Raw genomic sequence first — 71911 nt, 5'->3', positions numbered from 1 at the left:
CCGGGATTCGAACCCATGACCTGTGAGTCCCAAGCCCGGGCTCTTTCCACTGAGCCACGCTGCTTCTCAAAAGACAGGCGACGAGGATGGGAGTTAAGCGCTTACTACGCGCTAAACGCTGGAGTCGAGACAAGCTAATCAGGCTGGACACATTCCATGTCCCACATGGGGCTCACAGTCTTCATCCCCATTTTACAGATGAAGTAACTGAGTCAGTAAGCCTGTCAATCGCATTTATTGAGCGCTTACTGTGTGCAGGACACTCTACCAAGTGCTTGGGAGAGTACAACAGAACAATAAACAGACACGTTCCCTGCCCACAGCGAGCTTCTAGAGGGGCCAGAGAAGTGAAGTGACTTGCCCAAGATCACACAGCAGGCAAGCAGAATTAGAACCCAGGTCTTTCTGACTCCCAGGACTGTGCTCTACTAGACCAAAATGCGACTGTGAGCCCGCTGTTGGGTAGGGACCGTCTCTATACGTTGCCAACTTGTACTTCCCAAGCGCTTAGTCCAGTGCTCTGCACACAGTAAGCGCTCAATAAATGCGATTGATTGATTGATTGATTGATTGATTGCTTTAGGAGACCTCTACTTCATTATTCCCAGCATAGAATTGGCACGTGACTTAGACCAAACAGATCCTAAAGGCCGTCTCCACCCCAAGGAACACACAAGCTACCATTTGTCGGCTGTGTGACTTTGGGCAAGTCACTTCACTTCTCTGGGCCTCAGTTGCCTCATCTGTAAAATGGGGATGAAGACTGTGAGCCCCACGTGGGACAACCTGATCATCTAGAGAAGCAGCCTGGCTAAGCGGCAAGAGCCCGGTCTTGGGAATCAGAGGTCGTGGGTTCTAATCCCGGCTCCGCCACTTATCAGCTGTGTGGCTTTGGGCAAGTCACTTGACTTCTCTGGGCCTCAGTTGCCTCATCTGTAAAATGGGGATGAAGACTGTGAGCCCCACGTGGGACAACCTGATCATCTAGAGAAGCAGCCAGGCTAAGCGGCAAGAGCCCGGTCTTGGGAATCAGAGGTCGTGGGTTCTAATCCCGGCTCCGCCACTTGTCAGCTGTGTGGCTTTGGGCAAGTCACTTGACTTCTCTGGGCCTCAGTTGCCTCATCTGTAAAATGGGGATGAAGACTGTGAGCCCCACGTGGGACAACCTGATCATCTAGAGAAGCAGCCTGGCTAAGCGGCAAGAGCCCGGTTTGGGGAATCAGAGGTCGTGGGTTCTAATCCCGGCTCCGCCACTTATCAGCTGTGTGGCTTTGGGCAGGTCACTTGACTTCTCTGGGCCTCAGTTGCCTCATCTGTAAAATGGGGATGAAGACTGTGAGCCCCACGTGGGACAACCTGATCATCTAGAGAAGCAGCCTGGCAAAGCGGCAAGAGCCCGGTTTGGGGAATCAGAGGTCGTGGGTTCTAATCCCGGCTCCGCCACTTATCAGCTGTGTGGCTTTGGGCAGGTCACTTGACTTCTCTGGGCCTCAGTTGCCTCATCTGTAAAATGGGGATGAAGACTGTGAGCCCCACGTGGGACAACCTGATCATCTAGAGAAGCAGCCAGGCTAAGCGGCAAGAGCCCGGTCTTGGGAATCAGAGGTCGTGGGTTCTAATCCCGGCTCCGCCACTTATCAGCTGTGTGGCTTTGGGCAGGTCACTTGACTTCTCTGGGCCTCAGTTGCCTCATCTGTAAAATGGGGATGAAGACTGTGAGCCCCACGTGGGACAACCTGATCATCTAGAGAAGCAGCCTGGCTAAGCGGCAAGAGCCCGGTTTGGGGAATCAGAGGTCGTGGGTTCTAATCCCGGCTCCGCCACTTATCAGCTGTGTGGCTTTGGGCAGGTCACTTGACTTCTCTGGGCCTCAGTTGCCTCATCTGTAAAATGGGGATGAAGACTGTGAGCCCCACGTGGGACAACCTGATCATCTAGAGAAGCAGCCTGGCAAAGCGGCAAGAGCCCGGTTTGGGGAATCAGAGGTCGTGGGTTCTAATCCCGGCTCCGCCACTTATCAGCTGTGTGGCTTTGGGCAGGTCACTTGACTTCTCTGGGCCTCAGTTGCCTCATCTGTAAAATGGGGATGAAGACTGTGAGCCCCACGTGGGACAACCTGATCATCTAGAGAAGCAGCCTGGCTAAGCGGCAAGAGCCCGGTCTTGGGAATCAGAGGTCGTGGGTTCTAATCCCGGCTCCGCCACTTATCAGCTGTGTGGCTTTGGGCAGGTCACTTGACTTCTCTGGGCCTCAGTTGCCTCATCTGTAAAATGGGGATGAAGACTGTGAGCCCCACGTGGGACAACCTGATCATCTAGAGAAGCAGCCTGGCTAAGCGGCAAGAGCCCGGTCTTGGGAATCAGAGGTCGTGGGTTCTAATCCCGGCTCCGCCACTTATCAGCTGTGTGGCTTTGGGCAAGTCACTTGACTTCTCTGTGCCTCAGTTGCCTCATCTGTAAAATGGGGATGAAGACTGTGAGCCCCACGTGGGACAACCTGATCATCTAGAGAAGCAGCCTGGCTAAGCGGCAAGAGCCCGGTCTTGGGAATCAGAGGTCGTGGGTTCTAATCCCGGCTCCGCCATTTATCAGCTGTGTGGCTTTGGGCAGGTCACTTGACTTCTCTGGGCCTCAGTTGCCTCATCTGTAAAATGGGGATGAAGACTGTGAGCCCCACGTGGGACAACCTGATCATCTAGAGAAGCAGCCAGGCTAAGCGGCAAGAGCCCGGTCTTGGGAATCAGAGGTCGTGGGTTCTAATCCCGGCTCCGCCACTTATCAGCTGTGTGGCTTTGGGCAGGTCACTTGACTTCTCTGTGCCTCAGTTGCCTCATCTGTAAAATGGGGATGAAGACTGTGAGCCCCACGTGGGACAACCTGATCATCTAGAGAAGCAGCCTGGCTAAGCGGCAAGAGCCCGGTCTTGGGAATCAGAGGTCGTGGGTTCTAATCCTGGCTCCGCCACTTATCAGCTGTGTGGCTTTGGGCAGGTCACTTGACTTCTCTGGGCCTCAGTTGCCTCATCTGTAAAATGGGGATGAAGACTGTGAGCCCCACGTGGGACAACCTGATCATCTAGAGAAGCAGCCTGGCAAAGCGGCAAGAGCCCGGTTTGGGGAATCAGAGGTCATGGGTTCTAATCCCGCTTCCGCCACTTATCAGCTGTGTGGCTTTGGGCAAGTCACATGACTTCTCTGGGCCTCAGTTGCCTCATCTGTAAAATGGGGATGAAGACTGTGAGCCCCACGTGGGACAACCTGATCATCTAGAGAAGCAGCCTGGCTAAGCGGCAAGAGCCCGGTCTTGGGAATCAGAGGTCGTGGGTTCTAATCCCGGCTCCGCCACTTATCAGCTGTGTGGCTTTGGGCAAGTCACTTGACTTCTCTGGGCCTCAGTTGCCTCATCTGTAAAATGGGGATGAAGACTGTGAGCCCCACGTGGGACAACCTGATCATCTAGAGAAGCAGCCAGGCTAAGCGGCAAGAGCCCAGGCTTGGGAATCAGTGGTCGTGGGTTCTAATCCCGGCTCCGCCACTTGTCAGCTGTGTGGCTTTGGGCAAGTCACTTGACTTCTCTGGGCCTCAGTTGCCTCATCTGTAAAATGGGGATGAAGACTGTGAGCCCCACGTGGGACAACCTGATCATCTAGAGAAGCAGCCTGGCTAAGCGGCAAGAGCCCGGTTTGGGGAATCAGAGGTCGTGGGTTCTAATCCCGGCTCCGCCACTTATCAGCTGTGTGGCTTTGGGCAAGTCACTTGACTTCTCTGGGCCTCAGTTGCCTCATCTGTAAAATGGGGATGAAGACTGTGAGCCCCACGTGGGACAACCTGATCATCTAGAGAAGCAGCCAGGCTAAGCGGCAAGAGCCCAGGCTTGGGAATCAGTGGTCGTGGGTTCTAATCCCGGCTCCGCCACTTGTCAGCTGTGTGGCTTTGGGCAAGTCACTTGACTTCTCTGGGCCTCAGTTGCCTCATCTGTAAAATGGGGATGAAGACTGTGAGCCCCACGTGGGACAACCTGATCATCTAGAGAAGCAGCCAGGCTAAGCGGCAAGAGCCCAGGCTTGGGAATCAGTGGTCGTGGGTTCTAATCCCGGCTCCGCCACTTGTCAGCTGTGTGGCTTTGGGCAAGTCACTTGACTTCTCTGGGCCTCAGTTGCCTCATCTGTAAAATGGGGATGAAGACTGTGAGCCCCACGTGGGACAACCTGATCATCTAGAGAAGCAGCCTGGCTAAGCGGCAAGAGCCCGGTCTTGGGAATCAGAGGTCGTGGGTTCTAATCCCGGCTCCGCCACTTATCAGCTGTGTGGCTTTGGGCAAGTCACTTGACTTCTCTGGGCCTCAGTTCCCTCATCTGTAAAATGGGGGTGAAGACTGTGAGCCCCATGTGGGACAACCTGATTATCTAGAGAAGCAGCCAGGCTAAGCGGCAAGAGCCCAGGCTTGAGAATCAGAGGTTGTGGGTTCTAATCCCGGCTCCGCCACTTGTCAGCTGTGTGGCTTTGGGCAGGTCACTTGACTTCTCTGGGCCTCAGTTGCCTCATCTGTAAAATGGGGATGAAGACTGTGAGCCCCACGTGGGACAACCCGATCACCTTGTATCTTCCCTTCAAAGCCCTACTGAGAGCTCACCTCCTCCAGGAGGCCTTCCCACACTGAGCCCCCTCCTTCCTCTCCCCTTCCTCCCCCTCCCCACAGCACCTGTATATATGTATATATGTTTGTACAGATTTATTACTCTATTTATTTTACTTGTACGTATTTATTCTATTTATTTTATTCGGTTTATATGTTTGGTTTTGTTGTCTGTCTCCCCCTTCTAGACTGTGAGCCCGCTGTTGGGTAGGGGCCGTCTCTGTATGTTGCCAACTTGGACTTCCCAAGCGCTTAGTCCAGTGCTCTGCACACAGTAAGCGCTCAATAACTACGATTGAATGAATGAATGAGTGGATGAATACCACAGTAAGCGCTCAATAAATATGACTGAGTTGGGGGAGTGAATTAGAGGTCTCCGATAACGGACTGAAATGACAATTAACTGCTGACAGTTAGCGAAGAGCTGCAGCAAAATCAGCTTCACAAAATTGAGTTCTCTGGGAAACATGCTACATCTGGGAAGTCTTAGTGCAAAAATGTTTCCTCTTCTACACAATCTTGGCAATGAGAACGCCGGGCGGAGGAAAAACCACTTTTTTAGCACCATAAATTGGAAAAACATTCGTGTTCCCAAGAAAAGAAACTGTACCACCAAAAGTAACACCTTGTAACAAGATACAGAAAACAGGAATCAACTTCGTAGTCTGCTTTGGAAGAACACAGATTCATCTTGAACTTGAGAAGATTCAATTCAAATTTAATTAGTTGGTGAATGCTTTTTCGAAAGGAGAACTCTGCATGGCCTTAGACTCCCAGCCAGGCCTAAATTAAACGTGACATCCACTAACCAGGAAATTACATTAAACGCAATAATTTCAAGAGCAGCGACAAAAATATGAATCGATTTTACAATGATAATTACAAACGCGGATGACAAATGGAAATGAACGAGGTCGGCGAGTTTGAAACTTTAGCTGTGTTGCCTGTAAAATGGTTTTATTCTCCTCTAGTTAACAATCTCCGATTACAACCCTATCAGCGCTGCAAGAAAGAGAAAAAAGTCCATTCAGAATTTGGTTTTCAAAACTATTTGTAAAGCATATTTATTTATTTTTTAAATGTAACTTTTAGGAAACTATGAGACCCAGGGGGCCTGGGCCTGGGTTAAACCTGGTTATCTTGTATCTACCCCCAATTTTCTATCTAGTTCTTGGCACATAATTAGCACTTAAGAAATACCAGTTATTATTAGAGCAGGGATTAGGGGTGGCAATTATTTAAACGCCTAACTGTGGTATTTCAAGGGTTACTGAGGGCCATTGTGATCTATAAAAATAGTATAGACATCCGTCTGTCCAAGATTCTTTAAATGTAGTCTATCTGGAAGTACCATGACAGAGGAATAATCTAGATCTTTTCTGATGTTTTCATTACTTTTAATAAATACTTTTAATTCTTTTAATATGTTTTTATTACATATTTATTACTCTATTTATTTATTTATTCTACTTGTACATTTCTATCCTATTTATTTTATTTTGTTGGTATGTTTGGTTCTGTTCTCTGTCTCCCCCTTTTAGACTGTGAGCCCACTGTCGGGTAGGGACTGTCTCTATGTGTTGCCAATTTGTACTTCCCAAGCGCTTAGTACAGTGCTCTGCACATAGTAAGCGCTCAATAAATACGATTGATTGATTGATGTCCCTACCATCCTTTCATTAATGTACAAGTCTATTGTCCTTGTTACTTCCTTTTTGACTGCCGTTTTGAAGATTTATAAATTCAGATACGCTCTTGTCTGATTTTTATGGCCGAATAAAAACTGCGTGAGAATCTAATGAAATTCTTAACGGTCTTTAGTGCTAGTTTCAGAAACTAGCGACTTCTGTGTTTTAACTCCAAATGCTACTTAAGGAAATATCAGTCATGGGAATGTGCAATTATTTTAAATAATGTGAATGAAGTTTAATGGAGGCAACACGGTTTTAGTCATCATGGCTACTCACACTAGAAATACTGTCTTTACTATTCATAGAATTTCATATTCAGTGCCTTAGAACAAATCCCACAGAATTCGACAAACGCCGGAGAACCTAGAGAGATTATTTCCCCGTTTCTAGTGAGGCTGAGCCAAACCAAATAAGAGTTTACCTAATACACGGAAGCAGCAGCATCATCATCATATTTATTTTATTTTGTTGGTATGTTTGGTTTTGTTCTCCGTCTCCCCCTTTTAGACTGGGAGCCCACTGTTGGGTAGGGACTGTCTCTATGTGTTGCCAATTTGTACTTCCCAAGCGCTTAGTACAGTGCTCTGCACATAGTAAGCGCTCAATAAATACGATTGATGATGATGATCATCATCATCAATCGTATTTATTGAGCGCTGGCCTAGTGGATAGAGCACGGGCTTGGGCATCGGAAAGACCTGGGTTCTAATCCCTGCTCTGCTGACTTCATCCATTCATTCATTCAATCGTATTTATTGAGCGCTTACTGTGTGCAGAGCACTGTACTAAGCGCTCGGGAAGTCCGAGTCGGCAACATACAGAGACGGTCCCTACCCGACAACGGGCTCAGTCTAGAAGGGGGAGACAGGCAACAAAACACGTGGACGGGTTTCGAGTCATCAGAATAAATAGAAATAAAGCTAGATGCGCATCATTAACAAAATAAACGGAATAGTAAATATGTACAAGTCAAATAGAGTAATAAATCTGTACAAACATCTATACAGGTGTGGTGGGGAGGGGAAGGAGAAGGGCGGGGGGGATGGGGAGGAGGAGAGGAAAAATGGGGCTCAGTCTGGGAAGGCCTCCTGGGGGAGGTGAGACTTCTCTGTGCCTCAGTCACCTCATCTGTAAAATGGGGATTAACCTGATCACCTTGGATCTAGTCCAGTGCTTAGGACAGTGCTTAGCACATAGAAAGAGCTTAACAAATACCATTATCAATCAATCAATCAATCGTATTTATTGAGCGCTTACTATGTGCAGAGCACTGTACTAAGCGCTTGGGAAGTACAAATTGGCATCACATAGAGACAGTCCCTACCCAGCAGTGGGCTCACAGTCTAAAAGGGGGAGACAGAGAACAGAACCAAACATACCAACAAAATAAATAAGTATCATTATTATTATATCATTATCTTATTATTATTTATTATGATTATTAAATTAGGCTGTGGCAGGAAACATGCGCCCTGGCCCACTCGCCCTCGCTGTGAGGCGTCAGGCAGTGGGTCACGTGGGCCCCGTCAGGGGCTGCGCATGCGCCTTCCCCGGGGCCCCCGTGGGGGCGCGCGCCCCTTCCCGCCCAGCGCTCCCATTGGTCCGCGGAGCCGAGCGCTTACCCAATGCCGTCATTTCTATTATTATTATTATTAAAAAGACTCCAGCGCTGTGTGTGAACATAGCTTCTGGCCACATGGTGGCGCTTCAGCGCTGCCGTTATTATTATTATTAATTATTTCTCTGTTACCCCGTCTGTAAAATTGGGATTGAGACTGTGATCCCCACCTGGGACAGCGACTGCATCTAAGCTATTTATTTATTATTTATTTATTGATTTATTATTCATTATTTATTATTTATTTATTATTATTTATTTATTTATTTATTTATTGTCTATTTATTTATTTATTCATTTATTTTACTTGTACATTTCTATCCTATTTATTTTATTTTGTCGGTATGTCTGGCTCTGTTCTCTGTCTCCCCCTTTTAGACTGTGAGCCCACTGTTGGGCAGGGACTGTCTCTATGTGTTGCCAATTTGTACTTCCCAAGCGCTTAGTACAGTGCTCTGCACATAGTAAGCGCTCAATAAATACGATTGATTGATTGATTAAGCTGATTTGCTTGCATTCACCCCAGCGCTTAGTACAGTACCTGAGACGTATATATATATATATATACATATGTATATACTATACTGTGAGCCCACGGTTGGGTAGGGACTGTCTCTATATGTCGCCAATTTGTACTTCCCAAGCGCTTAGTACAGTGCTCTGCACATAGTAAGCGCTCAATAAATACGATTGATGATGATATAGTACTTAGTATATACTATACTGTACCATAGTATATAGTACCTGTATATATGTATATATGCTTGTACATATTTATTACTCTATTTATTTACTTATTTATTTTACTTGTACATATCTATTCTAATTATTTTATTTGGTTGGTACGTTTGGTTTGGTTTGGTTCTCTGTCTCCCCCTTTTAGGCTGTGAGCCCACTGTTGGGTAGGGACTGTCTCTCTATGTTGCCAATTTGCACTTCCCAAGCGCTTAGTCCAGTGCTCTGCACATAGTAAGCGCTCAATAAATACGATTGATGATGATATGGTACATAGTATATACTATACTATACTATAATATAAAGTACCTGTATATATGTATATATGTTTGTACATATTTATTACTCTATTTATTTATTTATTTATTTTGCTTGTACATATCTATTCTATTTATTTTATTTGCTTAGTATGTTTGGTTTGGTTTTGTTCTCTGTCTCCCCCTTTTAGGCCGTGAGCCCACTGTTGGGTAGGGACTGTCTCTCTATGTTGCCAATTTGGACTTCCCAAGCGCTTAGTACAGTGCTCTGCAATCAATCAATCAATCAATCAATCATATTTATTGAGCGCTTACTATGTGCAGAGCACTGTACTAAGCGCTTGGGAAGTACAAATTGGCATCACATAGAGACAGTCCCTACCCAACACTGGGCTCACAGTCTAAAAGGGGGAGACAGAGAACAGAACCAAACATACCAACAAAATAAAATAAGTAGGATAGAAATGTACAAGTAAAATAAATAAATAAATAAATAAATAAATAGAGTAATAAATATGTACAACCATATATACATATATACAGGTGCTGTGGGAAAGGGAAGGAGGTAAGACGGGGGGATGGAGAGGGGGACGAGGGGGAGAGGAAAGAAGGGGCTCAGTCTGGGAAGGCCTCCTGGAGGAGGTGAGCTCTCAGCAGGGCCTTGAAGGGAGGAAGAGAGCTAGGTTGGCGGACGGGCGGAGGGATTGGGGGCATTCCAGGCCCGGGGGATGACGTGGGCCGGGGGTCGATGGGGGGACAGGCGAGAGCGAGGTACGGTGAGGAGATTAGTGGTGGAGGAGCGGAGGGTGCGGGCTGGGCAGTAGAAGGAGAGAAGGGAGGTGAGGTAGGAGGGGGCGAGGGGATGGACAGCCTTGAAGCCCAGGGTGAGGAGTTTCTGCCTGATGCGCAGATTGATCGGTAGCCATTGGAGGTTTTTGAGGAGGGGAGTAATATGTCCAGAGCGTTTCTGGACAAAGATAATCCGGGCAGCAGCATGAAGTATGGATTGAAGTGGAGAGAGACACGAGGATGGGAGATCAGAGAGAAGGCTAGTGCAGTAGTCCAGACGGGAGAGGATGAGAGCTTGAATTAGCAGGGTAGCAGTTTGGATGGAGAGGAAAGGGCGGATCTTGGCAACGTTGCGGAGCTGAGACCGGCAGGTTTTGGTGACGGCTTGGATGTGAGGGGTGAATGAGAGAGCGGAGTCGAGGATGACACCAAGGTTGCGGGCTTGTGAGACGGGAAGGATGGTAGTGCCGTCAACGGAGATGGGAAAGTCAGGGAGAGGACAAGGTTTGGGAGGGAAGACAAGGAGCTCAGTCTTCGACATGTTGAGCTTTAGGTGGCGGGCGGACATCCAGATGGAGATGTCCTGAAGGCAGGAGGAGATGCGAGCCTGGAGGGAGGGGGAGAGAGCAGGGGCAGAGATGGAGATCTGGGTGTCATCAGCGTAGAGGTGATAGTTGAAGCCGTGGGAGCGAATGAGGTCACCAAGGGAGTGAGTGTAGATTGAGAACAGAAGGGGACCAAGCACTGAACCTTGGGGAACCCCCACAGTAAGAGGATGGGAGGGGGAGGAGGAGCCTGCAAAAGAGACTGAGAAAGAACGACCGGAGAGATAAGAGGAGAACCAGGAGAGGACGGAGTCTGTGAAGCCAAGGTCAGATAACGTGTTGAGGAGAAGGGGGTGGTCCACAGTGTCAAAGGCAGCTGAGAGGTCGAGGAGGATTAGGACAGAGTATGAGCCGTTGGATTTGGAAAGCAGGAGCTCATTGGTGACCTTTGAGAGCGCAGTTTCCGTGGACACAGTAAACGCTCAGTAAATCATCATCATCATCAATCGTATTTATTGAGTGCTTACTGTGTGCAGAGCACTGGACTAAGCGCTTGGGAAGTACAAGTTGGCAACACACAGAGACGGTCCCTACCCAACAGTGGGCTCACAGTCTAGAAGGGGGAGACAGAGAACAAAACCAAACATACCAACAAAATAAAATGAATAGAATAGATATGTACAAGTAAAATAAATAAATAGAATAAATACGATCGAATGAATGAATGAACGCAGCTGAAAAGTGGCGGAGCAGGGATTTGAACCCACGACCTCTGACTCCAAAATCCGGGGGAAGCAGCGTGGCTCAGTGGAAGGAGCCCGGGCTTTGGAGTCAGAGGTCGTGGGTTCAAATCCCGGCTCTGCCACTTGTCGGCTTTGCGACTTTGGGCAAGTCACTTCACTTCTCTGGGCCTCAGTTCCCTCATCTGTAAAATGGGGATGAAGACTGTGAGTCCCACGTGGGACAACCTGATTACCTTGTATCTACCCCAGCGCTTAGAACAGTGCCTTGCACATAGTAAGCGCTTAACAAATACCAACATTATTATTATTATTATTATTATTATTATTTCCACTGAGCCACGCTGCTTCTCTAGTCCAGTGCTCTGCACACAGTAGGCGCTCAACAAATACGACTGAATGAATGAATGAATGAATGAATGAATGAATGAATGAATGAATAAGCTCTTAATTTAAGATCTTAACGAACACCAACGTTATTATTATTATTATTTTCTGCGGTGCTCGTGGGCCGCGGCTGCGCATGCGTGTCCGGCTTCTCGGCGGCGTGCGCGCCCCGGCCCGCGCTCCCATTGGTCAGCAGAGCCGAGCCCCCTCCAACAGTGCGGGCTCGTGGGCCGCGGCTGCGCATGCGTGTCCGGCTCCTCGGCGGCGCGCGCGCCCCGCCCCGCGCTCCCATTGGTCAGCGGAGCCGCGCCTCCTCCATCTGTGGGGCTCGTGGCCTGCGGCTGCGCATGCGTGTCCGGCTCCTCCGCGGCGCGCGCCCCGCCCCGCGCTCCCATTGGTCAGCGGAGCCGCGCCTCCTCCATCTGTGGGGCTCGTGGCCTGCGGCTGCGCATGCGTGTCCGGCTCCTCCGCGGCGCGCGCCCCGCCCCGCGCTCCCATTGGTCAGCGGAGCCGAGCCCCCTCCATCTACGGGGCTCGTGGCCTGCGGCTGCGCATGCGTGTCCGGCTCCTTGGCGGCGCGCGCGCCCCGCCCCGCGCTCCCATTGGTCAGCGGAGCCGAGCCCCCTCCAACTGTGGGGGCTCGTGGGCCGCGGCTGCGCGTGCGTGTCCGGCTTTTCGGCGGCGCGCGCCCGGCCCCGTGCTCCTATTGGTCAGCGGAGCCGCGCCCCCTCCATCTGTGGGGCTCGTGGACTCCGGCTGCGCATGCGTGACCGGCTACTTGGCGGTGTGCGCCCCGCCCCGCGCTCCCATTGGTCAGCGGAGCCGCGCCCCCTCCATCTAGAGGGACTCGTGGGATGCGGCTGCGCATGCGTAACCAGCTCCTTGGCGGTGTGCGCCCCGCCCCGCGCTCCCATTGGTCACCGGAGCCGAGCCCCCTCCAATAGTGCGGGCTCGTGGGCCGCGGCTGTGCATGCGTGTCCGGCTCCTTGGCGGCGCACGCCCCGCCCCGCGCTCCCATTGGTCAACGGAGCCGCGCCCCCTCCGTTTGTGAGGGCTCGTGTGCTGCGGCTGCGCATGCGTGTCCGGCTCCTCGGCGGCGCGTGCGCCCCGCCCCGCGCTCCCATTGGTCAGCTTAGCCGCGCCCACTCCATCTGTGAGGCTCGTGGGCTACGGCTGCGCATGCGTGACCGGCTCCTTGGCGGTGTGCGCCCCGCCCCGCGCTCCCATTGGTCAGCGGAGCCGAGCCCCCTCCAATAGTGCGGGCTCGTGGGCCGCGGCTGTGCATGCGTGTCCGGCTCCTTGGCGGCGCACGCCCCGCCCCGCGCTCCCATTGGTCAGCGGAGCCGAGCCCCCTCCAACTGTGGGGGCTCGTGGGCCGCGGCTGCGCGTGCGTGTCCGGCTTTTCGGCGGCGCGCGCCCGGCCCCGTGCTCCTATTGGTCAGCGGAGCCGCGCCCCCTCCATCTGTGGGGCTCGTGGACTCCGGCTGCGCATGCGTGACCGGCTACTTGGCGGTGTGCGCCCCGCCCCGCGCTCCCATTGGTCAGCGGAGCCGCGCCCCCTCCATCTAGAGGGACTCGTGGGATGCGGCTGCGCATGCGTAACCAGCTCCTTGGCGGTGTGCGCCCCGCCCCGCGCTCCCATTGGTCAGCGGAGCCGAGCCCCCTCCAATAGTGCGGGCTCGTGGGCCGCGGCTGTGCATGCGTGTCCGGCTCCTTGGCGGCGCACGCCCCGCCCCGCGCTCCCATTGGTCAACGGAGCCGCGCCCCCTCCGTTTGTGGGGGCTCGTGTGCTGCGGCTGCGCATGCGTGTCCGGCTCCTCGGCGGCGCGTGCGCCCCGCCCCGCGCTCCCATTGGTCAGCTTAGCCGCGCCCACTCCATCTGTGAGGCTCGTGGGCTGCGGCTGCGCATGCGTGACCGGTTCCTTGGCGGTGCGCGCCCCGCCCCGCGCTCCCATTGGTCAGCGGAGCCGAGCCCCCTCCAATAGTGCGGGCTCGTGGGCCGCGGCTGTGCATGCGTGTCCGGCTCCTTGGCGGCGCACGCCCCGCCCCGCGCTCCCATTGGTCAGCGGAGCCGAGCCCCCCTCCAACTGTGGGGGCTCGTGGGCCGCGGCTGCGCGTGCGTGTCCGGCTTTTCGGCGGCGCGCGCCCGGCCCCGTGCTCCTATTGGTCAGCGGAGCCGCGCCCCCTCCATCTGTGGGGCTCGTGGACTCCGGCTGCGCATGCGTGACCGGCTACTTGGCGGTGTGCGCCCCGCCCCGCGCTCCCATTGGTCAGCGGAGCCGCGCCCCCTCCATCTAGAGGGACTCGTGGGATGCGGCTGCGCATGCGTAACCAGCTCCTTGGCGGTGTGCGCCCCGCCCCGCGCTCCCATTGGTCAGCGGAGCCGAGCCCCCTCCAATAGTGCGGGCTCGTGGGCCGCGGCTGTGCATGCGTGTCCGGCTCCTTGGCGGCGCACGCCCCGCCCCGCGCTCCCATTGGTCAACGGAGCCGCGCCCCCTCCGTTTGTGGGGGCTCGTGTGCTGCGGCTGCGCATGCGTGTCCGGCTCCTCGGCGGCGCGTGCGCCCCGCCCCGCGCTCCCATTGGTCAGCTTAGCCGCGCCCACTCCATCTGTGAGGCTCGTGGGCTGCGGCTGCGCATGCGTGACCGGCTCCTTGGCGGTGTGCGCCCCGCCCCGCGCTCCCATTGGTCAGCGGAGCCGAGCCCCCTCCAATAGTGCGGGCTCGTGGGCCGCGGCTGTGCATGCGTGTCCGGCTCCTTGGCGGCGCACGCCCCGCCCCGCGCTCCCATTGGTCAACGGAGCCGCGCCCCCTCCGTTTGTGGGGGCTCGTGTGCTGCGGCTGCGCATGCGTGTCCGGCTCCTCGGCGGCGCGCGCCCCGCCCCGCGCTCCCATTGGTCAGCCGAGCCGCGCCCACTCCATCTGTGGGGCTCGTTTGCTGCGGCTGCGCATGCGTGTCCGGTTCCTTGGCGGTGTGCGCCCCGCCCCGCGCTCCCATTGGTCAGCGGAGCCGCGCCCCTTCCAGCTGTGGGGGCTCGTGGCCTGCGGCTGCGCATGCGTTACCAGCTCCTAGGCGGCGCTGGCCCCGCCCCGCGCTCCCATTGGTCAGCGGAGCCGCGCCTCCTCCATCTAGAGGGACTCGTGGGATGCGGCTGCGCATGCGTAACCAGCTCCTTGGCGGTGTGCGCCCCGCCCCGCGCTCCCATTGGTCAGCGGAGCCGCGCCCCCTCCACCTGTGGGGGCTCGTGGGCCGCGGCTGCGCATGCGTGTCCGGCTCCTCGGCGGCGCGCGCCGTGCCCCGCGCTCCTATTGGTCAGCGGAGCCGCGCCCCCTCCATCTGTGAGGCTCGTGGGCTGCGGCTGCGCATGCGTGTCCGGCTCTTTGACGGTGCGCGCCCCGCCCCGCGCTCCCATTGGTCAGCGGAGCCGCGCCCCCTCCATCTGTGGGGCTCGTGGGCCGCGGCTGCGCATGCGTGTCCGGCTCCTCCGCGGCGCGCGCCCCGCCCCGCGCTCCCATTGGTCAGCCGGAGCCTTGCCCCGCCCCCTACGGAAAGTACTTCCGGGTCGGGTGGGGGCCGGCCGTCCCGAGCGCTCAGTCCAGTGCTGTGCACACCGGAAGCGCGCCATAAATAGCATCGACCGGAAAGAGAAGCAGCGCGGTGTGGTGGGGGAGGGGCTACAGCCCGGGCTTGGGAGGCCGAGGGTCCTGGGTTCTAATCCCGCCTCCGCCCCCCGTCTGCTGGGTGACCGGGGGTAAGTCACTGCACTTCTCTGGGCCTCAGTTACCGCATCTAGACTGTGAGCCCGCTGGTGGGTAGGGACCGTCTCTGTATGGTGCCAAGTTGGGCTTCCCGAGCGCTTAGTACAGTGCTCTGCACATAGTAAGCGCTCAATAAATACGATTGAATGAATGAATGAATGTGCCTCAGTTTCCTCATCTAGACTGTGAGCCCGCTGTTGGGCAGGGACCGTCTCTATCTATTGCCAACTTGTACTTCCTAAACGCTTAGTACAGTGCTCTGCACATAGTAAGCGCTCAATTAATACGATTGAATGAATGAATGAATGAGTGTGCCTCAGTTGCCTCATCTAGACTGTGAGCCCGCTGTTGGGTAGGGTCCGTCTCTGTATGTTAACAACTTGGGCTTCCCAAGCGCTTAGTACAGTGCTCTGCACATAGTAAGCGCTCAATAAATACGATTGAATGAATGAGTGAATGTGCCTCAGTTACCTCATCTAGACTGTGAGCCCGCTGTTGGGTAGGGACCGTCTCTGTATGTTGCCAAGTTGGGCTTCCCAAGCGCTTAGTACAGTGCTCTGCACACAGTAAGTGCTCAATAAATAGGATTGAATGAATGTGCCTCAGTTACCTCCTCTAGACTGTGAGCCCGCTGATGGATAGCGACCGTCTCTGTATGTTAACAACTTGGGCTTCCCAAGCACTTAGTACAGTGCTGTGCACACAGGAAGCGCTCAATAAATACGATTGAATGAATGAATGAATGTGCCTCAGTTTCCTCATCTAGACTGTGAGCCCGCTGTTGGGTAGGGAGCATCTCTGTATGTTGCCAAGTTGTACTTCCCAAGCGCTTAGTACAGTGCTCTGCACACAGTAAGCGCTCAATAAATACGGTTGAATGAATGAATGAATGATGGATGGATGGATGAAGGAAGGAATGGATGGATGAATGAATGAAGGATTGAATGAATGAGTGAGTGAATGAATGAACGAACGAAGAATAAATGAATGAGTGAGTGAGTGAATGAATGAATCTGCAGATGTCTCCCCCTTCTAGACTGTGAGCCCGTTGTTGGGTAGGGACCGTCTCTATATGTTACCGACTTGTACTTCCCAAGTGCTTAGTACAGTGCTCTGCACACAGTAAGCGCTCAATAAATATGATTGAGTGAATGAATGAATGTGCCTCAGTTACCTCATCTAGACTGTGAGCCCACTGATGGGTAGGGACCGTCTCTGTATGTTGCCAAGTTGGGCTTCCCAAGCGCTTAGTGCAGTGCTCTGCACATAGTAAGCTCTCAATAAATATGAATGAATGAATTAATGTGCCTCAGTTACCTCATCTAGACTGTGATCCCGCTGTTGGGTAGGGACTGTCTCTAGATGTTGCCAACTTAGGCTTCCCAAGCGCTTAGTCCAGTGCTCTGCACACAGTAAGCGCTCAATAAATACGATTGAATGAATGAATGAATGAATGAATGTGCCTCAGTTACCTCATCTAGACTGTGAGCCCGCTGTTGGGTAGGGACCGTCTCTGTATGTTAACAACTTGGGCTTCCCAAGCACTTAGTACAGTGCTCTGCACATAGTAAGTGCTCAATAAATACGATAGAATGAATGAATGAATGAGCCTCAGTTACCTCATCTAGACTGTGAGCCCGCTGTTGGGTAGGGACCGTCTCTGTATGTTGCCAACTTGGGCTTCCCGAGCGCTTTGTACAGTGCTCTGCACACAGTAAGCGCTCAATAAATACGATTGAATGAATGAATGAGTGAATGTGCCTCAGTTGCCTCATCTAGACTGTGAGCCCGCTGTTGGGTATGGACCGTCTCTGTCTCTTGCCAAGTTGGGCTTCCCAAGCGCTTAGTACAGTCCTCTGCACATAGTAAGCGCTCAATAAATATGAATGAATGAATGAATGTGCCTCAGTTACCTCATCTAGACTGTGAGCCCGCTGTTGGGTAGGGACCGTCTCTAGATGTTGCCAAGTTGTACTTCCCAAGCGCTTAGTACAGTGCTCTGCACACAGTAAGCGCTCAATAAATTCGATTGAATGAATGAATGAGTGTGCCTCAGTTACCTCATCTAGACTGTGAGCCCACTGTTGGGTAGGGACCGTCTCTGTATGTTGCCAAGTTGGGCTTCCCAAGTGCTTAGAACAGTGCTCTGTACACAGTAAGCACTCAATAAATACGATTGAATGAATGAATGATGGATGGATGGATGAAGGAAGGAAGGAATGGATGGATGAATGAAGGATTGAATGAATGAATGAACGAATGAGTGAATGAGTGAGTGAGTGAGTGAATGAATGAACGAGGAATAAATGAATGAGTGAGTGAGTGAATGAATGATTCTGCAGATGTCTCCCCCTTCTAGACTGTGAGCTTGCTGTTGGGTAGGGACCGTCTCTATATGTTGCCAACTTGTACTTCCCAAGCGCTTAGTTCAGTGCTCTGCACACAGTAAGCGCTCAGTAAATACGATTGAATGAATGAATACAATTCAAGTAGGTCCAACTCGGCGTCTGTCCCACTTAAGCTCGTAATGGGCAGTACTGTGTCTGTTTATTGTTATATTGTACTCTCCCATGCGCTTAGTACAGTCTTCTAAACTTTGAGCCCGCTGTTGGGTAGGGACCGTCTCTATATGTTGCCAACTTGTAGTTCCTAAGTGCTTAGTATAGTGCTGTGCACACAGTAAGCGCTCAATAAATACGATTGAATGAATGACTGAATGTGCCTCAGTTACCTCGGCTAGACTGTGAGTCCACTGTTGGGTAGGGACCGTCTCTATATGTTGCCAACATGTACTTCCCAAGCGCTTAGTACAGTGCTCTGCACACAGTAAGCGCTCAATCAATACAATTGAATGAATGTGTCTCAGTTATGTCATCTAGACTGTGCGCCTACTGTTGGGTAGAGACCGTCTCTCTATGTTGCCGACTTGCACTTCCCAAGCGCTTAGTACAGTGCTCTGCACACAGTAAGTGCTCAATAAATACGACTGAATGAATGAACCTACCTGGGCGTGTGTGTGTGTGCGTGCATCTATCTGTGTGCTTGCGCATGTATGATTAATCACTCAAATCGTATTTATTGAGCACTTCCTGGGGGCAGAGCGCTGTAGTAAGCACTTGGGAGAGGACAGTACAGCAAGAATCGGTAGACACATTCCCTGATGCGTGTGAAATAATAATAATAATGATGGCATTTGTTAAGCGCTTACTATGTGCAAAGCACTGTTCTAAGCGCTGGGGGGGGATACAAGATGATCAGGTTGTCCCACGTGGGGCTCGCAGTCAATCCCCATTTTACAGACGAGGTAACTGAGGCTCAGAGAAGTTAAGTGGGTTGCCCAAGGTCACACAGCAGACACGTGGTGGAATCGGGACTCGAACCCATGACCTCTGACTCCAAAGCCCGGGCTCTTTCCACTGAGCCACGCTGCTTCTCTGAAAGTGGGTAAAGTTCGAACCAGGCCAGTGTGGGAGGAGGCATTCCCCATCATGCGAGCAGAGCTGGGTTTCACCTGTTGCCCGGCCCATTGAGCAGTAACCCAAACCTGTGCTTTCTCACCTCCAAATGCTTAATCTGAAATATGGATCAATGAAAATGTCAGTAAATCATCATCATCAATCGTATTTATTGAGCGCTTACTGTGTGCAGAGCACCGTACTAAGCGCTTGGGAAGTACAAATTGGCAACATAGAGAGACAGTCCCTACCCAACAGCGGGCTCACGGTCTAAAAGGGGGAGACGGAGAACAAAACCAAACATACTAACAAAATAAAATAGAATAGACATGTACAAATAAAATAAATAGAGTAAAAAATATGTACAAACATATATACAATGATATATACAGTAAATGACTTTGTGAATTAGGGAATCATGGCGAGGAATACACAAAAATGGAAATCTCTGGACAGAATCGAACCCTGAAATGCCACACTCTGGAAAGTGATTTTTTTTTTTCTTTCTTGTCTAGCCTAACCTATTGAAGAAGGGAATTACCTGCTTGTTTAAAACACAGACATGAATTACGCACGATTCCTCACAGCAGTAAGCGCCGCAAGAAATCCATCTCCGATAAGACTTTTAAGTGAGTATTAAGTCTCTTTCAACCCCTCTCTAAGTGAAGATACCCACTGTAATGCGTATTAAGGCTTCCACTGTATTACGGGCAGGGGAAATATCATTACTTGTTGAAACTCGAATAGGTTCATTAGCTATCGATTATTGCAAATAGTTCCACAAGGGAGGTTAAGATATTTGGCTTCTAGGACATTGGAACTGAAAATGTATTTCACTGTCTTGAGCCCCACAAAGCCAATAAGAAACCGCAGAACATACACATTGACACAAATGACTTGCCTTAAGAAAGGTAACGCAGAGCTTGGCACTTTTTTCTAGATTTTTTTGCCGTCACCTGAGTCTAAATCCATTAGTTTCATCCTCAGCAAATTCTTCATGAGCACTTCTATGATTCAGGGCACTCTATTAAACAAAACTAAGCCTTCCCCTACCTTTCCATTCTCAGATTGGTGAGTTTCTATTTGCTGCCTGAGAGATATCGCTACGAAATAATTGCCCTCACTCTCAGATTTCCTTTTGCATCTTTTGCTATTTTTTTCTTTCTTAATCAATCAATCATCAATCGTATTTATTGAGCACTTACTGTGTGCAGAGCACTGTACTAAGCGCTTGGGAAGTCTAAGTTGGCAACATATAGAGACAGTGGGCTCACAGTCTAGAAGGGGGAGACAGAGAACAAAACCAAACATATCAACAAAATAAAATAAAATAAAATAAATAGAATAGATATGTACAAGTAAAATAAATAAATAAATAAATAGAGTAATAAATATGTACAAACATATATACATATATACTGGTATATACATATAAACAGTGTGTATATATATATACACACATATATATACACACTGTATATATGTATATACCAGCATATATATATATATATATATGTGTGTGTGTGTGTGTGTGTATATATATATTTATATACACACACATATATATATGCTGGTATATACATATATACAGTGTATATATATATATATATACACATACATATATATATACACACACACACACTGTATATATGTATATGCCAGTATATATATATATACACTGTATATATGTATATGCCAGCGTGTATATATATATATATATATATATATATATATATATACTCCATTCCCAGCCCAATAAGTTTCTCCATCCTGCCTATGTTTTCTCTTTCCAGCCACTGCTTGTTTGCAAATTTGGGGAGGTTTTTTTTCTGCACCTATTTATACTGCAGAATCTCTGAATAACATGTAAACATCAGGTGTGTCTGTGCCGTCAATTGGCCCCTCTGCTGTGATGCTCCGTGGGTGACAATGAAGTAATGTCTTGAAATTTCTGAGATTGGGTGATACGTTTTTTGGAGTCCTCCTACAAAATCTTTGAAATACGAGATGTTTTAATTTCCGTCACTTTTAGGGGAGGAAAAATTCACTGCTGATGCCAGAGAGAACCAAACTTTAGGGGGAAAGGAGCGCCCATTAGCCTCAGGCCCACCCTCAACCTTCCCTTTCATGATTGCCACTTGTACTTCCCAAGCGCTTAGTACAGTGCTCTGCACACAGTAAGCGCTCAATAAATGCGATTGTTCGATTGATCGACAGTCAAGCAAATCTCTTAAATCATTGTACTTCCCAAGCGCTTAGTACAGTGCTCTGCACACAGTAAGCGCTCAATAAATGCGATTGATTGATTGATCGACAGTCAAACAAATCTCTTAAATCATTGTACTTCCCAAGCGCTTAGTACAGTGCTCTGCCCACAGTAAGCGCTCAATGAATACGATTGATTGATTGATCGACAGTCAAGCAGATCTCTTAAATCACTGTTCTGACAACTAGAAGTAACAAACCACGGTCTGATGAGCCGGTATCCTATTTAAAACAGTAGAAAGCATCGATCAGAAGCAGCGTGACCTAGTGGAAAGACCCCAGCCTGGCGATTCAGGGGACCTGGGTTCTAAACCCCGGCCCTGCCGATTGTCAGCTGTGTGACTTTGGGCGAGTCACTTCACTTCTCTGGGCCTCAGTGACCTCATCTGTAAAATGGGGATGAAGCCCGTGAGCCCCCCGTGGGACAACCTGATCACCTTGTAACCTCCCCAGCGCTTAGAACAGTGCTTTGCGCATAGTAAGCGCTTAATAAATGCCATTATTATTATTATTATTATTATTATTATTAATTCCAGCTCTGCCACTTGCCTGCCCTGGGACCATGGTCAAGTCACTTAACTCCTCTTTGCCTTTTAGACTGTGAGCCCACTGTTGGGTAGGGACCGTCTCTATATGTTGCCAACTTGTACTTCCCAAGCGCTTAGTACAGTGCTCTGCACAAAGTAAGCGCTCAATAAATACGATTGATTGATTGATTGATTTGCCTCCATCTCTTCAACTGTAAAACGAGGATTCCATACCCGTTCCCCCCCGCCCCGTCCTTCGGACTGGAACCGTGTCTGACCCCAGCGCTTAGCACAGCGCCTAGCTCATAGTAAGCGTTGAACAAATGCCACGATTATTACGTTCTTGAACTCGGGGGGGAAGTAATCCTCGACTTTACTCTAATCATTTATTTTACTTGTACATATCTATTCTATTTATTTTATTTTGTTAGTATGGTTTTTTTTCTCTGTCTCCCCCTTTTAGACTGTGAGCCCACTGTTGGGTAGGGACTGTCTCTATCTGTTGCCAATTTGTACTTCCCAAGCGCTTAGTACGGTGCTCTGCACATAGTAAGCGCTCAATAGATTGATTGATTGATTGATTGTGTAAAATCTGTCACTGTTCTTTGTGAATGACCTTCTAAGAGATGGGTTTTTCGCCTCCCGTGTGTGCTTCAGCCGAACTGATGCAAAAATCGCCACCATCCCTCATCTCCCTGGCCGGAGGGGCCCCCAACCCTAACACGTTTCCATTTAAGACCGCCGCCGTCGCCTTAGAAGACGGAAACGCCATTGAGTTTGGGGAAGACGTGATGAAGAGAGCCCTCCAGTACTCGGCCTCATCAGGGTAGTTATCGAAAGATGACACGGGAACCGCGGGGGGAAATGGTGAAGGTGCTATAATAATAATAATAATAATAATGGCATTTGTTAAGCGCTTCCTATGTGCCAAGCACTGTTCTAAGCGCTGGGAAGGTTACAAGGTGATCGGGTTGTCCCACGGTGGGGGCTCACCGTCTTAATGATGGCATTTATTAAGCGCTTACTATGTGCCAAGCACTGTTATAAGCGCTGGGGAGGTTACAAGGTGATCAAGTTGCCCCACGGGGGCCTCACAGTCTTAATCCTACTGAGCCCCCTCCTTCCTCTCCATCCCCCCGTCTTACCTCCTTCCCTTCCCCACAGCTATAATAATAATAATAATAATAATGGCATTTGTTAAGCGCTTCCTATGTGCAAAGCACTGTTCCAAGCGCTGGGAAGGTTACAAGGTGATCAGGTTGTCCCACGGGGGGCTCCCAGTCTTAATCCCCAGTTTTATACAGATGAGGGAACTGAGGCCCAGAGAAGTGAAGTGACCTGCCCAGAGTCACACCAGCTGACAATTGGCGGAGCCGGGATTTGAACCCATGACCTCTGACTCCAAAGCCCGGGCTCTTTCCATTGAGCCACGCTGCTTAGTACAATAAATATGTACAAACAGGTGCTGTGGGGAAGGGAAGGAGGTAAGGCGGGGGGGGATTGCATTTATTAAGCGCTTACTACGTGCCAAGCACCGTTCTAAGCACTGGGGAGGTTACAAGGTGATCAGGTTGTCCCTCGTGGGGCTCACAGTCTTAATCCCCGTTTTACAGATGAGGTCACTGAGGCCCAGAGAAGTGAAGCGACTTGCCCAGAGTCACACAGCTGACAGTTGGCAGACCCGGGATTTGAACCCGTGACCTCCGACTCCAAAGCCCGGGCTCTTTCCTACAGAGCCACGCTGCTTCTCTATGCTATAGTCGCCTCACCCTAGGATCTGGGTTCTAATAACATAGCAGAAATGGGCAACTTAGAGTCCGAGGACGTGGGTTCTAATCCCAGCCCCGTCACTTCAGCGCTTAGAACAGTGCTTTGCACCTAGTAGGCGCTTAACAGATACCATTATTAATTAATTGTCTGCTGTATGACCTCAGGCAAGTCACTTCTCTGGGCCTCAATTACCTCACCTGGTATACATCTGCCCTGTATATATGTTTGTACGTATTTATTACTCTATTTATTTTACTCGTACATATCTATTCTATTTATTTTATTTTTTTGTTTTGTTCTCCGTCTCCCCCTTCTAGCCTGTGAGCCCACTGTTGGGTAGGGACCGTCTCTAGATGTTGCCGACTTGTACTTCCCAAGCGCTTAGTCCAGTGCTCGGCACACAGTAAGCCCTCAGTAAATACGATTGAATGAATGATTGAATCTTGGGCAAGTCATTTCATTTTGTTAATGATGTGCCTATAGCTATAATTCTATTTATTCGGACGATTTTGACACCCGTCTCCATGTTTTGTTGTCTGTCTCCCCCCTTCTGGACTGTGAGCCTGTTGTTGTGTAGGGACCGTCTCTATATGTTGCCAACTTGTACTTCCCAAGCGCTTAGTACAGTGCTCGGCACACAGTAAGCGCTCAATAAATATGATTGATCTGGATAATGGGGATTAAGAGTGTGAGCCCCCTCCGGGACCAGCACTCTGTCCAACCCACTTAACCCCACAGCACTTGTATATATTTGTCCAGATTTATTACTCTATTTATTTTACTTGTACCTATTTACTATTCTATTTATTTTTTTCATGATGTGCATTATAGCTATAATTCTGTTTGTTCTGAAGATTTTGACACCTGTCTACATGTTTTGTGTAGTTGTCTGTTTCCCCCTTCTAGACTGTGAGCCCGTCGTTGGGTAGGGACCGTCTCTATCAGTTGCCGACTTGGACTTCCCAAGCGCTTAGTACAGTGCTCTGCACATAATAAGCGCTCAATAAATATGAATAAATGAATGAATCTACCCCAGTGCTTAATAATAATAATAATAATAATAATAATAATAATGGCATTTGTTAAGCGCTTACTATGTTCTAAGCGCTGGGGGGGATACAAGGTGATCAGGTTGTCCCACGGGGGGGGGGGGGGGGGTCACGGTCTTCATCCCCATTTTACAGATGAGGTCACTGAGGCGCCGAGAAGTTAAGTGACTTTCCCGAGGTCACACAGCAGACATGTGGCGGAGCCGGGATTCGAACCCATGACCTCCAACTCCAAAGCCCACGCTCTTTCCACTGAGCCACGCTGCTGTGCTTGGCACATTGTAAGGGATTAACAAATACCACAATTATTAGAATAATGGTGATGATGGCAACCGAATGAATGAATTAGAAGCAATTGGGAGGACCCGTGGAATAATTTAATATCGCTGATGGGAGATTTTATGTGGTTCTGACCTCTTCCTGCACGTGGATCACTGACAGAGCATATGCTCAGTAGGAGAGAACGGGGACTGCTTCTCTGAACAAACTTATCTCTCCCACGCTCTGACTATTGCCCCTGTGGCCCGGAATGCTTTTCGACTATTTATTTATCTATTTTATTTTGTTAGTGTGTTTGGTTTCGTTCTCTGTCTCCCCCTTTTAGCCTGTGAGCCCACTGTTGGGTAGGGACTGTCTCTATATGTTGCCAATTTGTACTTCCCAAGCGCTCAGTCCAGTGCTCTGCACATAGTAAGCGCTCAATAAATACGATTGATTGATTGATTGATCGACTAACTTCCGGGATAACAGGCTGCTCTGTCAACGCCACCATGCAATAACCTGGTTTGGGGCCCGGGCGCCAGAACCCTCCAGGGTTGGCAACCAGTGGGTTGAGTTGGCCGAAACCTGGGTGACTTGGAGATCGATACCCTGGGATGTGATTTTAGGGTGGCCCTATGGAGCCTCACCCCAAACCTCAGACGTTTCTAGCCGAGGCGAGTCAAGCCAGGATATCATCATCATCAATCGTATTTATCGGAGATTTATTGGAGATCAATCGTATTTATTGGAGATTTATTTATCTCCATTCGGGAGATATCTCTATCTCTATATGTTGCCAATTTGTACTTCCCAAGCGCTTCGTACAGTGCTCTGCACATAGTAAGCGCTCAATAAATACGATTGATGATGATTCGGGGACCCTGGTGGAATTAGAGTAGATTAGGAGCCCTCCTCCTCTTCCTCCTCCCTTCCTTCCTCTCTCCCTCCCTCCCTTCCTCCCTCTCAGCTACCCGTGACTTCTGACTCCAAAGCCCGGGCTGTTTCCATTGAACCACACTGCCTCCCATTCAAAACTGACTGTTGGCGGCCTGTGAAATTGGAGCCGAGAGATAGGACGGGCCTCCCTGCTCTTCTCTTCAACGTCTAAGGGATCAATGGCCGCACTGCCCTGAAAAAGGTCTTCCGTTATCAATCAGTGGTATTTATTGAGTGCTTTCGGAGAAGCGGCGTGGCTCAGTGAAAAGAGCACGGGCTTTGGAGCCGGAGGTCCTGGGTTCAAGTCCCAGCTTCACCGGTTGTCAGCTGTGTGACTTTGGGCAAATCACTTCACTGCTGTGGGCCTCAGTTGCCTCATCTGTAAAATGGGGATTAAGACTGTGAGCCCCACGTGGGACAACCCGATCACCTTGTATCCCCCCAGCGCTTAGAGCAGTGCTTTGCACATAGTAAGCGCTTAACAAATACCATCATTATTATTATTATTATTATTACTAAGTGCTTGGAAGAGTACAGTGCAACAGAGCGGGTAGACGCAAACCCCGCTCACAACAAGGATTATCCAGAGCAGATCGAGGACTAGCAAGCCGGTCTTAAAGCCCAAGTTGTTGACTTTTAGACTGTGAGCCCACTGTTGGGTAGGGACCCGTCTCTATATGTTGCCAACTTGTACTTCCCAAGCGCTTAGTACAGTGCTCTGCACACAGTAAGCGCTCAATAAATACGATTGATTGATTAATTGATTGAAACCACATCCCTAATGGAGCAGACGGCGGACAGTTAATACTTCAGTTCCATCTTGTGATCAGTCTCCCCACTAAGGCTGGAAAGATGGCAAGGTGGATGAGGAAGTGTTTAAATAGTTGAGTGTGCATCCTCTGGGGAAACCAGCAGAGATTCACAGCAGCTGAGCAGCCATTAGGTGACATAATAATAACAATAATAATAATAATGGCATTTGTTAAGCGCTTACTATGTGCAAAGCACTGTTCTAAGCACTGGGGGGGATACAATGGGATCAGGTTGTCCCATGTGGTGTTCACAGTCTTAATCCCCATTTTACAGATGAGGTAACTGAGGCTCAGAGAAGTTAAGTGACTTGCCCAAGGTCACACAGCAGACATGAATGCATTCCCACTGTGCCCAGGATTCGAATTTCAACTGACAGATGAAAAATGCAGGAAACCGTGACTAGCCCCATAAAGCAACCCTTGCCTAATTAGAGAGAAGCAGCGCGGGTTAATGGAAAGAGCTTGGGTTTGGGAGTCAGAGGATGTGTGAGCCCACTGTTGGGTCGGGACCGCCTCTGTATGTTGCCAACTTGTACTTCCCAAGCGCTTAGTCCAGTGCTCTGCACACAGTAAGCGCTCAATAAATACAATTGATTGATTGATGTGGGTTCTAATTCCGGCCCCACCCCTTGTCTGCTGTGGGACCTTCTTTGGACCTCAGTTCCCTCATCTTTAAAACGGGGATTAAGACTGTGAGCCCCACGTGGGACAACCCGATTACCTTGTAACTCCCCCAGCTCTTCCCCTTTTAGACTGTGAGCCCACTGTGGGTAGGGACTGTCTCTATATGTTGCCAATTTGTACTTCCCAAGCGCTTAGTACAGTGCTCTGCACATAGTAAGCGCTCAATAAATACGATTGATGATGATGATGATGAACAGTGCTTGGCACATAGTAAGCACTCAACAAATACCACCATTATGATCATTATTGGATTTCACTAACTGAATTCCCTCTTCTTCCCAAAGATTTTTGTTCACTCAGTTTAACATATCCCACTTTCTCACTGCCCACCGCTCAAAGACGATGTCTACTAACACCGTTACGTGGTAATCTCCCAAGTGCTGAGTACATAGTAAGCAGTCAAAGAATACGATTGATTGATTTATCGATCTTCTGTAATTTGCATGTAATTTTCCCTTCGTTCTTTGTGTGCCGATCTTAAAGACCTGCTTCGTCAGAATCGGTTTTTCTTTGGAAGAGACCTATAGGCTAAGTGCACGTTCCTAGGCATCTTTACGAGGATGGCCTAGGCATAATATGAAATGGATCTGCATCGAAGTGGGCAAATACATGTTTAAATGGAGAAGCAACAGGGTTTAGTGGAAAGCACTTGGAGTCAGAGGACCTGAGTGATAATCCCGGATCCACCGCTTACCTGCTGCGTGACCTTGGTCAAGTCACTTGGTTTCTCTGGGCCTCCATTCCCTCACCTACAAAATGGGGATTCAATCAATCAATCGATGGATTGATCAAATCAAAGAGCCCCTTCCCTCCTCTCCCCCTCGTCCCCCTCTCCATCCCCCCATCTCACCTCCTTCCTTTCCCCACAGCACCTGTATATATGTATATATGGTTGTACATATTTATTACTCTATTTATTTATTTATTTGGTACATTTCTATCCTATTTATTTTATTTTGTTGGTATGTTTGGTTCTGTTCTCTGTCTCCCCCTTTTAGGCTGTGAGCCCACTGTTGGGTAGGGACTGTCTCTATGTGTTGCCAATTTGTACTTCCCAAGTGCTTAGTACAGTGCTCTGCACACAGCAAGCGCTCAATAAATACGATTGATTGATTGATTGATTGAGCGCTTGCTGTGGGCAGAGCACTGTACTAAGCGCTTGATTCAATGCCTGTGCTCCCTCCTACTTAGACCGCGAGCCCCATGTGAGGCCTGATGATCTCTTATCTACCCCAGGGCTTCGAACGGTGCTTGGCACGTAGTAAGCGCTAAACAAATCCCACCATCATCATGATTGAAATACACAATCCGTTTCAGGGTTCCGGAGCTGTTGTCCTGGCTAAAAAAGTTCCAGACGAATCTCCATCATCCACCCACCGCTCAGTACGGTCCAGACGAAGGACAAATGGAGATATGCGTCACCACAGGCAGCCAGGAAGGACTTTCCAAAGTAAGATACGAGGAAGCGCACGCTCAAGAAATGGGACGGTGAAGAATGCTTGGAATAGGACTCTTGGAGTTGCACGGTCGATTCTCGTGCTCGGGAAATTCGTAGAGGGAAAGGGATCTCAACCATCCAAACCCAGAGAGTCGCCCAGTAGACAAGTGGCTTGCCCAAGGTTACACCCCATGCAGGTGATGCAGCCGGGATTAGAACCCAAGTCCTCTGCTTCCCAGGTCTGTGCTCTTTCCCGTAGGTCACACTGCTTCTGAGGGAGTATGGAACTTCATCATCATCATCAATCGTATTTATTGAGCGCTTACTATGTGCAGAGCACTGTACTAAGCGCTTGGGAAGTACAAGTTGGCAACATATAGAGACAGTCCCTACCCAAGAGTGGGCTCACAGTCTAAAAGGGGGAGACAGAGAACAAAACCAAACATACTGACAAAATAAAATAAATAGAATAGATATGTACAAGTAAAATAAATAAATAAAGAGTAATAAATATGTACAAACATATATACATATATACAGGTGCTGTGGGGAAGGGAAGGAGGTAAGATGGGGGGGATGGAGAGGGGGGCAAGGGGGAGAGGAAGGAAGGGGCTCAGTCTGGGAAGGCCTCCTGGAGGAGGTGAGCTCTCAGCAGGGCCTTGAATCAATCAATCAATCAATCGTATTTATTGAGCACTTACTATGTGCAGAGCACTGTACTAAGCGCTTGGGAAGTACAAATTGGCATCACATAGAGACAGTCCCTACCCAACAGTGGGCTCACAGTCTAAAAGGGGGAGCCAGAGAACAGAACCAAACATACCAACAAAATAAAATAAGTAGGATAGAAATGTACAGGTAAAATAAATAAATAAATAGAGTAATAAATATGTACAACCATATATACATATATACAGGTGCTGTGGGGAAGGGAAGGAGGTAAGACGGGGGGATGGAGAGGGGGACGAGGGGGAGAGGAAAGAAGGGGCTCAGTCTGGGAAGGCCTCCTGGAGGAGGTGAGCTCTCAGCAGGGCCTTGAAGGGAGGAAGAGAGCGAGCTTGGCAGATGGGCAGAGGGATTGGGGGCATTCCAGGCCCGGGGGAGGACGTGGGCCGGGGGTCGACGGCGGGACAGGCGAGAACGAGGTACAGTGAGGAGATTAGCGGCGGAGGGTGCGGGCTGGGCTGGAGAAGGAGAGAAGGGAGGTGAGGTAGGAGGGGGCCAGGGGATGGATGGACAGCCTGGAAGCCCAGGGGGAGGAGTTTCTGCCTGATGGGCAGATTGATTGGTAGCCACTGGAAATTTTTGAGGAGGGGAGTAATATGCCCAGAGCGTTTCTGGACAAAGATAATCCGGGCAGCAGCGTGAAGTATGGATTGAAGTGGAGAGAGACACGAGGATGGGAGATCAGAGAGAAGGCTGATGCCTTCTCACCTGGCTCTTGGGACTTCCCTCAGCCCAAATTCAGGTTTGTTAAACGTGACTAAATCAAGGGTAAAACTCAGTTGCTTGGGAGATTGTACATCCAGCGAATAGAGCGGGACTATGAAGAGCCAAAATGTTCTTTTCACACAGCCATTTGCTCCTCTAGCCAGTAAACCAAGGCCGTTGCTTGAACACCCGTCTAGAGAAGCAGCGTGGCTCAGTGGAAAGAGCCCGGGCTTTGGAGTCAGAGGTCATGGGTTCAAATCCCGGCTCCACCAATTGTCAGCTGGGTGATTTGGGGCAAGTCACTTCACTTCTCCGGGCCTCAGTTCCCTCATCTGTAAAACGGGGATTAAGACTGTGAGTCCCCTGTGGGACAACCTGATTACCTTGTATCCCCCCAGCGCTTAGAACAGTGCTTTGCACATAGTAAATGCTTAATAAATACCATCATTTTTTTTATTATTATTATTGCTAGGTACTAGCTCTAGAGCTAGGGAGACCACAGCAGTGAAAAGATACATGTTCCCATCCCTCAAGGAGCTCACCTTACAATATTTAATCATTTTTAACGAATCCGAATTTGGGCTGAGGGAAATCCCAAGAACCAGGTAAGGAAAAGGAAGCAAGTTCCCTACTCCCTCAGAAGTAGTGTGACCTACTGGAAAGAGCACAGACCTGGGAAGCAGAGGACTTGGGTTCTAATCCCAGCTCCATCACCTGCCTGGTGTGTAACCTTGGGCAAGTCACGTGTCTGCTGGGCAACTCGGGGCAATTCACTTAACTTCTCTGTGCCTCAGTTCCCTTATCTATACAACAGGGATTAAGACTGTGAGCCCCAGGACTGGGTCCAACCACATTAGCTTGTATCTACCTCAGCACTTAGTACAGTGTCTGGCGCATTGTACGTGTTTCACAAATACCATTTTTTAAAAACGTGAGCCCACTGTTGGGTAGGGACCGTCTCTATACGTTGCCAACTTGTAATAATAATAATAATGATGGCATTTATTAAGCGCTTACTATGGGCAAAGCACTGTTCTAAGCGCTGAGGAGGTTACAAGGTGATCAGGTTGTCCCACATTGGGCTCACAGTCTTAATCCCCATTTTACAGATGAGGTAACTGAGGTCCAGAGAAGTTAAGTGGCGTGCCCAAAGTCACACAGCTGACAACTGGCAGAGCCGGGATTTGAACCCATGACCTCTGACTCCAAAGCCCGCGCTCTTTTCCACTGAGCCACTTCCCAAGCACCTAGTACAGTGCTCTGCACACAGTAAGCGCTCGATAAATACGATTGAATGAATGAAATACCATTTTTAAAAAGTCATTCAACTGCTCTGTGCCTCAGTTTCCTCATGAGTAAAAAAGGGATTCAGTTCTTGTAGGCTGAGACGCACGGTGTCCAACCTGATTATATCTTGTATCTGTCCCAGCACTTTGTACAATGCTTGGCACAGAGTAGATATTTAACAAGTACCACTATTATTATCATTATTGTTATTATTATTATTATTATTAATCGACTCACCTCCCTTGAAGGCTGGATAGAGAGACCGGTTGTCTTCATCAAACCGTAACTTTCAGCCTTTATGTCCTACGATTTAAACAAGCAGCTGACTATGCCCCACTGAATTAAATTGTACCTTACTTCAAATTGGTGAGTTGTAGTTCATTAAGCTAATTCATTCTTTGGTCACTAATAAAGAGTCCTGGACCTTGTGAATAATCTAATGTAATACACACTGTTGCTCAGTTTAAAATGATGGAGTCCCTCTAAGACTGTGATCCCCACAAGGGACAGCCCGATCACCTTGTATCCCCCCCAGCACTTAGAACAGTGCTTTGCACATAGTAAGCGCTTAACAAATGCCATCGTTATTATTATTACTTTTTATGCTTTTACACTTAAATCTGGAATGGAGGAAAGCCAGGTTGACTATATTTTCCTGTGTCGGAAGCTCTCCTTGAAATTGTGTCGGATGTATGATTTCCACAAAAGTCACTCATAGTGATGGAAATGCGCCATCAGCCTTGGCTTCCGAAACAGAGTTCAGATCAGCTGGGGAATTATGAACCCAAAGTGTTAAGGTGAGGGTGGAAAATAGCGATAGGGTTGAATGACCAGACTGGTTGTTCTTATCCGCCGGACATTCAGCAGCTGCACTTTTAAAAGATAAATTCTTCCTGTTTTGATAGGTGTTCGAGATGCTCGTTAATCCCGGGGATAACGTCCTCCTCGATGCTCCTGCGTACCCTGGAACGCTTGCAGCTGTGAGTACCTTTTGAAGAACTGCCAAGGATGCCAATCCCTGCTGCTCCGTAGTCTGTATACCATCTCTTTTCACGCCTGGACCTTCCCCTAAACACAGCAAAAATATTGGGGTTTTATTTCAGGCTCTACAAGGATCCAAAGATATTTCAACTGGCATTCGGAAGTGCTGTGGACAGGTTTATTCTTTTAATAAACAGATGTAGCAAGAAGTTACTGGACTGAGAGGACGGCAAAGACAGACAAATGCGTTTTGAAATTCATTGATGAATTTTCTCTGTGGGACGCTGATTTGATTAGTGCATCATCATCGTCATCATCAATTGTATTTATTGAGCGCTTCCTATGTGCAGAGCACTGTACTAAGCGCTTGGGAAGTACAAATTGGCAACACATAGAGACAGTCCCTACCCAACAGTGGGCTCACAGTCTAAAAGGGGGAGGTGGAGAACAAAACCAAACATACTAACAAAATAAAATAAATAGAATAGATGTGTACAAGTAAAATAAATAGATAAATAGAGCAATAAATATGTACAAACGTATATACAGGTGCTGTGGGGAAGGGAAGGAGGTAAGATGCGGGGGATGGAGGGGGGGACGAGGGGGAGAGGAAGGAAGGGGCTCAGTCTAGTGCAGTCAGGTATGGGAGAGTTTAGATTGCAGTATGCTTAGTCCAGTGTGACCGTCCATAATAAAGAGTTCAAGCTGTGACGCTGAAGATGATCACAGGAGTCAATCTTGTCTAACAAGATTGATTCACGCAGTCATATTTATTGAGCGCTTACTGTATAAAGCACTGTACTACGCGCTTGATAGACACTTAATGAGATAGGTGCTTATATGTAGGTATTACATTTAACTTTATTAAACTCAGAGGCGTATCTTTTTTCTTTTTTAATCTCCAGCTGAATCAGTTGGTTACGGAAGCCCGTCTGCTGAAATCAAAAAGATCCAATCATCATCATCAACCATATTTATTGAGTGCTTACCATGTGCAGAGCCCTGTACTAAGCGCTTTGGCGAGGGCATAGTAGAAGAAGTAGCATTTCTGGCAGTGCACATCATTCTGGCTGCCTGGGAAATACGGAGTGAAAGAGTGACATGTTTCCTGCCTGCGTGGAGCTTTCATTTTAATGATACAAACACGAAAACATTTACAGTTTGAGTGGTCAAAATAAAGAAACTGAGCACTCAGCTCCACAGTACTTACGTTATTTATGTGTAGAAGTGTCCGTCTCCCCCACTAGACCATAAGCTCACTGTGGGCAGGGATCACGTCTACCAACTCTGTTATATTGTTATATTGTACTCTCCCAAGTGCTTAGTACAGTGTCCTGCCCACATTAAGCACTCAATAAATATGATTGGTTTATTGATAGCCTGAGGAGACCCCCACACATACACACACAAGTGCTAAAAAGGGTTTGCAAGGTTCATAAGTACTAGGCTGGCCAACAGTGTCATATGCCTAAGAATTTAGGGAAATTAATCAGGGAAAGCCTGTCGGAGGAGGTGGGATTTTAGGAGGGATTTGAATGTGGGAGGAGCTGTGGTCTGTCTGATGTTGGGAGGGACGGAGGGAAGGAATTCCAAACTGAGGGAACAGCGTGAACAAGAAGATGGGAGAGTCAGGAGCGGGATACAAATAAGATGACATTAATAGATTTCAATCAGTCAATCAGTGGTATTTATTGAGCGCTTCCTGTGGGCAGAGCACTGTACTAAGCACTTGGGAGAGTGGGCAGACATGATCCCTGCCTCCAAGGAGCTCACAGTCTGGCGGGGAGATGGATATTAAAATAAATGGTAGGTAGGAGAGCAGCCAAGAGCAAGCCGCTCTTGTGTCTCCGAATGGTGTATGCTGTATTGGGAGCCCTGGTTTTCTCATCTTTGTACCCACCAGCTGAGACCGTTGGGCTGTAACATCATCAACGTTCCCAGTGACCACCATGGAATCATCCCAGATGCCCTTAGAGCGACGCTTTCCAAGTGGAGACCCGAAGACGCACGGAAATCCAACGGCAAGAACCCCAAGTTTCTTTACACCGTCCCAAATGGCGGCAACCCAACCGGAACCTCGTTAACGGTGGAACGGAAAAGGGAAATATATGAGGTATTCTAGGAGGATTTGAGGCCTTACCATACGCTCGAGGAGTTCTCCGTTCATCATCAATCGTATTTATTGAGCGCTTACTGTGTGCAGAGCACTGTACTAAGCGCTTGGGAGGTACAAATTGGCAACATATAGAGACGGTCCCTACCCAACAGTGGGCTCACAGTCTAAAAGGGGGAGACAGGGAACAAAACCAAACATACTAACAAAATAAAATAAATAGAATAGATGTGTACAAGTAAAATAAATAAATAGAGTAATAAATATGTACAAACATATATACATATATACAGGTGCTGTGGGGATATACAGGTGCTGTGCTTTGTTCACTTTGTTTTAATGAAAGTAGCATCCCCGTGTAGACCTGCTGCAAGGAAAATAGGCCCTGTGGAGAAGAGAAAAGGAACAATGAGAAAGCCGTGTCTTTTTTATTTCCACACAAAAGCAAGACACGAAAGAATAGGTGGTGATTTAATTGCATCTTCACCCATTGGAACTATGTAATTCGAATGTTATCATTTTCATTTGCTTCTGAAGATGGCTCAGTGGAAAGAGCCCGGGCTTTGGAGTCAGAGGTCGTGGGTTCAAATCCCGGCTCCGCCGCTCGTCAGCTGTGTGACTTTGGACAGGTCACTTCACTTCTCTGGGCCTCAGTTACCTCATCTGTAAAATGGGGATGAAGGCTGTGAGCCCCCCTTGGGACAACCTGATCACCTTGTAACCTCCCCAGTGCTTAGAACAGTGCTTTGCCCAGAGTAAGCGCTTAATAAATGCTATCATTATGATTATTATTATTATTTACTCAGAAGGAATATCATTCCTGACTCAGTGTTTAGCCCCATAGCCGCCTCCACGTCGTCAGTTCTACTTGTTCCCAAGGTCGGTCTGTGGTTTATTTTATGCCTTTTACTCGTCTCACCCGTTGTGTGCTCTATGATGTATAAGAGTCTTTAAAGAGGAAAGTCACTTAATGCCAAACTCCTGGGTAATCTTAAGCAGTACAGTTTTATTCAGAGATCTGCAGCAAAACCGAGGGAATCAGATACTGTAACCATGACACAGTGCAGAGCCTTGTAAAATGAGATCTCCATTCAATCAGTCGAATTTATTGAGTTCTTACTATGTGTAGAGCACTGTGCTAAACCCTTGGGAGAATAAAATCTAACAGAGTTGGTAGACAGGTTCCCTGCCCATAGCTAGCTTCTGGACTAGATGGGCTTTCAGGAGTCGTTTGGTTTAGGAAAAAACCAGAATCGAAGACTTGTACTGTGGCTTTCCTGACTGCTTTATATGAAGGTAATTTCTTTTTCCAGCTGGCAAGAAAATATGATTTCCTGATAATAGAAGATGACCCGTACTATTTTCTCCAGTTCAGCAAGGTAAGCCCCTGTGGAGCTTATTTTATCAGTGCCACAGATAGAAACCTCGAAATCCAGTCCAGCGTTTCAGCTGCCGTGCGCTAATCCGAATTAAGGAGCTTCGTGTCATCCCGGTAGCGAAATGAAGCCAGCGGTCGGCTTCTCTGGACGCCAACAAGGCGGGGTGGGAGGCAGCGTGGCTTGGCGACAAGACCGTAGGACTGGAAGTCGGGAAAACCTGGCTCGAATCCCGACTCTGCCACTGGAATGCTGCGTAACCTTTAAGTTACTTTAATTTAAGTGGTTACTTTAAGTTTAACCACTTAAAGTCTTTGAGCCTCGGTTACCACTTCCTAAAATGATGGTAGAACACCGGTTCTCCCTCATTATTAAGGCCATGACTGAGAAGCAGAGTGGCTTAGTGGAAAGACCATGGACTTGGCAGTCGGAGGACCTGAGTTCTAATCCCGGCTCCGCCACTTGGGCGAGTCACCTCACTTCCTCTGTGCCTCAGTTTCCTCGTCTGTAAAATGGGGATTAAGACTGCGAACCCCACGTGGGACGCGCACTGAGCCCAACCTGGTGATCTTGTCTCTACCCCAGCGCTTAGTACAATTCCCAGCGCATAGTTAGCGCTTAACAGATGCCATTAAAAAAAAAAATTGATACGGACCCTGTCCCTCGAGAGGCTCAAATGTGTGATTCCGCCACTCCATTGCCTGCTTGCTGCCCCCACAGAAAAGAGAAAAGCGGGAAAGGAAAGTGCGTGCGTGGTTTGCTGTGGGAAGGCATAATCGTCAGCTTTTTCTTTTCTACTTTAAGCCGTGGGCACCCACGTTCCTGTCTATGGACGTCGACGGCCGGGTCATCAGAACCGACTCTTTCTCTAAAATTCTTTCCTCTGGGTAAGCGCGATTTATACGTCGCCTGAACACTGATCCTGCTACTTCCCTGTGTCGTTCCCTGGGTCTCTGATTTTAGGATGAAGTGCAAAAGGACAGGTCGAGGGGCATATTTCACATCCACGCTTTCTGAGCTCTATAAAGTCGAATACTGTTGACAGCTCTGTAAGTGTAGTAGTTAAGGACACACAGACTTCTCTGGAGGGAGGGCTGGATTTCCATTCTGAATCGATATAAATTTGCATTGGAATAATATTTCAGAGCAGTCCGAGGTCAGTAAGGAAAGTAGCGTAAGAGCAATCAGAGGCTTTAGAAAGGTCAGCCATGGAAATCTGATTATCAAGACCTGAAAATTGCCGTTAATCTGATGTGGGGCTTTTCTAATTTTGCTTGGTTGTTAGTCTGAGACCAAAAATACCAATCTTTCTGCCTTATTGGTCTAGTAAAATCTGATTATCAAGACCTGAAAATTGCCGTTAATCCGATGTGGGGCTTTTCTAATTTTGCTTGGTTGTTAGTCTGAGGCCAAAAATACCAATCTTTCTGCCTTATTGGTCTAGTAGAAGCAGAGAAGCAGCGTGGCTCAGGGGAAAGAGCATGGGCTTTGGAGTCAGAGGTCATGGGTTCAAAACCCGGCTCCGCCAACCGTCAGCTGGGTGACTCTGGGCAAGTCACTTAATTTCTCTGCGCCTCGGTTACCTCATCTGTAAAATGGGGATTAAAACTGTGAGCTCCCCCTCGGGACAACCTGATCATCTTGTAACCTCCCCAGCGCTTAGAACAGTGCTTTGCACATAGTAAGCGCTTAACAAATACCATTATTATTATTATTATTTAGTACCTTCTCTCTTCCAAGACATTTTCATTTATCTGAGGTCCCTGGACCTATGTGATTTAGAAATTATGGCAGAAAGAGGTGATACAATTTAGCTAATGAAACAGTTCCAACTCTAGAAAACCAGCTTGTCTGGCTCTTTTAAAGAGAAGCTAAAGAATTCGAATGGACTTTTTAAAGCCTTGAAAATTCACCCGACTCGGATTCCTCGTTCCTTCGAGTTTCAACTGGCTTCCTAGAGGAATCCAGAAGAAAGGCCGAAGGGAAGCCGCGTGCTGTGGTGGATAAAGTCCCAACTTGGGAGCCAGAGGACCAGGGTTCTGATCCCTGCTCCGGCGCGTGCCTGCTGTGTGACCTTGGGCAAGTCACTTAACTTCTCTGTGCCTCAGTTTCTTCAACTATAAAGTGGAGATTTAATACCTGTTCTCCCTCCTTAGACCGTGACCTCCATATGGGTCAAACGACTGTGTCGGATCTGGTTAACGTACGTACTAATAACGATAATGATGGCATCTGTTTAAGCGCTTACTGTGTGCGAAGCACTGTTCTGAGCGCTGGGGAGGATAAAGGTGATCAGGTTGTCCCACGGGGGGCTCACAGTCTTAATCCCCATTTTACAGATGCGGTAACCGAGGCACAGAGAAGTAAAGTGACTGGACCAAAGTCACACAGCTGACAAGCGGCGGAGCCGGGATTAGAACCCATGACCTCTGGCTCCCAAGCCCGGGCTCTTTCCACTGAGCCATGCTACTTCCCATAATATCTTCCATTATATCTAGGCCCTACTGAGAGCTCACCTCCTCCAGGAGGTCTTCCCAGACTGAGCCCCCGCCTTCCTCTCCTCCTCCTCCCCCTCTCCCTTCCCCCCGCCTTACCTCCTTCCCCTCCCCACAGCACCTGTATATATGTACATATGTTTGTATGTATTTATTACTCTATTCATTTTATTTGTACATATTCTATTTATTTTATTTTGTTAATATGTTTTGCTTTGTTCTCTGTCTCCCCCTTCTAGACTGTGAGCCCGCTGTTGGGTAGGGACCGTCTCTAGATGTTGCCAACTTGTGCTTCCCAAGCGCTTAGTCCAGTGCTCTGCACACAGTAAGCGCTCAATAAATACGATTGAATGAGTGAATATCTGTCCCCGCGTTTAGAACAGTGCTGGACTTATAGTACCAGCCTTAACAAATACCATTGCAAAAAAAGCTCCAACAGAAAAATGAAGTCTGGATGCTTTAGTCATTGAACAGCATCTTAAATCTGCGGATGATCCGTTTTTTTTCTTTCTCCTTAGGTTGCGAATAGGCTTTATAACAGGTCCAAAGCCCCTAATTGACAGAGTTGTCCTCCACATCCAAGTCTCAACAATGCACACCAGCACTTTCACCCAGGTAAGAGCCAGGCGACGTACAGTCGGCTGGTTAGATTAAATCAGTTGGCAGACTAGGCTGTCTTAAAGTGAGTTAGCTTTGAAGAAATGGGTTCTCCCAGTGGGTCTTCACTGCGGGCGGGGAAGCCACCAACCCTCAAATAGTGGGTTGGTTCAAGTGCTTGGACGGTGTTTGGGACGTGGGGAAAAGAGAGTTTACCAGGTAGACTGTGAGCCCACTATTGGGTAGGGACCGTCTCTATATGTTGCCAACTTGTACTTCCCAAGCGCTTAGTACAGTGCTCTGCCCTCAGTAAGCGCTCAATAAATACGATTGATGATGATGATGATGATTTAGTGCTGTTCAATGAAAGATTGCATCTTCTAGACCGTGTGCCCATTTTGGGGCGGGGACTGTCTCTCTATGTTGCCGACTTGTACTTCCCAAGCGCTTAGTACAGTGTTCTGCACACGCTAAGCGCTCAATAAATACAACTGAATGAGTGAACGCATGTTCATATTCAAATGAGGAGAGAGCAGAAGATAGGGCCAGTTAATTGCCTGGGATGGTGGGTTCCAGAATAGACTGTGAGCCCACTGTTGGGCAGGGACTGCCTCTATATGTTGCCAATTTGTACTTCCCAAGCGCTTAGTACAGTGCTCTGCACACAATGAATACGATTGATGATGATGATGATGACTGGAATCAACTCGATTGCATTGTAGTATCATTATTAATATTATCATCATCATCAATCAGCTGTATTTGTGGAGCGCAATTGTATTTATCATGCCAAGCGCTATACTAAGTGCTTGGGAGAGTACAGTGCAACAGAGCCGTTAGACACGTTGCGTGCCCACGGACAAGCCGTTATGTTTGTTGAGAGTGTACTGTGTGTCAGGGACTGTACTGAGCGCTGGGGTAGATTCAACTTAATCAGGTCAGACACAGTCCCTGACTTATGTGGAGCTCACAGTCTAAGTAGGGAGGAAAAGTAGTCCTAGAGGGGCAGCAGGTTGGGTCGTTGCGGGAATCAATCTTACTATAATTGTCCACGGTGGAGAAACTCACCTGATTTTCATAGTTCAGTGCTCTGCACACGGTAAGTGCTCAACAAATACCATTGATCGATTGCTCGATTTACCTTCATCATCATCATCATCATCATCAATCGTATTTATTGAGCGCTTGCTATGTGCAGAGCACTGTACTAAGCGCTTTGGGAAGTACAAATTGGCAACATAGAGAGACGGTCCCTACCCAACCTTGGGCTCACAGTCTAAAAGGGGGAGACAGAGAACAAAACCAAACATACTAACCAAATAAAATAAATAGAATAGATATGTACAAGTAAAATAAATAAATAGAGTAATAAATATGTACAAACATATATGCAGGTGCTGTGGGGAAGGGAAGGAGGTAAGATGGGGGGATGGAGAGGGGGACGAGGGGGAGAGGAAGGAAGGGGCTCAGTCTGGGAAGACCTCCTGGAGGAGGTCTTCATATCTTCTAGACTGTGAGCCCGCTGTTGGGTAGGGACCATCTCTAATATGTTGCCAACTTGGATGTCCCAAGCGCTTAGTCCAGTGCTCTGCACACAGTAAGCGCTCAGTAAATAAATACGATTGAATGGATGAATGAATTAAAAGACTAATTCAAGTAGGTTGCTTACTGGCAGACAAAAGCCACCGGCCTGCTGTGCTAACCTTTCTGGGCCCCAATTTCCACCCCTGTAAAAAGGGGAGAAAATGCCCCCTTCCCCTCTCTCTTAGCTTGTAAACTCAATGGGGGACAAGAGCTGTGTCCAAACAGATTATCGTCTATCTACCCCCTCAGAATTTAGCACAGTGCTTGGTACTAGATAGGCACTTCATAAGTACCTATATAAGTACTTTTAGACTGTGAGCCCACTGTTGGGTAGGGCCTGTCTCTAGATGTTGCCAACTTGTACTTCCCAAGCGCTTAGTACAGTGCTCTGCACACAGTAAGCGCTCAATAAATACGATTGAATGAATGAATGAATGGCACTTCTTGCCTTAGACATCTTTGATTTACTCTTTTGATTCTGGCCCCCTCTGATCCTTTCCTTTCAGCAAATGGCGATTCCTGTCATTCGGGTTTACATTTACAAGCGCCTAGTACATTGCTGTGCACACAGTAAGCGCTCAATAAATACGACTGACTGACTGACTACCGGCGTACTTACCCACTGCCGCCTACGTGTGCCGGTCAGTCTTTTGGAAGGGAATTCCCCTCGAATTAAACCTGCCACCGTGGAGGTCAAGTAAGCCAGCGAAGGAGTTCATTGTTAGATGGGGGAAAAAGTTCAAGTGGAGGCTCCTCCTCTTCTGTTTAGGGCAATAATAATAATAATAATGTTGGCATTTGTTAAGCGCTTACTACGTGCAAAGCACCGTTCTAAGCGCTGGGGGGGTACAGAGTGATCAGGTTGTCCCACGTGGGGCTCACGGTCTTCATCCCCGTTTTACAGATGAGGTAACCGAGGCTCAGAGAAGTTAAGTGACTTGCCCAAGGTCACACAGCAGACGAAACACTGCAGTCAGAGCAGCTAAGAGCTCCAGGGTCAGGCGCTACTTTTTGTAGAACTTGGGCCGGGGAAAGAAAGTTGGCAACATAACTAAAATGCGGTTTGGAATAAGCGTCTGATCTTTTTGGCGGATCCTGGAGGTTTTTTTTTTTTTTATCTGCTGTACCACCCGTACCCTCACAGCGAGGTAGAAAGTTTCAGCAGCACCAGCTTCGGGTCGGAAACCCAGTAGAATATACCGACGCGTACTACCGTTTTTCCTTCTGTCTCTTTTAGCTTTTAATAGCACAGCTTCTGCAGCAGTGGGGAGAAGAGGGCTTCCTGGAACACGTAGACAGGTAACGAAGGGGTCGAAATTAAAGGGAACCGGTCGGGCCCGGGGGGAAGAGCACGGGCCCGAGAGTCGGGGTCCCGGGTTCTAATCCCGGCTCCGTCGCTTCTGTTCCGTCACCGTGGACAAGTCGCTTCACTTCGCCGCACCTCAGTCTCCTCATCTGTAAAGGGAGGAAAAACCCGTTCTCCCTCCCCTTCAGACCGTGAGCCCCAGTGAGTCTGTAAGGAAATATCTGGGGCCTGGAAGTAAGAGAATCTGGTTGGTTTCTGTGCCCTTGCCTGCGGGGTGATCTAAGGAAAGGCACTTCACTTCCCTGTGCCGCAGTTTTCCTCATCTGTAAAATGGGCATTCAGTACCTGTTTCCTCTCTCTTCTAGACTGTGAGCCCCATGTGGGACAGAGACTGTCTCCAGTCTAATTAACTCATATCTACTCTAATGCTTAGTTTAATGTTTGGCACATAGGAAGTGCTTAACAGATAGTATTATCATTATTAGTAGTATATCATCATCATCAATCATATTTATTGAGTGCTTACTGTGTGCGGAGCGCTGTATATGTATATATGTTTGTACATATTTATTACTCTATTTTACTTGTACGTATCTATTCTATTTATTTTATTTTGTTAGTACGTTTGGTTTTGTTCTCTGTCTCCCCCTTTTAGACTGTGAGCCCACTGTTGGGTAGGGACCGTCTCTATACGTTGCCAACTTGGACTTCCCAAGCGCTTAGTCCAGTGCTCTGCACACGGTAAGCGCTCAATAAATACGATGGATCGATTGGTTGATTGATTGATAGTAATGATTCCATGGTCCCTAAAGGAAGAGGTACGGGAGACTGTGAGCCCGCTGGTGGGTAGGGACCGTCTCTATATGTTGCCAGCTTGGACTTCCCAAGCGCTTAGTCCAGTGCTCTGCACACAGTAAGCAGTCAATAAATACAATTGAATAAATGTATGAAATGACCATCTTTATATGTTGCCAACTTGGACTTCCCAAGCGCTTAGTCCAGTGCTCTGCACACAGTAAGCGCTCAATAAATACGAATGAATGAATGAATGGAGTGCCATCCACCTTCTCCTCCCTGCCCTTCCCCTCCCCACAGCACCTGTATATATGTATATATGTTTGCACGTATTTATTACTCTATTTATTCTATTTATTTTATCTTGTTGTTAATACGTTCTGTTGTCTGTCTCCCCTTTCTAGACTGTGAGCCCGCCGTTGGATAGGGACCGTCTCTAGATGTTGCCAACTTGGACTTCCCAAGCGCTTAGTCCAGTGCTCTGCACATAGTAAGCGCTCAATAAATACGATTGAATGAATGAAGGAATGTGGGGAAGGGACTATAAGCAGTCTGCTTATAGTGTTCTGCTCCCCCCTTAGCACAGTGCTTGGCATATAGTAAGCACTGAACAGATACACCGTTATTATTATCAATGGTATAAAAGGGTTTTGTTGGGAGGGGCGTGGGGCAGACTCAACGCCCACCCACCTTATCTCCCCTGCGCTGGAGTTTTCTCAGCTGAAAACTAGGGATAATCTGTGAGTGCTAAATCAGTTCCTAAACTTTTTATTGGTGCACTTACAATAATTTACACAAATATTTGAAGTCTACCCCTACTTAGCTAGGCATTAGAAGATAGCGAAACTGCTTCAAGTTTCCACTTTTTTTTTTTTTAATGAAAGCGGCTTCTTCTTAGTCCTTGCCACCCTTTTAGTTTAGCTAACCCGGACCCATTGAGAATTTCCAGGGCATTACCTCATAGCAGGGGGGCGGGCATAACAGCACCTAATAGGGAGAAGATTGGGGAAGGAAACTATTTTTGCCTGAAATATTCAGCTAATTTTAGCAAAATTGGTGGAAGAGAGTTGTCTGAATGAGAGAGAATTGCTCAATTCTTGGTTCTGGCTGGGTTGTGCAGACGTGCTTTTATTAAAAGCCTATCTCCTCCAAGAGGCCTTCCCTGACTAAGCTGTCATTTCCTCTTCTCCCACTTCCTGCGGCATTGCCCTGGCACTTGGATTTGCCCGCTTTATTAAACCTCCCCTCAGCCCCACAGCATTTAGGACCATATCCTTAATTTATTTATTCCTATGAATGTCTCCCTCCGCCCTCAAGACTGTAATCAATCAGTCAATCAATCGTATTCATTGAGCGCTTACTGTGTGCAGAGCACTGTACTAAGCGCTTGGGAAGTACAAGTTGGCAACATATAGAGACAGTCCCTACCCCACAGTGGGCTCACAGTCTAGAAGGGGGAGACAGAGAACAAAACCAAACATATTAACAAAAATAAAATAATTAGAATAGATATGTACAAGTAAAATAAATAAATAGAGGAATAAATATGTACAAACATGTACATATATACAGTATCCATATATACTTTAGGCTCCTTGTGGTCAGGGAACCTGTCTGCTAACTCTGTGATAGCATCCTCTCTCAAACACTTAATCCAACGCTTGGCTCTCAGGAAGTGCTCAATAAATACAATCTACTGATTAATTGATAAAACCCTTTACCCAGAGATGCTTAGAGACCATCAATTAATCGTTTGTAGAGAAGCAGCGTGGCTCAGTGGAAAGAACACAGGCTTGGGAGTCAGAGGTCATGGGTTCAAATCCCTGCTCCGCCAACTGTCAGCTGTGGGACTTTGGGCCAGTCACTTCACTTCTCTGGGCCTCAGTTCCCTCATCTGGAAAATGGGGATTAAGACTGTGAGCCCCCCGTGGGACAACCTGATCACCTAGTAACCTCCCCAGTGCTTAGAACAGTGCTTTGCACATAGTAAGTGCTTAATAAATGCCATTATTATTATTATTATTTATTGAGCACTTACTGAGTGCCAAGCCCTATATTAAGCATTTGAGAGAGTGTTCATTCAATCGTATTTATTGAGCGCTTACTCTGTGCAGAGCACTGGACTAAGCGCTTGGGAAGTCCAAGTTGGCAACATGTAAAGACGGTCCCTACCCAACAACGGGCTCACAGTCTGGGAGGGGGAGACAGACAACGAAACAAAACATGTAATCATCATCATCATCAATCGTATTTATTGAGCGCTTACTGTGTGCAGAGCACTGGACTAAGCACTTGGGAAGTACAAGTTGGCAACACATAGAGACAGTCCCTACCCAACAGTGGGCTCACAGTCTAAAAGGGTCTCACAGTCTAAAAGTAATAAATATGTAGACAGTTGTCAAAGTCATCAGAACAGATAGAATTATTACAGAGTTAGTAGACAGGTTCCCTGATACCAGACTGTGAGCCCACTGTTGGGTAGAGACTGTCTCTATATGTTGCCAACTTGTACTTCCCAAGCGCTTAGTACAGTGCTCTGCACACAGTAAGCGCTCAATAAATATGATTGATTGATTGATTGATTGATTGATCCCTTCTCTCCAGCCCAGGGACGGCCTGTGCTGCCTCTGTTGAGACTGTTATTTCAAGTTTCTCCCATTTCACAAGGGAAGAAAGACAATCGCTTTCCTCACTTAGGAAATTGTTTGGGAATTCATGCCATAGCAGGAAACAGATGAAGGATCTAGTTGAAGTCAGAGCGGACAGAATAACAAGATCGGTTTTCTTTATCGTCCTGCAAAATATTCACTGCTCTGTTCAGGCTAAACCTTTGGGAAATCCTTATCCATTGGATCCTGGAGATCTGCTAGTCTGTTGCCAAATTTAATCGCATTTTTTTTTTGCCTCCAGGGTGATAGCATTTTATAGGAAGCAGCGGGATGCCATGCTGGCTTCTGCAGACAAGTGGCTTCAAGGTCGGTAGATTGAGCTTCTCACCCTGAAAACATATATACTGTAGGTGCCAGAAACGCCAGTGTGTGGATAAGCGCTTAGTACAGTGCTCTGCACATAGTAAGCACTCAATAAATACGATTGATGATGATGATGATGATAAAATCCTTGGCTAGAAACGTCCCCTCTCCTACCTATTTGACCTCTGTTCTCCCTTCCACTCCCTCAATTTAGAGATAACCTTCAGAGGTCCATTTCCCCTGTTAGACTGTAAACTTCTGGAGGCAGTGATGGTGGGGTTTGCCTCGGGTGTACTTTCCAAGTGCTTAATATAGTGTTTTGCACACAGTAGTTGGTCAAGAAATACCACCGATTGAGAATTATAATACAGACATAAGTTGTTTTAAGTGCTACAGGAGCAGGCTATCAATTAATAGTATTTATTGATCCTTGTGCTAGGCACTTGGGAGACTGGAAGCTCGTGGTGGGCAGGGAATGTATCTGTTTATTGTTATATTGTAATAATAATAATGATGGCATTTATTAAGCGCTTACTACGTGCAAAGCACTGTTCTAAGCACTGGGGAGGGTACAGGGGGATCAGGTTGTCCCACGGGGGGCTCACAGTCTTAATCCCCATTTTACAGATGAGGGAACTGAGGCCCAAAGAAGTGAAGTGACTGGCCCAAAGCCACACAGCTGACAATTGGCGGAGCCGGGATTCGAACCCATGACCTCTGGCTCCAAAGCCCGGGCTCTTTCCACTGAGCCACGCTGCTTCTCTGTTGTACTCTCCCAAGCACTTAGTACAGTGCTCTGCACACTGTAAGCGCTCAATAAATACGACTGAGTGACTGATTGCAATAGAGTAGCCACGCTCACCAGAGCAAGAAGAAAAATATAGATGCAGATGGAATCCACAAAATATGGAAAAAATGAAATAAGAAAATAAATGGCGTTCAACAGAATTGTAAACTAAACTAATTTCAGTGCTGGGGGGTCGTGTCTGAGTGAGCCATTTCAAGATGCTGGGGTCGGTGCTTTTGTTTATTTTTGTTTCGTTTTTATCCCCAGGTTTGGCAGAGTGGCATTCTCCTGCAGCCGGGATGTTCTTGTGGATTAAAATTAAAGACGTGCCTGACACACAACAGCTCATCATGGAAAAGGCACTGAAAAAAGAGGTAAACAAGTTCAGTTAATTTCAAAAGGACATTTTAATTTCCTACTCAGCCAATTCACGAATGGATGGATTAATTGGACTCAGAGGAGAAGTGCTTTGGAAAAATCAAGAGCCCTATACTAAGGAAGTATTCTTAAGCAGCGTGGCTCACTGGAAAGGGCATGGGCTTTGGAGTCAGGGGTCATGGGTTCGAATCCCGCCTCTGCCAATTGTCAGCTGTGTGACTTTGGGCAAGTCACGTAATTTCTCTGTGCCTCAGTTCCCTCATCTGTAAAATGGGGATTAAGACTGTGAACCCCCCAAGGGACAACTTGACCTCCTTCTAACCTCCCCAGTGCTTAGAACAGTGCTTTTCACATAGTAAGCGCTTAATGAATGCCATCATTATTATTATTATTAAATCATATTCATGGTTATTGTATGGAATGGAATTTTGTCCCTCAAGTTGTAGCCAAGAAATGAGGAAAAATAAAATATATGCTGAAATTGAGAGGACTAGAAATAACCATGGGTGCAATCCAGCGCAATCCTCTACACCCTGTGAGCACACAGCAACAAGTGCTTAGTACAGTGTTCTGCACCCAGTAAGCGCTCAGTAAATATGATTGAATGAATGAATCAATCAATTAATCAATCGTATTTATTGAGCGCTTACTAGGTGCAGAGCACTGTACTAAGCACTTGGGAAGTACAGGTTGGCAACACATAGAGATGGTCCCTACTCAACAGCGGGCTCACAGTGTAGAAGGGGGAGACAGAGAACAAAACCAAACATATTAACAAAATAAAATAAATAGGATAGATATGCACAAGTAAAATAAATAAATAAATAAATAGAGTAATAAATACGTACAAACATATATACGTATATACAGGAGCTGTGGGGAAGGGAAGGAAGTAAGGCGGGGGGGATGGAGGGGGGAGGAGGGGAATATTCATGAATGAATATTCATGAATGAATGAATATTATTTGCATGGGGTAAGCTAGATTTTTGAAGCCTGGGTGGGGATGGCTTCAAAGCAGTAGGAAGCAGTGGAATTATTAATTAGAGCTCTCCCGCCCTCTTCCTTTCTTACACTGGTTGGTAGTAAATCCCTGACGTGTGCCAAAAGTGGCGTGGTCAGACTTCCAGCCCCAGCCCAACCCCGTCTGCACTCAAAACATATTCATTCATTCATTCAATCGCATTTATTGAGCGCTTACTGTGTGCAGAGCGCTGTACTAAGCGCTTGGGAAGTACAGCAGTGCATTGCACATAGTAAGCGCTTAATAAATGCCATCATTATTCCAAGTTGGCAACATATAGAAACGGTCTCTACCCAACAATGGGCTCACAGTCTAGAAGGGGGAGACAGACGACAAAACAAATTAACAAAATAAAATAAATAGAGTAAATATGTACAAATAAAATCAATGAATAGAGTAATAAATATGTACAAATATATATACAGGTGCTGTGGGTCTCCCCATCAGGGTCTTGCCATGTCTGTCTCTTTGTCCGTGTGTCTGTCTGTCCGTTTCTCTCTCTCCTGCCTCCTGAATCTCCACCCAACATCCCCTTTGTCTTCCCAAGTCACCAAACTCTTCCCCATTTGGAATCCCGACTCCGCTTGAACCAGGCAGACATCAATCAAGGGTATATATTGAGTGCTTACTGAGTGCAGAGCACTGTACTAAACACTTGGAAGAGTCCAACAGAATTAGTAGAAATGATGCCTGCCCTCAAGGAACATGTCAGAGAGCACAGGACCTCGAGCAATTCGACTCAAATATCCAGATTTTAATATCCCCCCACCAACCGTCTCTTCAGCAGCACCTAAGTACACAAGTATTCACAACTACCTGTAGCACTCGTGTACATCTCTCATTTAATCTCTACTTTCTTCTACCCTTGAATTTATGTTAGCTCTTTAGTTACGTTAGCTATTTTAGTAGGTTTGTCTAGCTTCCATGCTCGACAGTAAGCTATTTTAGGACAGGGATTGTGTTGACTGTGTTGTGCAGTGCTCTGCACACAGTCGGCACACAATAAATACTACTGATTGAGCGGTAACTGCATACACCATCACAGTGCTCTGCACATAGTAAGCACTTAACAAATGCCATCATTATTATTTCTGATTAATGGCTTGTAACGGGGGAGAACACTAGTCGGCAAAAGGGATTTCCCCTTTTTTGCTTTTACACTGCTTTTCTCAGAATCCTCCCCAGTATGAAACACTGAGTATGCCACCTTCATAGCTTTCTCTGACTGTTAATAGGGGGGTTTTTTTGTTGTTTTTATGGTATTTGTTAAGCACTTACTATGTGGCAGGCACCGTACTTAACGCTGGGGTAGATATAAGATAATCAGGTTAGGCACAGCCCATGTCCCACATGGGGTTCACAGTCTTAATCCCCATTTTACAGGTGAGGTGACGGAGGCACAGAGAAGTTAAGAGGCTTATCCAAGGTCACACAGCAGACAAGTGAGGGAGTAGGGATTAGAACTCAGATCCTTCTGACCCCCAGGGCCACACTGTAGCCACCAGGCCCTGCTTCGCAAGTGTGAATGGTATAAGAATTGAATATAAATTCCTTCAAAGAAACGCTCACTAGTAAATAGCCCATTCCCTCGTGTTTAAACGAAATAAAATGTTGAAGGCCGATAGGTCAAAACGCAGATACGCAAGAGGCGAGTAATCCTTATACACGTTTTTGCTCATTTTTGAACATTTTCTACTATGAATGGAGTAACACATTTAGAAACAAAGACAACTGGAAGCAAGAAATTAAAATAACTGCTGATGTTTTATGTTACATTTTTAGACTATAGAAAGTACAGTTCTGATGTCTTTGTTCTTTAATGGAATTTGGTAAAGTGCTTACTGTATGCCAGGCACTGTACTAAGCACTGGGGTAGATACAGGATAATCAAGTCGGACGTAGTCCCTTCTTCCCCATTTTACAGATGAAGTAACTGAGGCCCAGAGAAGTTAAGTGACTTGCCCAAGGTCATACAGCAGACAAGTGGCAGTCTTCTGACTCCCGGCACATGCCCTTTCCATTAGACCACGGTGCCAAAGATTAATCTTGGGTTTGTCAAAGATTTTAGGAAATCCAAAGGCTCTTTTTTGCCTACGAGCGTTATTGAAGGTGGCCTCCAAAATACACTTCTTCATCTTCCTTTGGGGTTTGTCTTTCCGTTTGTTTTTATCGATATTTGTTTGACAGACCTTTAGACACCCGAACTGTTTTTCTCTTTTTGGACCTTTGCACAAGCCAAGTATTTCAGTTTCGAGAGTTTTTTGGTTTAGGGGACATTTCAATTTTAACATTTTGACGTGCTTTTTCATCCAACCTGCCTATTTCTTTCTTTTTTTTTGTTTTTGAACTGGAAACATTTGTAAGCGGCCGGCTGAGAATGCTCTCGTAACCTTCGATCTTCTCTCTTTAGGTGCTACTAGTTCCCGGGAGTGCTTTCAACATCGATAGTTCAGATCCCAGTTCTTACGTCCGCGCTTCCTTCTCTCTGTCTTCTCCAGAGCAGATGGACTTGGTAAGTGCCTTGAGCTGTGAAGCGGCATGTCCTGGGACTCACAAATATGTTGAATTGTTTTACTACCTTTCAGCCAAGTTTATCCATCTCTCAGTGGTCTGCCTAAACAAAAATGATGTGCAAAAGCTTTGTCTCCGACCCCAATATTTCACAGGAAGACTTTTCTCAAAACAATTTGTGGGGTGGCATATCAAAGATCTCAGAGATGAGGGCATATATTAACTCCAGATAATGTTTTGATCAACATTCTGAGAGGAAATGGCATAAACGGCAATTTTCCCTGTATAAAAAAGCAGGCAATAAGATTAAAGCAGATATACGTCACAAGACTATATGTAGAGTAGGAATAGAAGATTGTAAATTCTTTGTGGGTATGGATATGTCTTCTAACTCCATCGCAATCTCCCTTGGGTGCTCTTCACGGTGTGCATGCTCAAAAAAATACTATTAATTGATCTTAATTGAGCATCTGCTGATTGGAAGGCACCATTCTAAGCTACTGATTAAAAAATGTTTGGGGAGGGGAATTTATCTGCAGCCTGCTGTTTTGGTTTGTCCACCAGTTATCATGGGTTTTCTGTCATGTCTAAGTAAATTGGGCCTGTCAATCTACAAGTAATTATCTACAAGTAGAGAAGCAGCGTGACTTAGTGGGAAGAGCACGGGCTCGGGAATCAGGGGTTATGGGTTCTAATCCCGGCTCCGCCACTTGTCAGCTGTGTGAGTTTGGGCAAGTCGCTTCACTTCTCTGGGCCTCAGTTACCTGAGAAGCAGTTAGGAGAAGCAGCGTGGCTCAGTGGAAAGAGCACGGGTTTTGGAGTCAGAGGTCATGGGTTCAAATCCCAGCTCTGCCAATTGTCAGCTGTGTGACTTGGGGCAAGTCAATTAACATCTCTGGGCCTCAGTTGCCTCATCTGTAGGATGGGGATGGAGGCTGTGAGCCCCCCATGGGACAGCCTGATCACCTTGTACCTCCCCAGTGCTTAGAACAGTGCTTTGCCCATAGTAAGCGCTTAATAAATGCCATTATTATTATGATTTGTTAAGCACTTACTATGTGCCAGACGCTGAACTCAGCGCTGTGGTGGGTACACGCAAATCGGGTTGGACACGGGTTGTCCCACTCCCCATGTGGGACAACCTGATCACCTTGTAGCCTCCCCAGCGCTTAGAACAGTGCTTTGCACATAGTAAGCGCTTAATAAATGCCATCATTATTATTAATATTGTCATTTTGTAGCACATTTCCTCCACAAAACTCAGTTCACATTGCAGACTTTTGTTATGAAGCCTCATGGCTTCCTAGAGAAGTAGGAAACCCTACCTGGAATTAGAGGGAATGAGCCCCTGGCCATTCTTGTCTGAACTCTTACGACAAAAAATTAGTTACGTAAGTTTGCCTCATGATCATTTTTCTGTTATTTTAGGCTTTTCAGAGGCTCGCTGAACTTATTAAAGAAGCTGCGTGAAGAAACGAAAAGAAAACATCAGTAAAATTTATGCCTTTTTGGAGCTATCAGCTTCTATGTCTTATAAGGGAGGAGTCAGACTTCACAGCAATATGGTGTTTAATCATGGATGTTACTCACCAAAAGGCCAAATCTTCAATTAACATTGCAACTTTTCAGTCTTTGTACTTTAAAGAACTGAACTTTTCCTTTCAGAAGCACCCAAAACCGCAGTTCTATTTTCGTCAATCTTAAAGCTACCTCAAAATTTGTTAGCGTTTTCATTTCAGGCTGAAGTAACGGTAGTACAAAGTCCCTGTTTTTTAGAAAAAAAAAAAAGACCTTCAGCATTTTCCCTCCTGACCCACCAAAAGTCTGCTATTCTGACTTTATTTTGCTTTGAAAATCGAGATTTCCTCAGGCTACACGCCCATGTCATTGGCATTTATCACTTCTAAATCTAGAAAATATAGACAAAGGGTGTGCCTATGTGCTATTAAATTCCTGGCAGTGTAATGGTGCACCGTACTCTTAACCCTGCCAGACCCTGAAATCAATCAGTCAATCAGTCGTATTTATTGAGCGCTTACTGTGTGCAGAGCACTGTACTAAGCGCTTGGGAAGTACAGGTCCCAAGGTCATACATTCTGAAAGGACGTACATTCTTTCAGTCCTTCATTCAGTCGTATTTATTGAGTACTTTCTGTGTGCAAAGCCATATCCTAAGCACGGGGAGAGTACAATATAGCAACAGGCACATTCCTGCCCACAACGAGCCCAGTCTAGAGCTTCGACGATAGATATTCCGCCTAAATGATAGGCACTGGACTCCCCTAAACTATCAGCTCCTGGTGGGAAGGGAATGCGTCTGCTGTAAGGTACCCTCCTAAGCGCTTAGCACAGTGCTCTGCACGTGGTAAGCGCTCAGTAAATTGGTTCTAAGAATGAATCAACACCCTCTTCCTCCTGTTTTTGCTTAAATTCCAGCTGCCTTTATCAATCATTTGTCAATCAAGAGCACTTTTTTTTGACTGGCTGGTCAAAAAGTGGTATTTATTGAGCACTTAATGTGTTCAGCACTGTACTAAGCACTTGGGAGAATTCAGTATGGTCCGTGCAAGGTGTTGTGTTAAGGTCTTGGGAAAATTCAGCAGTTAGCAGACATGACCCCTGTCGTCAAAGAGCTTACGAGATGGTGGGAGAGCCAGACGCTGCGGTAAATTTCAGGAGGTGACAACAGATTCAGTCATCATCATCATCATCATCAATCGTATTTATTGAGCGCTTACTGTGTGCAGAGCACTGGACTATCTGTACCTAAGGGCTCTGCGGTGGGTTGGGCCCAAGCACTTCAAAAAGTAGTGATGTGTCTCACTGCCTTTAAACCTAAGCCTGTCATCTTACCCGCTACTCCAGCGCTTAGAACAGTGCTTTGCACAGAGTAAGCGCTTAACAAATGCCATTATTATTATTATTATTATTACTCATGGTTGATTAGTCCCCGGTACGTAGATTGTGCCAGGTTTAAAAGGTAGATCAAAAATCATAGTTCAACTTTAGATTTCCACCAGTCCAGCAGTGGTATTTATTGAGCACTTACGAGTGCTCAGTAAGTGAACCCGCTTTAATTCTATTTGTTCCGACGATTTTGACACCCGTCCACATATTTTGTTTTGTCGTCCGTCTCCCCCTTCTAGACTGGGAGCCCGTTGTCGGGTAGGGACCGTCTCTAGACGTTGCCGACTCGGACTTCCCAAGCGCTCAGTCCGGTGCCCTGCACACAGTGAGCGCTCAATAAATACCGTTGAATGAATGAATGGATTAAACGCAGAAATGGAACAATCACAGTGTAGGACAGAAGGAGGCAACTTGAAGAATCTGGGAAACAATTAGATCATCTGGAAAGGCAGCACTGGAGCGGTGTTGCTTAGTACAGTGCACATAGTAAGCGCTCAATAAATACGATTGATGATGATAATGATGATGATCCCATTCAACTGATGCCACCAACGTCGGTCATCTCAGTAGATTTTGAGGAGCTGCGTTTGAACTCCCACCATGGACAACAACAAGGATTTGTGTTGTAGGGCCTACACAGTGAACGGCACAAGGTTTGCGTGCGGTTGACAGATTTTCAAAAGGTAAATCAAATTGTTTTATCTGTAATTAGGGTTAATATTTGCTTTTTCTCATCAGGAAGGAATGGACATGGGCAAGATTATTATTGTAGACTCTAAGCTGCTTGTGGCTGGAGATCGTTCTTGCCAACTCTACTGCGTTGAGCCCATTTCCGACCGCTGAGTAACGTGCTGTGCGCGCAATAAGCCCTCAATAAATCTCATTAACTGATTAATTGATCTAAGTGCTACTCAGTCCCTGAGTACTTTAGATTGAAATTTCAATGTGACATTGTAGTACCATGGACAGGAATCCAGAACCAGAGAGGCAATATGGCCTAGTGGATAGAGCAGGGGCTTGGGAATCAGGACCTGTGTTCATTCGTTCATTCATTCGATTGTATTTTTTGAGTGCTTACTGTGTGCAGAGCACTGTACTAAGCGCTTGGGAAGTACAAGTCGGCAGCATATAGAGACGGTCCCTACCCAACAGCGGGCTCACAGTCTAGAGTGGGGAGACAGAAAACAAAACATGTGGACGGGTGTCAAAACCATCAGAATAAATAGAATTATAGCTATCAGTGGAAAGAGCCCGGGCTTTGGAGTCAGAGTCATGGGTTCAAATCCCGGCTCCGCCACTTGTCAGCTGTGTGACTTTGGGCAACTCACTTCACTTATATGTTGCCAGCTTGTACTACCCAAGCGCTTAGTACAGTGCTCTGCACACAGTAAGCGCCCAATAAATACGATTGATTGATTGATTCACTTCTCTGGGCCTCAGTTCCCTCATCTGGAAAAGGAGGATGAAGACTGTGAGCCCCCCGTGGGACAACCTGATCGCCTTGTAACCTCCCCAGCGCTTAGAACAGTGCTTTGCACACAGTAAGCGCTTAATAAATGCCATCATTATTATTATTATTATATGCACATCATTAATAAAATAGAGTAGTAAATATATACAAGTAAAATACAGTAATAAATATGTACAAATATATACAAGTGCTGTGGGGTGGGGAAGGGGAAGGGTGGGAGGGTGATGGGGAGGAGGAGAGGAAAAAAGGGGCTCAGTCTGGGAAGGCCTCCTGGAGGAGGTGAGCTCTCAGTGGGGCTTTGAAGGGAGGAAGAAAGTTAGTTTGGCGGATGGGCGGAGGGAGGGCATTCCGGGCCAGGGGGAGGATGTGGGCCGGGGGTCGATGGCGGGACAGGCGAGAACGAGGCCTAACGGTGAGGAGATTAGCGGCGGAGGAGCGGAGGGTGCTGGCTGGGCTGGAGAAGGAGAGAAGGGAGGGGAGGTAGGAGGGGGCGAGGGGATGGATGGACAGCCTTGAAGCCCAGGGGGAGGAGTTTCTGCCTGATGCGCAGATTGATTGGTAGCCACTGGAGATTTCTGAGGAGGGGAGTGACATGCCCAGAGCGTTTCTGGACAAAGATAATCCGGGCAGCAGCATGAAGTCTGGATTGAAGTGGAGAGAGACACGAGGATGGGAGATCAGAGAGGAGGCCGATGCAGTCATCCAGTCTGGATAGGATGAAAGATTGAACCAGCAAGGTAGCGGTTTGGATGGAGAAGAAGGGCGGATCTTGGTTCTACCTGATTTCTAAACCCAATTCCGCCACTTGTCTGTTGTGTGACCTTGGGTAGGTCACTTCTCTGTGCTTCAGTTACCTCATCTGTAAAATGGGGACTGTGAACTCCATGAGGGACATGGACAGTGTCCAACCTGAGTAGCTTGTATCCACCCTGATGCTTAGTACAGTGCTTGGCACGTAGCACTTAACAGATGCCATAAAAAAAATCTTTATCCATGGATAAAAATACGTTAAATTTCCCCAGCTTTATAAACAGCAGAAATAGCACTGGTTTATGATGCGTTTTAACAAGCCAGCTGGCAAAGAAGGAAGGGCAGTCTCAGTTCCGGGCACCAGTTGGTCTAAACACTGCTTCTTCGGCAATCAGTGGAGAAAGACGTTGGATTTCGTTGTAATTCTGCTTGCTTTTGAGGGGATGTGCTTTCTGAGTTAAAATACCGTAGCTTAAATTCTCACCTTTGCAGTAGTTGCCATAGGAGATGATGGAGTAGAGCTCCGTAAATTAGACGTTTGCTCAGTTTTTCCGTTCTGCATTTGAAGTGGAACACCGTTGGGGAATCAGGGAACTTTCTTGAGGACTAAAACACGACCCAAAATGTTGGCTTGTGCGAATGGTGGTCAGGGCGCGTGTCCTCGTCTTAGTTCATCGAGGGAAAGTTAGGTTACAGGACACGCGCCCCGATCACCATTCGTACAAGCCAAGTTCTCGACGCGTGTATTAGTCGAGAACATCACCACCACGTTGGAGGAGAACTAAGTGTGCTTAGGAGTAGAAAATAAAAATCACCCATCAATAATTCATAAAAAAAAGTATTTCTGAAGCCAGTAGACTACATGGAAAAAAAACCCAGCCCATTTATAATGAGCTGAGTTAAAATTAAACATAAGCAGAAGTGACCTAAAATTGAGATTTGTAATTACGGTGAAAACCCATTCATCTAAAACTCAGGCAAGTCACAAAAGTGGACTTTTGAGAGATTTGAATGAGCTCTCGTTTTAGCTGCGGGAGAGTGGGCCGAAATAGCCACAGAACAGCCCCGGTCGCTTTTCACGGGAAAGGGAATTAAAGTCTGCCTTTGTTCAATTTCCCTTTTATCTTTCCAAAAAAGAAATGGAAATATTCAGTCAGTACAGAGTGACAAATCACTATAAATGGGTCTAAGCTAGTCAATCAATCAATCAATCGTATTTATTGAGCGCTTACTGTGTGCAGAGTACTGTACTAAGCGCTTGGGAAGTACAAGTTGGCAACACATAGAGACGGTCCCTACCCAACAGTGGGCTCACAGTCTAGAAGGGGGAGACAGACAACAAAACAAAACATATTAACAAAATCAAATAAATAGAATAAATATGTACAAATTAGAGTAATAAATCCATACGAGCATATATACATATATACAGGTGCTGTGGGGAGGGGAAGGAGGTAAGGGGAGGGGAGGAGGGGGAGAGGAAGGAGGGGGCTCAGTCTGGGAAGGCCTCCTGGAGGAGGTGAGCTCTCAGTAGGGCCTTGAAGGGACATGTTTTGTTTTGTTGTCTGTCTCCCCCTTCTAGACTGTGAGCCCGTTGTCGGGTAGGGACCGTCTCTATATGTTGCCGACTTGTCCTTCCCTAGCGCTTAGTTCAGTGCTCTGCACACAGTAGGCGCTCAGTAAATACAATTGAATGAATGAATGAATGAATGAACCCAATTTGCTTGTATCCACCCCAGTGCTTAGTACAGTGCCTAGTACGTAGTAAGCGCTTAACAAATGCCATTATTATTATTATTATTCTACTCCTGGCTTTAAAAATAAAAAATGATGGCATTTGTTAAGCGCTTACTATGTGCAAAGCACTGTTCTAAGCGCTGGGGGGATACAAGGTGGTCAGGTTGTCCCACGTAGGGCTCACAGTCTTAATTCCCATTTTACAGATGAGGGAACTGAGGCTCAGAGAAGTTAAGTGACTTGCCCAAGGTCATACAGCAGACATGTGGCGAAGCCGGGATTCGAACCCATGACCTCTGACTCCAAAGCCCATGCTCTTTCCACTGAGTCATACGGCTTTGCCACCTGTCTGCTCGGTGACATTGGGAGAGTCACTTCACTTCTCTGGGCCTCAGTTTTCTCTGCACTGTAAAATGGGGATTAAGGCTGGGAGCCCCATTTGGGACAGGGACTGTGTACAATACTATTTATTTTATTTTGTTAATATGTTTTGTTTTGTTGTTTTGTTGTCTGTCTCCCCCTTCTAGACTGTGAGCCTGTTGTCGGGTAGGGACTGTCTCTATGTGTTGCCGTTTTGTACTTCCCAAGCGCTTAGTCCAGTGCTCTGCACACAGTAAGCACTCAATAAATATGATTGAATGAATGAATGAACCTAGTGGATAGAGCATGGGCCTGGGATTCAGAAGAACTTGGAGTGTAATTCCAGCTCCGCCACTTGTCTGCTGTGTGTTCTTGGACAAGTCATTTTACTTCTCTGTACCTCAGTTACCTCAGCTGTAAATTGGGAATTAATCAATCAATCAATCATATTTATTGAGCGCTTACTGTGTGCAGAGCACTGTACTAAGCGCTTGGGAAGTACAAGTTGGCAACATCTAGAGACGGTCCCTACCCACCAGTGGGCTCACAGTCTAGAAGGGGGAGACAGAGAACAAAACAAAACATATTAACAAAATAAAATAAATGGAATAGATATGTACAAGTAAAATAAATAAATAAATAGAGTAATAAGTACGTACAAACATATGGGACAGGGACTGTGTCCGACTTGATTAGCTTGTATCTACCCCAGCGCTTAGAACAGTGCCTGGCACATGGCAAGCACATAACAAATGCCACAAGTGTCGTTAGTAGTAGAATAGAAATCAGATGACGATGTTCAAAGTTGCCCTGCCTGATGACCTGTTCTGAGGCCACTACAGCCTCAGAGAGGTGAAATTGTAAGACTGCGAGCCCACTGTTGGGTAGGGACCGTCTCTATATGTTGCCAGCTTGTACTTCCCAAGCTCTTAGTCCAGTGCTCTGCACACAGTAAGCACTCAATAAATATGATTGAATGAATGAATGCAGTGGAACTCCTTGATGATACCATAAATTCAAAACTAATGAATTGTTCATATTCTCCCTTCATATTCATATTCCCCCTTCTCCTCAACACGCTATCCGACCTTGGCTTCACGGACTCCATCCTCTCCTGGTTCTCCTCTTATCTCTCCGGTCGTTCTTTCTCAGTCTCTTTTGCAGGCTCCTCCTCCCCCTCCCATCCCTTTACTGTGGGGGTTCCCCAAGGTTCAGTGCTTGGTCCCCTTCTGTTCTCCATCTACACTCACTCCCTTGGTGACCTCATTCGCTCCCACGGCTTCAACTATCATCTCTATGCTGATGACACCCAGATCTCCATCTCTGCCCCTGCTCTCTCCCCGTCCCTCCGGGCTCGCATCTCCTCCTGCCTTCAGGACATCTCCATCTGGATGTCTGCCCGCCACCTAAAACTCAACATGTCGAAGACTGAGCTCCTTGTCTTCCCTCCCAAACCTTGTCCTCTCCCTGACTTTCCGATCTCCGTTGACGGCACTCCCATCCTTCCCATCTCACAGGCCCGCAACCTTGGTGCCATCCTCGACTCCGCTCTCTCGTTCCCCCCTCACATCCAAGCCGTCACCAAAACCTGCCGGTCTCAGCTCCGCAACATTGCCAAGATCCGCCCTTTCCTCTCCATCCAAACCGCTACCCTGCTCGTTCAAGCTCTCATCCTATCCCTTCTGGACTACTGCGTCAGCCTCCTCTCTGATCTGATATGTTTGTACATATTTATTACTCTATGTATTTATTTTACTTGTACATATCTGCTCTAATTATTTTATTTTGTTAATATGTTTGGTTTTGTTCTTTGTCTCCCCCTTCTAGACTGTGAGCCCACTGCTGGGTAGGGACCGTCTCTAGATGTTGCCAACTTGTACTTCCCAAGCACTCAGTACAGTGCTCTGCACACAGTAAGCGCTCAATAAATACGATTGATTGATTGGTATTCATTTTTTCCTAAAATTTACTTAGTCTCATGGTTCAGTTTCATGGCATCTATTAGCATCCAGTAAAGTCAGATTTACTTCAGTGGACAAGTTAATCCTAATGGTACGGCTACTTTCAGTCATTTAAATTATCAATCTAACATTCAAGGACTATTTTTTTTTCCTTTCATTTAAGATAATAATCCAGAAGAAAGAGTAGATTGGTTGGTAAAATCTGCAGTTTAGAAGTCAGGAGGCTCCGACTCTCATTTCCTTCTATTACTAAATTGCTATCGCTTTATTTCTGTGTCTCAGGATCACCATCTATCAAACTGGAATAAAAATGCTATCTCTCTCCCAAGAGCATCAGGAAGATTGACTGTATAAAGTATGTAAATGTGAAAAATGTCTTGGAGTTTTAGAATAAAACATTAACCCCCAAATGTTATGCTTTTGTACCGATCAAGGAGGTCTGACGTTGGAACAGGAATAAAAATATAACTCCAATTTTTTTATGGTATTTGTTGGGCGCTTACTAAATGTTGGGGTGGATACAAGCGAATTGGGTTGGACAGAGTCCAGATGGGGCTCCCAGCCTTAATCCCCATTCTACAGATGAGGAAACTGAGGCCCAGAGAAGTGAAGTGACTTGTCCAAGATCGCACAGCAGACAAGTGGTGAAGCTGGAGTAGAATAATAATAATGGCATTTGTTAAGCGCTTACTACATAATAATAATAATAACAGCATTTATTAAGCGCTTACTATGTGCAAAGCACTGTTCTAAGCGCTGGGGAGGTTACAAGGTGATCAGGTTGCCCCACGGGGGGGCTCACAGTCTTCATCCCCATTTTACAGATGAGGTAACTGAGGCCCAGAGAAGTTAAGCGACTTGCCCGGAGTCACACAGCTGGCAATTGGCGGAGTCGGCATTTGAACCCATGACCCCTGACTCCAAAGCCCGGGCTCTTCCCACTGAGCCACGCCGCTTCAGTGCGGGTGATATTTATGAATGTGCTTCGTAGTCGTAGCGAACTAATTGAACCCCATCTTCTCCCTTGTGGGTGATACGCAATGCCTCATCTTTTAACGTAATTAAATGTAATATTCATGTGCTAATCAATGAAAGATTCTGGAAGACGTGCTAAGTACACCAAAGCCAGGCTCTGTTCTGTTTTTGGAGATGAATGTTGAAGCTTTCCAAACGCACAGAACCAGAGAGCAGTACAAAGCCCTGATATCAATAACCTCTGAAGCCTCCTGCTTCTAAGTATATTCTATAGCCTCCCTTAATTTTATAGCTTGCCGATACCATTATGCTTTTTAGCCGCTAAGAACCATCTTATTCTTTATCTAAGGAGACTAGTGGTTGCCCTTCAAGATCTAACATATGGATTCAGGTTTTAAAAGCTATCTTGTTCATTCATTCATTCAATCATATTTATTGAGCGCTTACTGTGTGCGGAGCACTGTACTAAGCACTTGGGAAGTACAAGTTTGCAACATATAGAGATGGTTCCTACCCAACAGCGGGCTCACAGTCTAGAGGGGGGAGAGAGACAACAAAACAAAACATATAAACCAAATGAAATAAATAGAATAAATATGTACGAGTAGAATAGAGTAATAAATATGTACAAACATATATATAGGTGCTGTGGGGAGGGGAAGGAGGTAAGGCTGGGGGGGGGATGGGGAGGAGGAGGAGAGGGAGAGGAAGGAGGGGGCTCAGTCTGGGAAGGCCTCCTGGAGGAGGTGAGCTCTCAGTAGGGCTTTAAAAGGAGGGATGTGCGGAGGGAGGGCATTCCGGGCCAGGGGGAGGACGACAAGCTCCCCCTGCATAATCCAGTTTGAATGCCATCCACGTCCCCACTCAATTTCTTCTTTCTCCTGTGTATGTCCCTGCTTCCTTGTGACCTCAAGGGTAGGATATGACAAGAAATTTAAAACATGGCTCCTTAATGGACCTGATAAAAACCAGCCGTCTTACCGACACCACTGTAACTTAGTACAATGCCATAATCCAATTCTTAAGACAGCCGATGCATTTTAGGGATTTTGGAATATTTTTACACCTTGGCACAAATTAAAATCCGTGTGATTTAAATCAGTGGCTGGAAGTAACAGTGATTACAGGATATCATGTTCACAGTTCAATTGTTGAATTGCCTCTATCAGACTCGGCGAGAATTTCTGACCAGTGCATCCCTTTTCACCACTCTCCAGCCAAAGGAGCGGCAGAAGGGCCAGGGATTATTATAACAGTAATGTCGTTGTTGTTATTATTAATAATAATGTTAATAATAATAATTGTATTTGTTAATCCCTTATGTCATTAATCTAGACTCTAGACTGTAAGCTCATTGTGGGCAGGGAGTGCGTCTGCTTATTGTTACGTTGTACTCTCCCAAATGCTTGGGACAGTGCTTTGCACACCGTGAGCGCTCAGTAAATAAGATTGAATAAATGAATCAATAAATCACGGTGCTCTGCACACAGTAAGCGCTCAATAAATACGATTGAATGAATGAATCAATAAGTGCTCACTAAATAGGATTCATTCAGTCATTCAATCGTATTTATTGAGCGCTTAATAAAGAGTATTTATTGAGCGTATTTATTATAAATACGTATAAAATTGTATTTATGGAGGGTATTTAGTGAGCACTTATTGTGCATTGAGCACCATATGAAGAACTTTGGAGAGTAGAATATAACAATAAAACAGAGTTGGTAGATCCATTCCTTGCCCACCCGTCGAGCTTATGGTACTAAGCAGAGATAGATGCAAGATAACCTGGTCAGAAACAACCCTTGTCCCACATGGAGATCCCCAGGCAGAAGCAGTGTGGCCTAGTGGAAAGAACAACCCGGGGACTCAGAGGACGCGGGTTCTAATCCCGGTACCGCCACTTGTCTGCTGTGTGACCTTAGGCCAGTCGTTTCTCCGTGCCTCAATTACCTCACTTGAAAAATGGAGATTAAGACTGTGAGCCTCATGGGGGATAGAGGCTGATTATCTTGAATCTACCCCAGTGCCTGATAGAATGACTGGCACAGATACTTTTTAAGACAGACAGACAGACAGAAAAGCTAGGAGAGGAAGAGTGCGGCGGGGACTCGGGTCTCTCTTCTGCTCAGTCTTCCACCATCTATGCCAGTCGCTTCTCCGTGCCTCAGTTACCTCACTTAAGAAATGGAGATTAAGACTGGGAGCCTCATGAGGGATAGAGGCTGATTATCTTGAATCTACCCCAGTGCCTCATAGAATGACTGGCACAGATACTTTTTAAGACAGACAGACAAACAGAAAAGCTAGGGGAGCAAGAGTGTGGCGGGGACTTGGGTCTCTCTTCTGCTCGGTCTTCCACCATCTATGCCAGTCGCTTCTCCGTGCCTCAGTTACCTCACTTGAGAAATGGAGATTAAGACTGGGAGCCTCATGAGGGATAGAGGCTGATTATCTTGAATCTACTCCATTGCCTGATAGAATGACTGGCACAGATACTTTTAAGACAGACAGACAGACAGGCAGACAGAAAAGCTAGGGGAGGAAGAGTGTGGCGGGGACTTGGGTCTCTCTCCTGCTCAATCTTCCACCATCTATGCCAGTCGCTTCTCCGTGCCTCAGTTACCTCACTTGAAAAATGGAGATTAAGACTGTGAGCCTCATGGGGGATAGAGGCTGATTATCTTGAATCTACCCCAGTGCCTAATAGAATGACTGACATAAATCCTTTTTAAGACAGACAGACAGGCAGACAGGCAGAAAAGCTAGGGGAGGAAGAGTGTGGCGGGAACTCGGGTCTCTCTTCTGCTCAGTCTTCCACCATCTATGCCAGTCGCTTCTCCGTGCCTCAGTTACCTCACTTGAGAAATGGAGATTAAGACTGTGAGCCTCATGAGGGATAGAGGCTGATTATCTTGAATCTACCCCAGTGCCTAATACAATGACTGGCACAAATACGAAGACAGACAGACAGACAGAAAAGATAGGGGAGGAAGAGTGTGGCGGGGACTCGGGTCTCTCTTCTGCTCAGTCTTCCACCATCTATGCACGTTGCTTCTCTGTGCCTCAGTTACCTCACTTGAAAAATGGAGATTAAGACTGGGAGCCTCATGGGGGATAGAGGCTGATTATCTTGAATCTGCCCCAGTGCTTAATAGAATGACTGGCACAAATACGTTTTAAGACAGACAGACAGACAGAAAAGATAGGGGAGGAAGAGTGTGGCGGGGACTCGGGTCTCTCTTCTGCTCAGTCTTCCACCATCTATGCCAGTCACTTCTCCGTGCCTGTTACCTCACTTGAAAAATGGAGATTAAGACTATGAGCCTCATGAGGGATAGAGGCTGATTATCTTGAATCTACCCCAGTGACTAATAGAATGACTGGCACAAATACTTTTTAAGACAGACAGACAAGATAGGGGAGGAAGAGTGTGGCGGGAACTCGGGTCTCTCTTCTGCTCAGTCTTCCACCATCTATGCCAGTCGCTTCTCCGTGCCTCAGTTACCTCACTTGAAAAATGGAGATTAAGACTGGGAGCCTCATGAGGGATAGAGGCTGATTATCTTGAATCTACCCCAGTGCCTCATAGAATGACTGGCACAGATACTTTTAAGACAGACGGACAGACAGGCAGACAGAAAAGATCGGGGAGGAAGAGTGTGGCGGGAACTCGGGTCTCTCTTCTGCTCAGTCTTCCACCACCTATGCCAGTCGCTTCTCTGTGCCTCAGTTACCTCACTTGAAAAATGGAGATTAAGACTGGGAGCCTCATGAGGGATAGAGACCGATTATCTTGAATCTACCCCAGTGCTTAATAGAATGACTGGCACGAATACTTTTAAGACAGACAGGCAGACAGAAAAGCTAGGGGAGGAAGAGTGTGGTGGGGACTCAGGTCTCTCTTCTGCTCAGTCTTCCACCATCTATGCCAGTCACTTCTCCGTGCCTCAGTTACCTCACTTGAAAAATGGAGATTAAGACTATGAGCCTCATGAGGGATAGAGGCTGATTATCTTGAATCTACCCCAGTGCCTAATAGAATGACTGGCGCAGATACTTTTTAAGACAGACAGACAGACAGAAAAGCTAGGAGAGGAAGAGTGTGGCGGGGACTCGGGTCGCTCTTCTGCTCAGTCTTCCACCATCTATGCCAGTCGCTTCTCCGTGCCTCAGTTACCTCACTTGAGAAATGGAGATTAAGACTGGGAGCCTCATGGGGGATAGAGGCTGATTATCTTGAATCTACCCCAGTGCCTAATAGAATGACTGACACAAATCCTTTTTAAGACAGACAGACAGGCAGACAGACAGAAAAGATAGGGGAGGGAGAGTGTGGCGGGAACTCGGGTCTCTCTTCTGCTCAGTCTTCCACCATCTATGCCAGTCGCTTCTCCGTGCCTCAGTTACCTCACTTGAAAAATGGAGATTAAGACTGGGAGCCTCATGAAGGATAGATAGAGGCTGATTATCTTGAATCTACCCCAGTGCCTAATAGAATGACTGGCACAAATACTTTTTAAGACAGACAGAAAAGCTAGGGGAGGAAGAGTGTGGCAGGGACTTGGGTCTCTCTTTTGCTCAGTCTTCCACCATCTATGCCAGTCGCTTCTCTGTGCCTCAGTTACCTCACTTGAAAAATGGAGACTGTGAGCCTCATGGGGAATAGAGGCTGATTATCTTGAATCTACCCCAATGCCTAATAGAATGACTGGCACAAATCCTTTTTAAGACAGACAGACAGACAGAAAAGATGGGGGAGGAAGAGTGTGGCGGGGACTCGGGTCTCTCTTGTGCTCAGTCTTCCACCATCCATGCTCCCTTCCCTCAGAGCACTCTAAACCGACTCTCGCTCTCCACCCATCCACCTCTCCCTCCTGCCCCAACAACAGCTATTACCACTGCCTCCCAAAGCCACTGTTCATCATCATCATCATCAATCATCAATTGTATTTATTGAGCGCTTACTATGTGCAGAGCACTGTACTAAGCACTTGGGAAGTACAAATTGGCAACATATAGAGACAGTCCCTACCCAACAGTGGGCTCACAGTCTAAAGGTGGGCTCACAGTCAGTACAGAAGGGAATAGCAGCGCTTAGAACAGTGCTTTGCACATAGTAAGCGCTTAATAATAATAATGATGGCATTTGTTACGCGCTTACTATGTGCAAAGCACTGTTCTAAGCGCTGGGGAGGTGACAAGGTGATCAGGTTGTCCCACGGGGGGCTCACGGTCTTAATCCCCATTATACAGATGAGGGAACTGAGGCCCAGAGAAGTGACTTGCCCAAAGTCACACAGCTGACAAGTGGCGGAGCCGGGATTTGAACCCAAGACCTAGGACTCCAAAGCCCGGGCCCTTTTCCACTGAGTGCTTAACAAATGCCATCATTATTATTATTATTATTATTATTATTATTATTATTATTATTATTACCTCAATTACTGATAGAGAAGGGAAGTGGTGAGGAAAACCCGTATGGCTCTCCTTTTAATTCATTCATTCAATCGTATTTATTGAGCGCTTACTATGTGCAGAGCACTGGACTAAGCGCTTGGGAAGTACAAGTTGGCAACATATAGAGACGGTCCCTACCCAACAGTGGGCTCACAGTCTAGAAATGTATTTATGGTATTTGTGAAGCACTTACTACATGCCAGACACTGTACTAAGCACTGGGGTAGATACAAGCTAACTAATGGGAGAAGCAGCGTGGCTCAGTGGAAAGAGCCCGGGCTTTGGAGTCAGAGGTCACGGGTTCAAATCCCAACTCTGTCAGCTGTGTGACTTTGGGCAAGTCACTTCCCTTCTCTGTGCCTCAGTTACCTCTTCTGTAAAATGGGGATTAAAACTGTGAGCCCCCCCCCTTGGGACAACCTGATCACCTTGTAACCTCCCCAGCGCTTAGAACAGTGCTTGGCACATAGTAAGCGCTTAACAAATACCATCATTATTATTATTAATCAGGTCGGGCCCAGTCCGTGTCCCACATGGGGCTCCCGGTCTCCATCCCCATTTTACAGATGAGGTAAGCGAGACACAGGGAAGTGACTTGTCCAAGGTCACACAGCGGACAATCAATCAATCAATCAATCAATCAATCGTATTTATTGAGCGCTTACTATGTGCAGACCACTGTACTAAGCGCTTGGGAAGTACAAATTGGCAACACATAGAGACAGTCCCTACCCAACAGTGGGCTCACAGTCTAAAAGGGGGAGACAGAGAACAAAACCAAAGATACCAACAAAATAAAATAAATAGGTTAGAAATGTACAAGTAAAGTAAATAACTAAATAAATAAATAGAGTAATAAATATTACTCTATTACTCTATTACTCTATTACTCTACAAGCGGCGGAGCCGGGATTAGAACCCAAGTGCTTCTGACTTCCAGCCTCGTGCTCTGTCCATTAGGCAGGCTGCTTTCGTTCATTGCAATCGTATTTATTGAGCGCCTACTGTGTGCAGAGCACTGGACTGAGCGCTTGGGAAGGACAAGTCGGCCACGGAAAGAGACGGTCCCTACCAAAAGTGACCTTGATCACCGGGATGGAGAGCAGTGCAACTCCCGAGCTGCACTGATGATAAGAGCAGCCTTAAATAATAATAATAATAATAATAATGATGGTATTTGTGAAGCGCTTACTATGTGCAAAGCACTGTTCTAAGCGCTGGGGGGGATACGAGGTGATCAGGTTGTCCCACACGGGTCTCACAGTCTTAGTCCCCATTTTACAGATGAGGGAACTGAGGCCCAGAGAAGTTAAGTGACTTGCTCAAAGTCACCCAGCTGACAAGTGGCAGAGTGGGATTCGAACCCATCATCGTCAATCGTATTTATTGAGCGCTTACTATGTGCAGAGCACTGTACTAAGCGCTTGGGAAGTACAAATTGGCAACATAGAGAGACAGTCCCTACCCAACAGTGGGCTCACAGTCTAAAAACCAACTCCAAAGCCCCTGATCTTTCCTCTAAGCCACAGCTGCTTCTTAAACCAAGGTGAATACACGTTTCACTCCACTAAAAATGTGAGAAACGTGAAAAAAGGACCATTTTACCGCCGAAACCTCCCAGCTTTCAAAGACACGAAGCTGCCGAGACTCCTTTCATCTCTTCCACCGCGGCGTTTCGCCAACGTGTCTTACCGCAACCCTTGGCTGCTATTTTTACTTATGTTTTCCTTGCCAATATTGCAATCGAAGGGAATACGTTTAAACGCGGCCTGTGAGCTTGGGCGCGTTCCCCGGGGGCTATCTTTAAAACAAATCGAGGATGATACAGATCAAAAACTCGGCCTCCGTTGGCCGGGAGAGGCGTGGATTTTTCCAAGCTTTCGCTCTGAGCCGTGGCGGGGTGTGGAAAAATTTTCCTCTTTGCTACAGGGGAGAACTGCATTGTCCTCAGATGCCTGGTTTCGGGAATTTCGTCGCGGTATGGGATTGATATCCTCCCCCGGCCTCGGCCTCGCTTCCCTGAGAGTAACAATGGGCCAAACCAGTTGCATGGGTTCCAGTGAGTCCAGGCCGGAATAATAATAATAATAATAATAATAATAATAATAATAATAATGGCATTTATTAAGCGCTTACTAAGTGCAAAGCACTGTTCTAAGCGCTGGGGAGGCTACAAGGTGATCAGGTTGTCCCACGGGGGGCTCACACTCTTTATCCCCATTTTACAGAAGAGGGAAGTGAGGCCCAGAGAAGACTTGCCCAGAGTCACACAACTGACAAGTGGCGGAGCCGGGATTTGAACCCATGACCTCTGACTCCAAAGCCCGGGCTCTTTCCATTGAGCCACGCTGCTTATTCAGAGCAAAACCCTTGTCACTCTGGCTTTCTCCGGGGAAAGCCAGTGGATTGTATTTATGGAGCACTTACTGTGTGCACAGTACTGTACTGAGCGCTTGGGAGGGTACAACAGACACATTCCCTTACCACGACGAGCTTACAGTCTAGCGAGGGAGACAGACGGTACTATAATAATACTAATGATGGCATTTGTGAAGCGCTTACTACGTGCCATTCATTCAATCGTATTTATTGAGCGCTTACTGTGGGCAGAGCACTGGACTAAGTGCTTGGGAAGTACAAGTTGGCAACATATTGATTCATTCAATTGTATTTATTGAGCGCTTACTGTGTGCAGAGCACTGGACTAAGCGCTTGGGAAGTACAAGTTGGCAACATATTGATTCATTCAATGGTATTTATTGAGTGCTTACTGTGTGTGGAGCACTGGACTAAGTGCTTGGGAAGCACGAGTTGGCAACATATTCACTCATTCATTCATTCAATCGTATTTATTGAGCGCTTACTGTGTGCAGAGCACTGGACTAAGCGCTTCGGATGTACAAGTTGGCAACATATTCATTCATTCATTCATTCAATCGTATTTATTGAGCGCTTACTGTGTGCAGAACACTGGACTAAGCGCTTGGGATGTACAAGTTGGCAACATATTCATTCATTCAATCGTATTTATTGAGCACTTACTGTGTGCAGAGCACTGGACTAAGCGCTTGGGATGTACAAGTTGGCAACATATTCATTCACTCATTCATTCAATCGTATTTATTGAGCGCTTACCGTGTGCAGAGCACTGGACTAAGCGCTTGGGAAGTACAGTTGGCAACATATTCATTCATTCATTCATTCAATCGTATTTATTGAGCACTTGCTGTGTGCAGAGCACTGGACTAAGCGCTTGGGAAGTACAGTTGGCAACATATTCATTCAATCATATTTTTTGAGCGCTTACTGTGTGCTGAGCACTGTACTAAGCGCTTGGGAAGTCCAAGTTGGCAACATATAGAGACGGTCCCTACCCACTCGTGGGCTCACAGTCTAGAAGTGGGCCAAGCACTGTTCTGAGCGCCGAGGGGGATACAAGGTAATCATGTTGTCCCACGTCATCGGGCTCATAGTCTTAATCTCCATTTTACAGATGAGGCAACTGAGGCGCAGAGAACCTGATAATAATAATAATGGCATTTATTAAGCGCTTATTATGTGCAAATCACAGTTCTAAGCGCTGGGGAGGTTATAAGGTGATCAGGTTGGCCCACGGGGGGCTCACAGTTTTAATCCCCATTTTCCAGATGAGGTAACTGAGGCCCAGAGAAGCGAAGCGACTTGCCCAAAGTCACACGGCTGACACGTGGCGGAGCCGGGATTTGAACCCATGACCTCCGACTCCAAAGCCCGGCCTCTTTCCACTGAGCCACGCTGCTTCTGATGACCTCCCCAGCGCTTAGAACAGTGCTTACTGAGAGCTCACCTCCTCCAGGAGGCCTGCCCATGGCTCAGTGGAAAGAGCCCGGGCTTGGGAGTCAGAGGTCGTGGGTTCAAATCCCGACTCCACCACGTGTCAGCCGGGTGACTTGGGGCAAGTCACTTTGCTTCTCTGGGCCTCAGTTCCCTCATCTGTAAAATGGGGGTGAAGACTGTGAGCCTCCTGTGGGACAACCTGATCCCCTTGTAACCTCCCCAGCGCTTAGAATAGTGCTTTGCACGTAGTAAGCGCTTAATAAATGCCATTATTACTATTACTATTATTATTATTATTATTATTACTTTTCCCATACTGAACCCCCTCCTTCCTCTCCCCCTCCCCATCCCCCCCGCCTTACCTCCTTCCCCTCCCCACAGCACCTGGATAGATGGATAGATGTTTGTACGCATTTATTACTCTATTTATTTATGTATTTATTTTACTTGTACATATTTACTATTCTATTCATTTTATTTTGTCAATATGTTTCCCCCTTCTAGACTGTGAGCCCGCTGTAGGGTCGGGACCGTCTCTATAATGTGGCCAACTTGTACTTCCCAGACGCTTAGTACAGTGCTCTGCACACAGTAAGCGCTCAATAAATACCATTGAATGAATGAATGAATTAAAATCACGGGCTGAGGGGCGGGGCCTGAGGAGGGGGAGGGGCCCGCCCCCGGCCCCGCCCCCCGCAGCTGTCAGTCACAGCCCACGCCCCGCCCCCCGGCCCCGCTCCCGGCCTATCACAGCCAGGCCCCGCCCCCCCGGCCCCAATCCCGGCCTATCAGGGCCCGAGCCCCGCCCCCGCTTCCGCAGCTGTCAGTCACATCTCCGGCTCCGCCCCCCGGCCCCGCTCCCGGCCTATCATCAGGGCCCTAGCCCCGCCCCCGCCGCTGTCAGTCACATCTCAGGCCCCGCCCCTCGGCCCCGCCCCCGGCCTATCACAGCCCAGGCCCCGCCCCCGGGCCCGGCTCCCGGCCTATCAGGGCCTAGGCCCCGCCCCCTCCGGCCCCGCCCCGCCGCTGTCAGTCACATTTCAGGCCCCGCCCCCGTCCCCGCTCCCGGCCTATCACAGCCTAGGCCCCGCCCCCAGGCCCCGCACCCGCCTTATCAGGGCCCGAGCCCCGCTTCCGGACCCCGCCCCCGCCCCGTCAGTCACCTACCAGGCCCCGCCCCTGGCCCCGCTCCCGGCCTATCAGGGCCTAGGCCACGCCTTTCAAGACCCCGCCCCCGCCTCGGCCAGTCACCTCTCAGGCCCCGCCCTCGCTGCTGTCAGTCACATCTCAGGCCCCGCCCCGGCCTCGCCCCCGGCCTAGGCCCCGCCCCCAAGCCCCTCTCCCTGGCTATTGCAGCCTAGGCCCCGTCCCGCCCGTCAGTCACCTCCCAGGCCCCGCCCCCGGCCTATCAGGTCCCAGGCCCCGCCCCCGCGCCTGTCAGTCTTTTTCCAGGCCCCGCCCCCGGTCCCGCTCCCGGCCTATCAAGTCCCAGGCCCCGCCCCAGGCCCCGCCCCCGCGCCTGTCCGTCACCTTCCAGGCCCCGCCCCCGGCCTATCCCAGCCGAGGCCCCGCCCCCCGTTTCCGCTCTCGACCTATCACAGCCTAGGCCCCGCCCCCAGGCCCCGCCCCTGCCGGTGTCAGTCACCTCTCAGGGACTAGGCCCCGCCCCCTACGGCCCCGCCCCACGTCAGTCACCTCCCAGGCCCCGCCCCCGTCCCCGCTCCCGGCCTATCACAGAGAATGCCACGCCCCCCGGCCCGCTCCCGGCCTATCACGGCCCAGGCTCCGCCCCCGTCCCCGCTCCCGGCCTATCAGGGCCTAGGCCCCGCCCCTTACGGACCCGGCCCCTTAGTCCCCTCCCAGGCCCCGCCCCCGTGCCCGCTCCCAGCCTATCACAGCGGAGGCCCCGCCCCCCGCCCCGCTCCCGGCCTATCAGGTCCCAGGCCCCGCCCCCGGCCCCGCCCCCGCGCCTGCCAGTCACTTTCCAGGCCCCGCCCCCGTTCCCGCTCTCGGCCTATCACAGCCTAGGCCCCGCCCCCAGGCCCCGCCCCTGCCGGTGTCGGTCGCCTCTCAGGGCCTAGTCCCCGCCCCCTACGCCCCCGCCCTCTCCAGTCACCTCCCAGGCCCCGCCCCCTTCCCCCTCCCGGCCTATCACAGAGGAGGCCAAGCCCCCCGGCCCCGCTCCCGGCCTATCAGGGCCCAGGCCCCGCCCCCTACGGCCCCGCCCCCGTCAGTCCCCTCCCAGACCCCGCCCCCGTCCCCGCTCCCGGCCTATCACAGCGGAGGCCACGCCCCCCCGGCACCGCTCCCGGCCTATCACGGCCCAGGCCCCGCCCCCTTCGGCCCCGCCCCCCCGTCAGTCCCCACCCAGGCCCCGCCCCCGTCCCCGCTCCCGGCCTATCACAGAGGAGGCCCCGCCCCCCGGCCCCGCTCCCGGCCTATCACTGGCGAGGCCCCGCCCCTTTCGCGGCCCCGCCCCCTCTTATATCT

The 71911-nt window shown here is 47.9% G+C and overlaps 1 protein-coding gene across 2 annotated transcripts; it reads left to right on the top strand.

Moving 5' to 3' along the window:
* Positions 1-18988: 18988 nt before the first annotated feature.
* AADAT (aminoadipate aminotransferase) lies at positions 18989-53049 on the top strand. 2 transcript variants are annotated; one of them, XM_038755329.1, is made up of 13 exons: positions 18989-19236; positions 22057-22225; positions 28229-28361; positions 31973-32047; positions 33952-34161; positions 35475-35540; positions 36342-36424; positions 38551-38647; positions 41451-41512; positions 45225-45289; positions 46341-46447; positions 49884-49985; positions 51413-53049. In XM_038755329.1, exons 1-13 carry the CDS (start codon positions 19170-19172, stop codon positions 51452-51454), a joined length of 1278 nt encoding a protein of 425 aa, XP_038611257.1. In that variant the 5' UTR covers positions 18989-19169; the 3' UTR covers positions 51455-53049. The 2 variants fall into 2 exon arrangements, with proteins under 2 accessions (XP_038611257.1, XP_038611258.1); XM_038755330.1 differs by having other exon boundaries at positions 19167-19236; positions 22137-22225.
* Positions 53050-71911: the final 18862 nt, after the last annotated feature.

This window comes from Tachyglossus aculeatus, chromosome 12, assembly GCF_015852505.1.
Source record: "Tachyglossus aculeatus isolate mTacAcu1 chromosome 12, mTacAcu1.pri, whole genome shotgun sequence".
NCBI lineage: Eukaryota > Metazoa > Chordata > Mammalia > Monotremata > Tachyglossidae > Tachyglossus > Tachyglossus aculeatus.
This window is presented reverse-complemented; position numbering and strand designations above follow the sequence as displayed.

Bases quoted from the DNA above. Each gene is read 5' to 3' on its own strand.
- AADAT (XM_038755329.1), top strand. From the start codon at position 19,170: ATGAATTACGCACGATTCCTCACAGCAGTAAGCGCCGCAAGAAATCCA. The intron at 46,448-49,883 runs GTAAACAAGTTC...TTCTCTCTTTAG, and splicing joins AAAAGGCACTGAAAAAAGAG to GTGCTACTAGTTCCCGGGAG. The intron at 49,986-51,412 runs GTAAGTGCCTTG...CTGTTATTTTAG, and splicing joins CTCCAGAGCAGATGGACTTG to GCTTTTCAGAGGCTCGCTGA.